Source organism: Megalops cyprinoides, chromosome 18, assembly GCF_013368585.1.
Source record: "Megalops cyprinoides isolate fMegCyp1 chromosome 18, fMegCyp1.pri, whole genome shotgun sequence".
NCBI classification, from domain to species: domain Eukaryota; kingdom Metazoa; phylum Chordata; class Actinopteri; order Elopiformes; family Megalopidae; genus Megalops; species Megalops cyprinoides.
The window spans coordinates 30,148,054-30,201,972 of NC_050600.1; the positions used below are offsets into that span (position 1 = coordinate 30,148,054).

General features: G+C 42.0%; 2 protein-coding genes across 8 annotated transcripts; one reads left to right on the forward strand and one right to left on the reverse strand.

Moving 5' to 3' along the window:
- Positions 1-1,470: 1,470 nt before the first annotated feature.
- nkx1.2lb (NK1 transcription factor related 2-like,b) lies at positions 1,471-5,514 on the forward strand. The gene is made up of 2 exons (XM_036550712.1): positions 1,471-1,912; positions 4,796-5,514. Exons 1-2 carry the CDS (start codon positions 1,471-1,473, stop codon positions 5,512-5,514), a joined length of 1,161 nt encoding a protein of 386 aa, XP_036406605.1.
- A 5,771-nt stretch (positions 5,515-11,285) lies between these two features.
- On the reverse strand, positions 11,286-50,037 carry uvssa (UV-stimulated scaffold protein A). Of its 7 annotated transcripts, none has more exons than XM_036550721.1 (15): positions 49,794-50,037; positions 46,318-46,432; positions 45,437-45,554; positions 44,656-44,986; positions 43,031-43,151; positions 41,750-42,103; positions 40,794-40,903; positions 40,146-40,274; positions 24,806-24,908; positions 18,545-18,725; positions 17,992-18,138; positions 16,914-17,097; positions 16,511-16,613; positions 12,422-12,617; positions 11,286-11,753 (listed from the first exon to the last, which is right to left on the reverse strand). In XM_036550721.1, the coding sequence occupies exons 2-15, from the start codon at positions 46,349-46,351 to the stop codon at positions 11,660-11,662; spliced, it is 2,205 nt and encodes a 734-aa protein (XP_036406614.1). In that variant the 5' UTR covers positions 46,352-46,432; positions 49,794-50,037; the 3' UTR covers positions 11,286-11,659. The 7 variants fall into 7 exon arrangements, with proteins under 7 accessions (XP_036406614.1, XP_036406616.1, XP_036406619.1 ...); XM_036550723.1 differs by lacking the exon at positions 46,318-46,432 and adding an exon at positions 49,134-49,276; XM_036550726.1 differs by lacking the exon at positions 46,318-46,432 and having other exon boundaries at positions 49,816-50,037.
- Between the last annotated feature and the right edge of the window lie 3,882 nt (positions 50,038-53,919).

Sequence of the window (53,919 nt, forward strand, 5' to 3'; positions counted from 1 at the left end):
AGCTGTGCCCAACTCCCCTGGGCTCGGCTCCCTGATGGGCTAATCATGTTCGCCCCAACCAAAATTACAGCTGATTGTTTTACCCATTATTTTCTTCAACTTTTAATTTCTGCTTTCCAAAGGATCATTGCCCGCGGTAATTGCAAAGGACCCGTCCTTGTATGTGTCACCAACCTTCCAGAAAAGCAAAAATAATCCAATTTTATCAGAAATTCCTTCCCAGTTTTACTTTTTTAAAGGGAAATTGATTGTACGAGAGCCCCTTTCTCATCTTCAGAGTGTAATAATCCGAATATGAACATGCAAGAGGAAGAGAAACAGGCTGTGCTTTAAACTAACTTATTGTTAGGTCTATTCGTTTTCAAGCTTAATCATAACGTCCTAATTTAGAAATCAACAGTTCACTAAAAGGGGTATTACTGCGTTTATTCAACGAATAATTGAGATTTTGGAAGTGAGGGAAACGCTTGACTTTTATCAACCGGGATTTTATCCGTAAAGTATGAATGAAACATATTCTTACGCAAAGTACAAGCAATCACACAAAATCTATCAACATTTAGCCTCAACAACAACAACAACAACAATAATAATAATAATAATAATAATAATAATAATAATAATGATAATAATAAATGTTAGATAGAACAACAAGACATGTTGAATTTGCTTTGAACGACATTGCAAAGAATTTACCGCGAAAGGCCTTTAAACGATTTAATACAGAGCACGTAAAGATTTGAAAAGCTGGTGCAAGGGTTGCGTGGTGCGTCAAGATCGCGCAATTATTTAAAGTGACTATCAACATTATCACAACCCCACCCTCTCTTGACCCTGGTCCAAAAACGAAAAGGAGGAGGGAAATAAGCCTATTTAGATGCTTTCCAGTCGAATGGAGCTGCGCTGAAATAGAGCTGACAGTCAAGTATATCATAAACTACATCATCCCTCACTTTCCGTTCGCCTCTGCTCCCTCTCCTTCTCGTGGACGGAGATTACAGGCCATTAGAGGCACGGGATTAATTTGTAGCCAATTACAATCCACAGTTGAATATGAATGCATAAATAAGGTGCAGCCTGAGTGTGTGTGTGCGTGCGTGTGCGTGTGTGCGCGCGCGCGCGCGTCGGTGAGGGGGGCGGGCGGGGGGTAGGGAGCGACATAAACGTGGAGGGTCCTGTGGGGATGGTTAAAAACCAAAAAAGGACTTGAGCAGGGGCGATCAGCATCCGACAGTGGACCACCACCTCCTGTCTTAGCTGTGGAACTCTGCGCATTGCACACGGCTGCTTCTAAGGGGCTCGATCAAGCATAGAAGTGGTGTACAAGTATCGCGCCACGGCTATTACTAGTGTTTTTTAAACTGCAACCGCAATTATGTCTCTCATTTTGTAAAGCGCTCAAACTGTACTTCGCATATTTATAAGAGTAGTAGTGCAAAAAGACATTGCTTTAAATCCTGTTGGGGAGCCATGAACAGGGACAAGGTTCAGGTGGGTGACGTCTCCATTGTTCCGCCTGCTCCCGGTGTGGCAGCCCAGACAGCGGTAGTCGTGGTGGCCATTCCGGAAAGCATGGACGGTCATGGGGAGAAGCGGCTTTCTGCCAACGAGCTGTCGGTCTTCTCCTGCCCCGGGGGCAGAGACAGGCTTCCGGGCGACAGTCGAGACAACTCGCCCAGACAAGAGCCGGCTGTGGTCGCTCCACCGACCGTTCACCGGACCACTTCCTTTTCAGTTTTGGACATTTTGGACCCAAACAAGTTTACTAGTAAAAAACAACCCCCGAACAGGACAAGCAACGACTACTCCATTGGAGCAGAGAACAGAGGGGGAGAAGACTCCACTCTAGCGATAGATCAGAAAAATTACGCGGAAGACTATGACACTTGTAAAAAATCGGCAGGATTACTAAGTAAGTACACGTTTTAAATTGCACTTAACACTTTCCTTGTACAGGTGTCATATAAACGTGCGTTTTCATGTGGCCTTGGTAGGACAAAACCTAAATCTGCTGGGTGTTGGACCTTCGTGGTATATAAATTAATGAAATGTCTGAAATCTTTAGAATGAGATCTGAACAAGTCACAGTTTTGCCTGTTTACTCGTTCGGTAAATTCGGTGCCGTTTATTACTGGGAAGATGCTTGAGTGGAGTGTCGTCTGCCCAGTTGTGTGAAATTTAAGATAAGTGGAGTCTGAGGTCATTGTTTACGAGGAAAATGTTTGACACATGGGTTAACATTTTTAAAACATAGGCTTCAACTACTTCAGGAGCATGGTGTCAGGGAAAAAAACACTAGAACGTCGCGCACAACTTAATCCAACTGAGAAAATGCGTGGTCGGGGAGAATGGGCATTGCATGTGGTATTTTGTTGTGAAGCGTAGGCTATGTTAAAGCATGCGTTGTGTATTGGGTCGGGTTCACTCTATTTGGCCAATCACAAATCAGAGCGCTTTTCTGTTTTATTTATTTCGAAAATCAGTGAGCACTGTGGTTAGAATGTGTAGCCTACGTAGCGGGTGACAATATATTTAAAGTTGCATTGTACCAAAACAGGCCTGGAATAGGCTACGCAATGTAAAAGTTAACGTAACACCAACGTAACGTGATTTTATGTCCCGAATCTCTACTGAATAACATCTTCTCTATATTATCATTTTAACGTAAGACGCAAGACGTCGACTGTTTCTACATTTGAGAAGCATCTATGCATTAAAATATACCAGTAACAGGCAAACTAACCTGTTACTTCTATAATAACTTTACAGGATATTTCGTCATTTATCGAAATATTTATTTTTATATATTTATCGTCATACTGGAATAAATCGAAAAAATGACACCAGAGCAATAATAATAATAATAGTAATAAAATATTATTATTATTATTATTATTATTATTATTATTATTATTATTATTATTATTATAAAATGCAGCACTCCAAATTCGTGGCATATTTTAAGGCTTTGTCACCCTAAACGCTTTGGGTTAATTTGGACTAAAATGGGAATTTTGAAATAAATCTGCGCTTGATAAAATGAGTGTGAAAATAAGAGTTACTTTCAGCAACGTTTGTCAGAAAGCCATGACTTAGAATTAAGCAATTAAGTCATGGCTGATATCTGACAATTTATTTTAAAAAATACTCGTCATTGTTATTATAAAGTTACACACGAGTATCATTTTATTTGAATTATTACAACTCAGCATCGTGCTGGCATGATGCGATTCCGCTTTCCTCCTCTGTCCCTCCTCTTTTATTCTTTGCAGGACGAAACAGACTAATTGTGACAAAACGCTGGTTGTCTTCAGAAAAAAAAAAAAAAAAAAACAATTAAATTCCTTCGATTACATTTAAGGTAAAATGTGCTTAGCAGCGTTAAAGAGCCAGAATAATGGGTGAAATCGCCCCAGAGTGGCATGTCGGACGGTCTGGTCGATATCCTATTATCGAATTCTGCGTATCTCTTTCAGGCAGCTTGCAAACTCCCCTCCAACATCTAAATTATAAGGTCAAAATTCGGATAATTACTCGATTAAAACCTATTATACTTATTAAGGGCCGCCATTGATCGCTGCTCGCCTGCAACCTACAGAAGCGGTAGATTGCTTTTCCCTCCCTCAAAACAGAACCCAAGGTCTTCTTCATTACGCGCGCGCCATGGCCAAAAAGGGAAGGCATGTAGTTTTCACAACGTTTAGGAGCCTCAGAAACGAACAAACATCATTAATGCGCTATGGCACGTGGGGATTGTAGTCCACTGTAACGAGAGGACACGTTTATATGAACGTCTCGTTTTAATTCCATGATTTGAGAAGTTACATTCGTTACAAATCATGAAAATGTGGCAAAATTGTTAAAGATTCAGGTGTTTAATAGAATTCGTTTTAAATTAACATATTGATTCGATGTATATGAAAATGATTTTCCTCCATGTAGTTTATCATTAACTCCGATATAACTTATTTGAATGTATGTTTGTGTATATTATAACACGACGCTGCTGAAGGAAAGTACAATAGTTCAACAAAAGAACAGTTATCGTTAAACGCTCTGTAACCCAGTTAGCTATTGAGGAACGTTAATGTTTGGTGTTTTTGTTTTTGTGTTTTTTTTCTTCTTCTTCTTCTTCTTCTTCTTCTTCTTCTTCTTCTTCTTCTTCTTCTTCTTCTTCTGTGTTTGCCATGGACAATTGCCCTGGGCAATGACCATGGTTTGGTTCTATAGGCGTGGTGCAGAGTGAAAACTATGGGAGGAGTGTAATGCATTTCGTGGTGTCGAAACAGCATTGAGCAATCAAATATGTTATTGGAGTTTCCCAGGACATTATACAACAAGCTTCTGTTTCACATCTTTTTCTGTCTTTCACAATTGTCTCCTCAGCCCCTTGCAGTTTAATACAAGTTGTAATACAATCGAGAAATATTACATCCAAAATACTAAAACGCGTGTTATTCAAGGTATAGAAATTTAATAGGAAATAATAACAATAGGAAATAATATTTCACAACAACAAATTTCACCATTTGTTTTGTTTTTCATTTACGGTAGTCCAGAAGCACTCGAGTACACCACGCATCTGCGGAAAGTGGAACAAAAACATATCAGAAACAGTGGGAGAGAAAAAAAAGTTTTCAGAAACTTGTCTTCGTAAATCAATGATCTTACGAACATAACATGCCTGGTGTGCTTAGTTTTCTCATAGGTCTTGATCTATCATTTTCAATTAATGTTTTGCAATATTTGTCATGCAGTTGATGAGAAATAATGCAGTTGTGCTTGTGTTTTGCAGAGGACGCGTTCGTGTACAAATCAGACGAATGTGAGAATGATTTCAGCAGGAGCACTCACACCGACAGCGAAATCCAGGACGAGCTGTGTAGTGAGGAGAGCAGTAGCGCTCTAGGCGGCAATGGGGACCCGGAACTGGGTCACCATGAGGAAGACGACCCGGTAACCCGGAGCTCCAGCCCTGGTAGTCAGCAAACGCAGCAGTCCGGGCAGAATGGGCAGACTCAGCAAGCCAAGGCAAAAAGAAAGCGCTCTGGTTCGGATTCCAAGTCGGGTAAGCCCCGAAGGGCTCGGACAGCCTTCACATATGAGCAACTCGTGGCACTGGAGAACAAATTCAAGTCCACTCGATACCTGTCCGTCTGTGAGCGGCTCAACTTGGCCCTGTCCCTCAGTTTGACAGAGACCCAAGTGAAGATCTGGTTCCAGAACCGACGAACCAAGTGGAAGAAACAGAACCCAGGCGCTGACACAAGCGCCCCAACGGGCAGTGGTGGAGGTCCGAACGCATCGAGTAATGTAGGAGGCCTTAGCCCGCTGAGTCCGTCTCCGCCCATGAGTGGCCATCTGTCAATGCACACAAGCTACCCAGGTCACACACCCGGTGGACTGGTCTGCACAACCCAATTACCCTTTCTGCCAAGTCACGCGGTGCTGTCACCTTTCATGCTGGGATCTCAGACTTACGGAGCGCCGGCATTTTACACTCCGCACTTGTAAAGACAACTGGAAATACGTGTTTATTATTATTTTTTTTCTAAACTCGTGTTTCCCTAAGGTTTGTACAGTGCACCAATTTTAATAAACACGTTGACTCAAAAGAACACGAAAGATATTACCCCATAAATAACGTTTTGGATCTTTATTCATCCTCTGTTGGAGAAAATAAAAAGACCCTCAACTTTAAAGACTACTAGTGCATCTAATGCTTAAGGTGGGCACATTATTTTGTGTCGTCTTCCCTCGACAGTGTTTAGTTCTGTTTTGTTGTGTCTTTTTACAGACATAATTGGCTACGTGCTAATTACGAAGTAATTCTTCCATATATGGAGAATTGTTTTTATTATGCTAAAATTGATATTTAATTTGTTAAAATGTGTTTTTGTCTCTGGGCCACGTAGACCTGTGTATATTTAAATGGTAACAAATACGTAAGCGATTAATCTCATACATTGAATGCGATTTTCAAAAAGATTAGATAATTAGAATGGATTAAAAACTTCGCAGATGACGACTCTGAACCATGTTATTTAGAAAAGTTTCCTAACATTTCACCTTTGGAATGGCTTGTAATACTCATAAGTATTGTATAATTTATATGTAAAAGGTTTGTCCGACGAAACGTAAACATGTTTTATTATAGACCTGCCTTCTGGGTAGAGTTACATTATGTTCGCCGGCTGCTGTTCTTTGAACTGTTTCCACAAAGGTGAATCTGTGGGGAATCGAGATATGAAAGCATGTCTGAAATTTTATTTGGCTAACGAGAAGACTGTACAGAAAACCTTAGAAAGACAATGCATTCACCAATATTGTGTATATTTCTGATTATACCGATATCATTTTTGAAATAATTTATTGTAAAATAAATAAATGTGATTCGTTTCTGAAATTGAAACAATAAGCGCACTTAAATATGTCCACATTTCTTTCCTAGTTGAAACGCATTTTCATGTGTTAGATAATTCAGAAAATTGGAAACTTTATTATAAATTGTTTTAGAAAACGAATGTACGTTATTTTTCATGCAGGATTTCTGAAATTATTTGTTTGGTGTAGTCTACATTAATAATTGTTAACTTTTGGCCTATTGAACTAAACTTTTGGCGTCTGTTTCTGAAGTGTTGAAGGCCCGTGAAACCAACCCACATTTATGCAAGTTACTATCTAACATCTAACTCAAACGCGACTTAAAAATTTGAAGAAAATTAATAAGAAGAATGACATGTTGATTTAAAGATGTCATGTTCAGGATATTTTGGTGTTTTATTTGATGGAATTATGACGACAGGGGGCTAGGCCTTCCAAACATACAAACAAACAATCTGCGATGGGCAGATGTATAGGATCGGTATTTAATAACTGGAACTAAGTGTTCGTTTTGTCATCCTGGCTGTGTGTATTTACCAAGCTGCGGTCAGTCTCGCCGGCGTGAGGTGTACGTAAGCATCCCCAAGCCATGACAAAATTAAACGGACTCCTAATCCACTTTTGAGGCATGGAGATGCTATAAACTTTGGCATAGAAATTGCACGTTTTCTCAGTTTCTTTATCACGAAATGTAAACAGACTGCAGATAGGCGAAGGAGTTATTTCGAGGGAAAGGAGGATTCCAGTACACGCGTATACACGTGCTATCATTGTTTTCGTGCGACGCTAGGGGGAGTGTTTTGAAAAGACAGTGAATGGTGTAGATCGCCGAAACGATTTTAAGACATTACCTACAGTTTATTTAAATTACTAGTAACACAATTCGCAACACTTTTAGAAGAAATTACACCCAATAGTCTGGTGGTAGATTTGGAAGTATTAGCAAGTTTATTGCCATAGGCGTAGCCATTTTAATATTCTGTGAGTTAGGCTAATTGTTATGATTTTAAAATATTACCATACCATTTTAACAAGTCGTTTTTTTAACTTGTTGGTCATCAGGAGCCCAGCGGTAACAGGAGATAAAAAAATCTTTGTGTAAAATGAAAGAGAAATTAATTTAGCCTAATAATAACAATTTCTTTAAACGCATTACTCAACATTAACGACAAACCCCTGAATGAAAACAACAGCAGTGCTTAAATTTGACTCACAGGTCAATAGCCTACAAATGTTGTTTGTTTTTTATTATTACAAGCAGTTTGGCGAGTACGCGTATTTAAAAAAAAAAAAAACCTAACAGGCATTTATTTGTAAAACAGAGTTGAGCACAAATGTTGAAATAATCAAAGGAGAAGTGATTTTACCCCTCTTTACCTTAAAATATCGATAACAGGCTATCCACACAGATTCCCATTAATACTGAAAAGGAAACGTTCCTGCTGTTCCAGTAAGAAAACGAGATTACAGCAGATTTCATACAGTAGCCTACATATTAGCAATGCTTTCCATGTCGAGGCCGGCATGCACAGTCCAGGTTAACCGTTTTTTAAGCAAAGTTTTGCCGTGTGAGAAGCAGCCAACGTAATTTTTCTTCGAAGAGTTCCTTTAACGAACATTCTCTATTTGTGGCTGGTTCTACTAAACATTAATGTGAATTTGAGTCCGGATGAGTTATTTCCAGATTCCAGTTTAACGTTGATCTGACACTCATAATTTATTTACATAACGCTATCGCATTCATAATAATGTGGGTGTCGTACAAATTAAATATTCTAAAATTTTTCATACTGAGGAAAATTCAACAGTTATGCAAGGAAAGCAGAAGTTAGTAGCATGTGCCCTAATTCGATTAAATATGAATGTTCATATAACTATATTTATATCAGCCACGACTACAAGCGTACATGTAAAATGATATAAATAAAAAGTATTTTAAGTTCATGTGTTTAGTTTCCTTTATTTTTATTATTGTTAGTGACCATTGGGACGGAAAGTAGATTTCGTTAACTAAAAAGTAACCCCTTAGTGACAAGTGCACAGACACCGATTGTGACGTTTATTCTTTAAAATTACAAAAACCCCCATTTCAACAAAGTTTGGAATTACCGTTGTTTTTTCTCTGAAATCTTCTAATATTACCAGGATAACAATATTTCAATTTAATCAACACAAAAGCAAATAAGTGAAATTCTAATTAAAAGGAAAAGTTATCTCTCCAGATGCATGCTTACATTTTCACATAGAAACCTGTGGACCGGAATAAGCCAACACAAAACAGAACGGGAAATCGACGGAAAGAGACATGTAGGCTATTTACATATATTTTTGCCGACAGAAATAGATACACAAAGCCATTTCTGTACATCATATACACTTATTAGGCAATTAATTAATTTGTTGGACCCCTATATCGTGATCGGTTTAGAGAGCATTAGTAATATGGAGTCGTTCATATATACACAATACTTCAGATACAGGCCCGGTTCTAGATTTCCCCAACTAGGGGGGGGGGGGGGGGTAATCATAGTTTTGGGGTGGGCAATTTTTATTCACCAATGCATACTTTTCTTTTTACAGCATATCAAAAAAATGCATAGTAAAAGCCTATAGGCTACCAACAGCCTATAACTTGACAGAAATGTAAGATATAAGGGGTGGCAGTATCTCAGATAGGGAATTGAATGGTTTCTTATTCAAATCCCGCTTCATGTTACATCCTACTGAGGGTGTTTGAACATGGCTTGTCTGACAATATTTGTTGATGATAGGTCATCTGCTACAGCCAATCATTTAGATAGGAAAAAATTTGAAATGTCGATGTGTTATTACAGTTTTTCTCAATTACTTTGGCTTAACCTTCAAAAAGTGAGTTTTGCACTTGTTTTGAAAATATTAAATATCATTAGCCAGAGCAATTGAGAAAAACTGTAAATACCAGGCTACCTGAAGTAATTATAAACTAACTATATATACATGAACTATGAACATCATGTGTCAATGCGGAGTGGGCACGGAAAATGCAATACTTGAACTCGGCACTTCATGCGAAGGCGTCGGACCCAGTGCCTTTGATTCTGGAGCAGCCGCCGCTGCATTAGCAGAAAGTTATTTAATAGGAACCAGAAATCGCTGCTTGGCTGTTCGACTGTAACTATGCAGAATATCAGAAGTCCTGCACGTAATTGAGCCAGGTAAGAAATTATTTAAATTCACAGCAGACTAGCTCAGAAAGCTAACAATAGGCAATAATCTCTAGCGAACTACGTCAGCTAATGTTCTTTGACAATATTCACACCTTGGAATTATAACCAGACACTTTCTAAGTAAAGAATAAAGCATGACTGGCGGTGCAGTTCTATGGAAATAAACCACGACAGGGTGGTGTGATGCGGCCCACAGGGCCAAGGGGCTGTTAACCACCCTGAAGTGAAATAATGGGGAAGGGAATAATGCACACCCCTTCAGCCAATAAGCAACAAGTATTTAACCAAGCCTTGGTATAAACCTGTTTAAATAAAGCCATTTGAACCTGCAACTGTGTGTCCCGTCTCTACAGACAAGTTCACAAAATATAACGTTAAAGGGCTAAAAATGATTTCAGAAAATACTAATAAGTTATATTATTATTATCATTATTATTATTATTATCATTATTGTTATTTCGGGGTGCTGTGATGAAATTTAGGTGTCGCCAATGTCCTAAACCCCACCAGGAACGCCCCACACACAAAACCAATAATAATAAAACTGTCAAAAAATAAATGTACAATGATTTTTTTTAGTATGTCAATTTTAAATTACATATATGAGAAAATCAATCAAGAGCCATGCACTGCAGACGTGTCAGTTAATTTTTCCGTCTACTTCCGTCTTTTTGTAGTGTCCATCCAACCAATCAGAAATCGGAACAGTTTGAAATCGCTCAGCTAGCCAATGATACTGACACGGGGAGGGGGGCAGAAAAAAAGTGATTCGTCTACTGGATTCCAAACGAGCGTAACTACTCTGACAGATATAGCCTACACATGCTTCACCCCTGCCCACCTCTAGATCATGTTCAGATATCTTCATATCTTAATTTCATACCAGAAATTGACAAAATGCCTATGTAAGTGTAAAGAAATGGTTGACCGATGAATCTGATCCGTTAATTTGCAAGTCCTTTGCGACCTTTTTTTTTTTTTACAAATGCCATGATGGAGACTGTTTTTCCTCCAAACTCTTAAAAGTTGGTATAGTAATCGAGTAATCGACACCTCTAAATGTTAATGTAAATGGATTAATATAGATAGCAATACTAATCTATGCACACCACATCATATATATATATATCGTTTTAAAAGGAGAACGTGGAACATCATCTTAATCAGTTTCCAGACTTGCTTATTATATCCGAATGTTAACATATGTATGGTTTTTACTTTACAATTGCAAGCATAATCACTGTAACGACGTTCTTGACTAAATTCTAAATAAAACTAAATTTTAATTTAAAGCTTAATTTTAAATTTAAAAGGTTAACCTGGGTTAACTTTTAATGTATTTTTACTGACAAACTTTGTATTCCATTTAAAAATGCTAAAGAAATCTTGAGTTGAGAAAATACCCTATGGTAAAAATAAATTTAGGGAAAGGGAAAAAAAATATCTTTGGGAATGGCTGCAATAAACTATCGAAATTGTTCAAAGCGAGTAGTTACGGAAGAGGCAGGTGGACGAAATTCTGTGGGCTGTTATTTCTTTCCGCGCAAATTTAAATAAAAAATCTATGATTATTTCAGCACCCATGGGATTCCAGAACTGGCTGGAGAAGCACCTGAGGGAGTAGACCAAAAATGGACCAAAGAGGGAGTATAACAGAATACAGTATAATCGAACAATAAAGAGTTCTGAATGGGAAATCAGGATTTTAATGCGTTATTACAATATTACAAAAATACAAAAATGGTCAAAAACACAAACAATTCAAAGGCATATTAAACAAAAAAAACACAAATAACTGTAAATTCATTCACATTAATCAACAAGCTATTACACACAATAACATCAAACCAATACCTACAGTTCCAAACTTTCAGGACTGACACATGATGAACATGATACAGTTGGAAATATATCATCATAAAGTCTGCATATTATTGCCAGGAGATTGAAAGTGTGATACAGTTTTTGTGCCAACATAATTACATATAATACAACATACAATAAGGGTGACACCAGTTTGAGATTATATGGCCATATCATTCACAACTGAATGCTGAATGCCAAAGATGTCAATTCAAGGCATAGTTAAATTGGTTTGCAAATTTCTCATGCTTTCTTCTGTCCATTCTATTCATAGCCTCTGTGACTCGCCTCATGGCACTTCTGAAAAGAAGAGGAAAAAAAGATTAGGACAAATACTTAAGAAAATACTTCACTGTAGTTTCTCTGTATCCTTTACTTTAGAGTTCAGTAAAAACTGGCATTTATCAAAAATACATATAAATAAACATAATGAGTTTAATGCAGTCTATATTCATATAATACAAACATACAACCTTCCAGTGACTGTGCCTGAGTACATCAAGCCCCAAATATGTGATGCCTTTAAACTTATCTGCTGACCCCCAAAGGCAGTCACTTAACCATACTGATATACACTCCATAGCACCTCACATCACTGATATTATATATATTCCATACCACTGGTATCCTATACTCCACACCATTGATACACCCTACACCACTGATATCCCACAGTCCATACCATTGGTATCCCACTCCCCCATAACACTGACACCATATGCCCCAAACCAATGGTATCCCATACCCCATACCATTGCTGTCCTAAACTCAACACCACTAATGCACAGCACACAGCTGATATCCCACATCACTGATACCCCACTCCCCACACTCCTGATATCCCAAATAACTTATATACCCCACACAATAAATATCCCACAATCCAGACCTCTGATATTCTATACTATACAAAAATGATATCTCACATCACTGATATCCCACTCTACTGATATCCCCCAGGCACTCACTTGTTGAAAACTTTCCTTTCCAGTCGTGAGCGGGATGTGTTTGTGCTGTGCTTCAGGTCTGTCAGGTTGGGGTACTTCTTCTTGCCCTTGCCCTTGCCCTTGGAGTCTTTCTTGCCTTTCCCAAAAGTTTTGCAGGAGCCCAGGTCCTCCCCTGTGGCTGCCTCGATGTCCTGCATCAGCTCTGGGTCCCTCCAGTCTGCACCAAAGGGCAAAATCACACATATAACATAAAGATACCTACACACAGACACACACATCCTTCACTATAGATACATACCCACACAGACACATACACACACATCCTTCACTAAAGATACACACACACACACACACACCTGTCACATAAAGGTACATACACACACAGACACACACCCATCACACACAAATATACACATGACCATCACACAGACACCTTATACACATGCACACAGGCACAGACAGTGCTATAACTCTGTATGCCAGGCTCAGTGGGGCCCAGAACAGGGTTGGTACTGCCTGGCAGTAGGTGAGGGTCTAGACTGCTTAAACCTGAGAGAGTACAGCACGTCCACTCAGCCAGTCCATGCAGCCGTGTGCACACTTAGCTACTGCTGGTGTATCTACAGGTATATGAGACTCTAGACATGGGGGAAGAGAATGAATCCTCCTGGCACAGGGGTCTGCCCCACTGCCCACTCTCCCTAACAACTCTGATTCAATTAACAGGCTGTTGAATTAACAAATTAGGGAGGAATTGGAAAAATGTGCACTATTCTGGTCCTGTGTCTGGCTCTATCAATCCCCCAAAGCCAGATGAAAGTCTGTAAAAGAGGGGGCCGATATTAGTTACAAATTAATTTCGGGGTGTCTGCCTCCCCTGAGGTTGGGGGTAAAAGGCAATCCCCCTATTACAAGGGGTTTGTGATCCCCTCTGCTTAAAGCTGGTCCTTTGTTGGGCTTGATTCACCTCCCTGGGGCAGGGTACTGGTATTATTAACCTAAGCTGGCTAACACCCCCCCCAGCAGTTCTTTTTCTCTGTCAGCACCTTCAGTGTCTCCCCAAACCAATCCCCCCCCAGCTGTGCCCTGTCGGACCAGGCCGGCCCACACACCATACAGCGAGCTGGAACTCTAGCCCTCCCACTGCCCTCCACCAGAGATTAGGTGACCAATAACACTGGTCGAGTGCGTCAACATAGGGAAGCATCCATGGTCACAGTCTCTACCCCAAAAAAACGAACCTGTTCAAACACCATTGGACCAAACGGTGCCCTCGTCAAAGTATGTCATATTTCAATGTTGAACAAAAATTGAAAAAGAAAAGATGGTGACATTTCAGTGGACTGAGTGCGAATACTGGTATTTATTACAGTGGATTTCAAAACTTATGTGGGCAATGAGAAAGTTAACGGAGAAAACTCTTTATGGTATGATGGTACCTTACATACCTTACATGCCATACCATACCTGACATAACAGTAACACTCTGATGTCGTAACTAAAACTAGGAAATTTCTTGCACCATCAATGAAGCAACAAATGACTAGTGCACCCAAAGCTGCAAAGTATTCTGGGAAGGGTGTTTATGAAAAAGAATGTACATGGCTAACTTTTTTGATTGTTGATTAGTCCTCAGCTATTCCATCATACATCTATTTTAGTGTTTCCACACAAAAGGGTACGCTGAGACAGTATCCGTCACTTTCAAGCCATTTCTGTCTTCCCAAGAGATGCATATAAATGAAACCCTGCCTCCTTTGTCTTCTCTACCAATACCAACAGGGCACAAGTGTTATGTGTTTGACTGACTGTTCACATGGTGCCACTGTGCTCAAATACCCAACAACTGTGTTCCATTCAAAGACAATAACCTGGTATCAATGTTATGCGCCACAGCCAGCTACATCTTCACCCTAAACTTCTGAAGCTGAGAATACAAGTTGTGGTAGGCTTAAAACTGATCCCAGAATGAATTAAAGTCTCTTCTGAGAGTGGCTTCAACATAAGTAACTCTCTCCATATTGGCAGTGCATTACTCCTGTGCATGTTTACATTCATATCCATTGTAATAGTTGCCCTTCCTGTGCTTAATGATACAGCCAACAGGAGAGCATTGCAGTCACTCTCTCATTAAAAAAAGCACTGTCAAAGATCATTTCAGGAAAGGCTTATTATGTTAGGGATATATATATATTAGGGATATGTTGGTATGTTGTTGAGGTGCTGCCACACTCTTGCTGGGAGATTGGAAGCCCAGGATTAGCACAGTGCTGTTTCACAGAGGGAGTGTGGGAAGGACTGTAAGATATAGGCAGCAGACTAGACGCCTCTAATCCTCACCCTATCTGAATGGACTGAAACCAGAGGAAGAGATGAGCCCATCCAGATCATATAGCAATCTGTAAATATGTACAGTTTTGCCCCCCTATAACAGATACTTTGAGGATATCCATCTCTCCTGCCTCTCGGCTTTGATTCCAGATGTAAAGAGGGGCAGGACTACAAGTGCCAGCTGCTCCAGAGTTAAGAAACTACATATCAAATTATGGTGGAATTACCCTTTGAGGAGATCAAATACTCCTTACAGCAGAAGTTTAGAATCAGTGCAATACTCCCAGATTAGAGAAAAAGGAGTCTTGGTTAATAAAATGAGGTCTGAAGAGAGGAGAGGGGACCAATTGTCCATAGGGGGCTGAAAGCCTTCGCACACAGAAAAGCACAATAATATCTATGACCAGTAAGCGACGAAATGAGTGTTTCAACAAAATGAAGAAACAATTTAAGGGCCTTTGAGCAGAAATCAATATGGCGGTGTGAGCGAGAGGCCAGGGGACGATCTGACAGGCCAGTTGGTGCAGTTAATGTGGGGGTGGGGGGTGAGGGGGGCAGCGGCTGTGTTTGAACAGAAAGCAAGAGGTGGGGATAAGGTGGGGGGGGGATCAATACTGTGGTTAGCTACAAAAGATGCTATTTCACAAGCGAGTGGCCAGCGGGCTGCCTGCCTCGGGTGGCTCTCGTACCTGTTTGTTAACAAGTCACCAAAGCCGGCAGCCACATATCCGCCATCAGCGGGACCAGCTGCTGAACTGGCTTTTTGCGTGTGTACTGGGGGACGGTGAGACACTGACTCGCATCATTACCAACACGCTGACAAATGCACTAAACAGCATCTTACCATGCAATGCAGTTACTGCAGGGTGCAGGTTGAGTTAGGGGGAAGGACAGTGACAGAGGACTGATGTTTGGGCTGGGGGGACTGATGTTTATGTTAGGGGATTGATGTTTGGGTTCGGAGGATTGATGGTTGGGTTAGGGGATTGATGTTTGGGTTAAGAGTAAGTGTTACTGATGTAGGACTGACGTTCAGGTTAAGGGGATTGATGTTTGTTAGGGGGACTGTTGTTTGGGTTAGGGGGACTGATGTTTGGGTTATGGGGACTGATGTTTGGGTTAGCGGGATTGATGTCTGGGTTAAGGGAAAGTGTTAGTGATGGAGGAATGATGTCTGAGTTAGGGAGGCTGATGTTTGGATTGGGGGATTTATGTTTGGGTTAGGGTAAAGTATTAGTGATGGAAGACTGTTGTTTAAGTTAGGGGAATTTTATTGATGAGATATTTCAGTGTGGGTAAGGAGGAAGTGTTTGTGAGTGAATGCAGCCAGAACATCTATCTGGGAGGACATCTGGGAAGACTTCAAGTGCATGATATCAATGCAGGATAGTTGGGACTACTAACACTCCTGTTTAGTATAAAACAATGGCTTGGAGGCATGTGATAGTTACTGATATCCCCCTGAACATGGTGACATACTGTGTGTACTGAAAGGCTAGCATTTGCACACTCTAGACTGTAACAATACATGAAAATGGTGACAATTTCAGCAGGAACAAACTTACTTCTCCATTGCTGAGCAACCAATTCACACAGTGTTAACTTTTGTGATTAAGATGATGTCACTAATTTGTGAATGACAGCAGGACAGTGAAATGGTGCAGACTGTAGCATGTAAAAGTTTATTACATGTTACAGCATCTATGTCCCTGCTGCAGTGGTACACTTGTGTAGCTAAACACACAGCATGTGAGAGCAGACCTAAAACAGTTGCCTGACCTGGCTGGTTTTCCTCATGCCTCTTCTTCTCCTTCTCAGCGTCCTCTGGGTTTAGGGGTGTCCCCTTATCGTCTCTCGGGACAATCAACCCATGGAATGGACACTGTGGAGGAACACGACACATCTGTCCCACAATCCCCTCCTCCACTCCATGAACATACTATACACGTACAGATACACACACACACAAAAACGCTCATACAAACTCACCTACTCACACATACCCACCCACTCACATGCACACACAAACACTAACACAAATGTAAACACTCTCTCACACACATGCACACGCAAATACTCATGGCAAAGGGTCTCACTCACACACAATCACTCACATGCACATACACACACACAAAATCAGGAATTCAGGGGAGTCTGGGATGGCCAGGTGGGTGAGTCTAACCTTGACACGATCTTGCCGTTCACAAAGGGTGCCATTGGGCATGGGAGCCCGACACTTGTGCGTGACCGGCTGGAAGCGTCCGGCAAAGGTGATGTACCGGGACTTCACCTGTGCCGTCAGCTCCGGGTTCTCCACCTCCTCTTCCACCTCATTTGGAACCCAGAACTGGTGCTGGGAACTGTACCTGGGGCCAGAGCACAAGGGGTGCTATTCTTACCTCATACACAAAGCCAAATGTACCTATGCATCCTGTGTGCTCACAGCTAGTCTTAAACCATCTTTTCACTGCTTATCTCTATTTAGTAGGTGCTCAGGTATGCTGTTAGCTCTCAAGATAATTTCAGGGTCATGTATCAGAAGTGCCATGGTAACATATTTTTTGCTTTGATTATCCTCCTCTTTTTACATGGAAAAGGGTTGTAATACCAGACAGGACATGCTGAGAGCCAGCCCAGCCAGGACCCCTGAAGTGACTTTGAATAGACAATACTGCCCTCTAGTGGCCAGTAGTGCACATACACCAAGGCGTACTGAAAGGCACATAAATGACAGTTTTGGCAGCCTACCCACAACAGAGGTTAAGGCGACAATACAGACAAGATTCAACCCAGATGCCAACGAAAAGAAGTTTATCTTATTCTTAAAAAAGTGACGAGAGGTAACGCAATGTTTTAGGGAGGTGATCTGGCCTCCCATATCTCATATGTCAAGCTGTCTGCTTTACATTCTGAAATGTACATGAGGAATAGCAGAGGCCAAAGGCCAACAAGCACATGCAGCACAGTCCTACAAAAACTACAGGTGAGAGATGGGCAACACAGAGAGATTTATTGTATAAGCGAGACAGACAAGACAGAAAAAAATAAGGTACAGGTGCAACTGACAGGACAGAGAGATTTAGGATACACGTAAGACAAACAGGACAGAGATTTAGGGTACACGTAAGACAAACAGGACAGAGAGATTTAGGGTACACGTAAGACAGACAGGACAGAGAGATTTAGGGTACACGTAAGACAGACAGGACAGAGATTTAGGGTACAGGTGACAGATGAATGGACAGAGAGCTGTACAGTACTTGATTATTTTGCCAGCAGTGGGCTGCTCCTGGCCCCAGTAGTAGAGGTCAAGGCCAAAAGGGATGACAGGGGCTTTATCCCGCTCCTCGTTCTGTAGCCCTTCACCATCCTGTGGCTCCGCAGCACGTCCTGCTTTCTGGGAGATCCTAAAGCAACACAGAGACAGAGAACACTCAGAGGACACGCTGCGCTGTCTGACCTCAGAGACTGGTGTGGACCCCATGCCCTCCTGGTTGCTACTCTCTGGAGCAGGTTTTGGGCACTATGACAGCATGGAGAGCAGCAGGACACCTCTCTCTTGCTGGGCTCAAACAACAAACACTCACAGAGAGCTGAACTGTTAAACACTTCAGGCAGAACCGAGCTATGAGCTAAACCCTTCACACATCTCAGCAGTTAAGCAATTAAAACAATGTGAGCCTTTTCTGGGTATGCACTGTCTGTGGTGCCCCTGGATCTGACCGAGGGAGATCATACCTAGGTGTAATTATAGCAGATTATGTACTGGAGTCAGGGGTCAGGGGACAGAGGGGAAGGATGGAGGAGGATTACCTGGTAGGTGGAGCAGAGGGCAGTCTCTGCTTGAGGATTCGCAGCGTGGCAGCGGCACAGGTAGGGTCCTGCTCCTCGTCATATTCCCGCCTCCTGGTTGGTGCAGGGGCCTGAGGGGCAGGCCGTACTGGCTGCACTGAGGATGACAAGAAGGAAGAGGAGGAGGCAGCTGGCTCCAGACCTGCAGTAACAGGGGCGAGAGTGGGACTGGTGTCAAATAATTTCACATCGTTACAGTGTATTGGCAATTCACCAGTCTACCAACTGTAAGATAACAGTAATACCAGGCTGTATAAATGAATAAAATTTTAAGTCGTACCTCGTGTTTTCGGAACTGTTAAGACTTTCACAAGACAACTGTTAAGTCGTCCACAAATAATTTTACAGTATCCATACATTTACATGAACATGCTAATGCATGCATTCACACACATTCATATACACATGTACGCACACATGCTTACTATGCACAAACACACAGGTGAATGCCTGTCTTGCACTGCTGTGGTACTTGATGCCTTACACACTAGAATACTGATTATTATAAATATAAATGATGAAAATCAGCTATCTATCAGTGTTAGAGGTACTGGAAAGGTCTTAAAGGAGGTTTGTATTAGAATTTAACATGTCTCTACAAATATCTGTTCAAGGTAGAAGTATTATCAGGCACTCAGAGATGAAGAGGTACTTAAGTGTTACCAAATGTGACACTCCTCCAGAAAAAAATCAAATAAACCCAGAAAAAATCAAATACACAGCCAGGGAAACAGCAACCAGCACAGAGATGCCAAAACAGAGAGTGTGTGTATGAGCGCAGACAGCATGTTCGTGAGTATGTGCATTACTTGAGTGTGACTGCAGCTAAACTACCTGCAGGACAAAGGCAAAGTCACACACACTGTTAATAATGGTTTTTGTTGTGCACATTAGATGCTCTCATTCAGTCAGTTTCCTTTAAACTGCTTATGTCTGAATCATCAGGTAAAGCGCCATATCTGGGATAATCTGGGACTGTGGTCATGATGGACAGAAGCTGAAACATCTGCTTGTCATGGCCAAACCAAGCATGCTTGGGACCTGACATTCCCCAAATTTTCTTGTTTGGCATATTTCATTTTTGGCTGAATGCAGGAAAAGTAAATGGAAACTGGAGGAGGATGGATATGTTTCACTGTGTCACAAAGGCCTGCACCACATCTGAGGCACCTGCTGGTAAAATAGCAAGAAGCCGCCTTCTGCTTCCCATAGGTACCCATGGGCGCTCCCCATGGGCGCTCCCCATGGGCGCTCCCCATAATTTCAACCTCACAGCAAGGCAACTGCCCACTTTTGGATGCCATGGGAGACACATAAGCATCAGGAAAAGAAGTATAGCTACAGTGTAGCATAGTAGTAAGGTAACCAAAAGGTTGCTGGTTGATGTAATGTAGTGCTTCTACAACACAGGTGGTGTTTGATTCCAGTGCCACAGTATTAACGCCGCCTTACTTCTAGGGCAAACATCTGAGGACATGTTTTATCCTGATTAATCGAGCAAGTGTGTGAGCTCTGGGATTGTTTATGTGGCAACAGACGAACATTCCACCCATGCCAAACTGAAGAGCATCATTCATTCATTGCATCAAGCTATGAATAAACCATAAACTGACAGTCACTCGCTGCCCTCTGGCTTTTCCAGGGCTACTCTCTTTCTGTTTAACTGTTGTATTCTGGGAGAGACTTCACAGAGGTTGTATGCTACACTATGCCATAAACTGCACATAAGGATTGTACACCACACACCCTGTTGTCAAACAAGCTCAATTTTGGTTGTGTTTTAAAAGCACAAATCATGCTAAACACACCCTTCTGCAATGTCAAATGTAAACTTAAATTGTAAGAATGAACATGCCCTTACAGAGGGATAAAAGGCCCATTTGTGAGAGCCTGACTCAATGAAATGTACTTTTCCACAGTTCCCATGACCAGATGGAGGTGGGGGGGGGGAGGGAGGGTGTCAAGGGCTGTGATTGGAAAAACCTTTCAGGTGTTCATTTTTCCTGACACATTGGGTATTCTGATTCTGCCACAAAATCACAATGGAGAAAACCTGATGGAAGAGAACGCAAAGATGTGCTCCTATCTCCAGACAAAGATTGGTATATGTGGCACGAACTAGTGTGAGAACACTTCAAACTGAGTCAGATTTTACAAGTGGTGTGACAGGCGTTTAACAGCTATGAAGGTTACTGTGAGCATAGGGGTGTCTGTGGTTGGGACATGGGGACGAGGAGGCACATTAGAGCCACTCCAGCTCAGTGTTGGGGTGAGACCTGATCCCCAGCATGTCCCAGTCAGCCGAAAATACTCCATCTCCCCGATTCATTCTGCCACTGCAGAGTCCAGCACAGAGGAACCAGAGAACACAGAGCAGCTGAATCCTCTCCTTTTTCACTTCAAATTGACCAAAATGGTAGCTATTTGTCTGAAGCAATAAAATTGTGGGTGTTAAAGAGATAAATCAATAAGAGGAAATGGAGAGGCCTTGTGGCGTGAAGCGCACCACGCTGCCCGATGGTGGCGGTATTGATTTCCCTGAGTTCAGCAGGCCTTGTAATTAAAATGTAAATTTGAGAAAGAGATTATGTCCTGACAGAAATGCTGGGATTAAGGGGGAGATAAAAGATTGGCAACAAAAAGCACAAGAAGGGAATGAAAGAAAGAGAGCGAGAGAGAGGGAGAGAGGGACAGAGGTAGAGAGGGAGAAAAAGAAAGGCAAGTCTTCCCACAATAAACCTGTTTTCTTCCTTTAGCTGAAAGCCTTCAGTTACACTGAAAGAAACAGACTGGTTCTGAAAGTAAAATGATTACCTGAAAAAATGGAACATGATGAAATCAAACCCTTACAAACATAAAACTGAGAATTTCTACTTTTTGACAGCAAAGAGCAGCTTTTAGTAGTGACCCCTTCATTTCAGCAGTCCTGTTTCTAAGAGCCATTGTTACATTTAATTTTGCCTATTCAAATTATGTGGTTTCTGTGACATATACAATTACTGTGTCAGATAGCATAGCTCTATGGGGGTGTCTTTGTGACGGGAAGTATATTTAGTATGTGAAATATGTGCCTCTGCTCATACTGCCACAGTATTTCTCTTTAATTCAAACATGGAACTGACAGTGTTTTTTTTTTTTCTCCTCCTTTGACCTAGCCAGGTCATATTCAACCTATTAACATTATGCGCTGGCCAGAAGATGTCTGACCTTTGACTTGAATGTGATTCACTGTTACCAATTAGAGGCCTGCAGTTTCCCTCAGTTTGGGCTGAATGCAAAAAATGCAGGCCGATGCAGAATGCAACAATTTCCCTGTGTTTGCCAGTTTATCTTTCTCCTGCTCTGCCCATCACTCTATGGAGCACCAAAGTGGGTTCAAGGACAATATCACAGACATAACAGAGTGCTAGATAAGAATTAACATGGTAATGTTCAAGAAATTGTGTGGTTCCTTTTACAGTTAAAGGGGTGGAGTGGCCTCATCAGTGAAATATGATGAAATATGGAGGGGGGTTATTATATTTTGGGATTGTTTTGCACTTGCTAGCCCTGCATTCCTTGTTAAGGTAAGGGGGAGTTAATTGCCCATCTCAATGACCTTCTTAGACCTAAATAACACTGATCATTAATGTTTCAAAACTGGAGAAAAACACTAACATTCAAAAATGGGAAAACAAAAGATCTGAAGGACCTAGAGCAACTCCACAGACGGGGATGGTCAAAAGTTCTACCCACACAGCCATAACCTTATACAACACTACAGTGAGAGTCTTGTCAGAGTATGTTATTCCAGAGCAGGATTTACATAATACTAACAATAAAGGTGTCAACTCAATGCAGCCCTCTTGTTTTCTGGAATAACATTTATTATTTGTGAACAATATAAGTTTGCTCTGTGCAATTTCAATGTTTAAGATTAAAGGATAATTTAAAAATTCATTCAGAAAAAGATCCAATTTATACATTTTTATCATAGATTTTGTTCCTGTTTAATCAGGGGTGTAAATAGGGACGGCATTGCACATGCACACACACATACGTACACGCGTACACGCGCACACACACACACACACACACACACACACAAAATGTATATAGCGAGTATCTTACTCATATACATCACACGTAAATATGTAATCTATATATATAAGTTCTCATTCATAACTATCCCTCAAGTCTAGAGCATAAACCCTCCCTAGAGACCCAGACTAACAGACATTAAACCCTGTGCTCAGCTTTCACAGCACTGGGTGCCACACAGTGACCACCCTGAGGCCTGAGACTCAGTATCCTCAGTTTGTGTTAATTCTGACAGAAGGGCTGATCATAGTCACTGCAGATCTTCCCTGTTAGCTCTGCAAGATTTGGAGGATATGCTGGAATGTACAATGGAGAAAAGCAGTGCAAAAAACAAAGGTGATTAGCGTGTTACCCTTAGCCTTCAGCTTCCTCTAACAGCAGCCACGTGGAAAAGTTCTTTTTTTTCATAATTTAATTCAAAAAGTGAAACTTTCATATATTCTAGATTCATTACACGTAAAGTGAAATATTTCAAGCCTTTTTTTGTTTTAATTTCGATGATTACGGCTTACAGCTCATGAAAATCAAAAATCCAGTATCTCAAAATATTAGAATATTTCATTTCAAGTTTGATTAAATTACCATTCATACAGTATAAATACCGGGTATCTCTCGGTCTAGTTCAGTACACACAAACTCATCGTCATCGCTGAAAGGGCTGGCTGTTCGCAAAGTGCTGTATCGAAGCATATTCATGGAAAGTTGACTGGAAGGGAAAAGCATGGTAGGAAAAGGCGCACAAGCAACAGGGATGACCGCAGCCTTGAGAAGATTCTCAGGCAAAGCTGATTCAAGAACTTGGGAGAGCTTCACAAGGAGTGGACTGAAGCTGGAGTCAGTGCATCAAGAGCCATCTTCAGAAAATTGGCTACAACTGTCAAATTCCTAGTACCAAGCCACTCCTGAACCAGAGACAACGTCAGAAGCATCTTACCTGGGCTAAAGTAGAGCAATGGGCTAGAAAAAAGAACTGGACTGTTGCTCAGTGGTCCAAAATACTCTTTTCAGATGAAAGTAAATTTTGCATTTCATCTGGAAATCAAGGTCCCAGAGTCTGGAGGATGAGTGGAGAGGCACAGAATCCAAGCTGCTTGAAGTCCAGTGTGAAGTTTCCGCAGTCAGTGATGATTTGGGGTGCCATGTCATCTACTGGTGTTGGTCCACTGTGTTTTATCAAGTCCAAAGTCAACACAGCCGTCTACCAGGAGATTTTAGACTACTTCATGCTTCCGTCTGCTGACAAGCTTTATGGAAATGCCGATTTCCCTTTCCAGCAGGACTTAGCACCTGCCCACAGTGCCAAAACTACTACTAACTGGTTTGCTGACCATGATATTACTGTGCTTGAATCTATGGGGGATTGTCAAGAGGAAGATGAGAAACACCCGACCCAACAATACAGACGAGCTGAAGGCCGCGATCAAAGCAACCTGGGCTTCAATAACGCCTCAGCAGTGCCACAGGCTGATTGCCTCCATGCCACGCCGCATTGATGCAGTAATTCGTGCTAAAGGAGCCCCGACCAAGTACTGAGTGCATAAATGAACATACTTTTGAACATTTCTGTATTGTAAATCCTTTTTTGATTGATCTTAGGAAATATTCTAATATTTTGAGATACTGAATTTTTGATTTTCATGAGCTGTAAGCCGTAATCATCAAAATTAAAACAAAAAAGGCTTGAAATATTTCACTTTACGTGTAATGAATCTAGAATATATGAAAGTTTCACTTTTTGAATTAAATTACGAAAAAAAAGAACTTTTCCATGATATTCTAATTTTTTTAGATGCACCTGTATATTAAACTCTAACTTGCTTTGCAAGTGGTTCTTGATTACTGTCTGACAAGCTATTCAATATAAATATAAAGGAAGAGTTCTGGGGATCCAACGCAACCCCCTCATCACACACCCTCCTGAGTGTCTGACCTCGTCCTTCATTAAGTGTCCATGAGTCAGGGCCCAGACTAGCAGCCCACAGATAAAGCAGCTTTTAAAAGCTTCCCCTAGGAGTTGTCTGCTTGTTTTCCTGGGGTGAGAGAGTGAGGCTGCTGGGATTACTCAGGCTGTACGTCCCTTTATTGCTTCAGAGAGGTTGTTTGTTTGGCTTCTTGTGTCCTGGTGCAGCTGTGCAAACTCACCGTACTCCGCCCGCAAGTGGTCCGGAATGTGGGGCTCGAAGCCCTCCTTCTCTGGCACCTCCTCAAAGTCATCATCCTCTTCCTTGTCTGCACTCGCCTTCATCTGGTGAGCCAGGAAAGGACTGTGAGCACAGAGCTCCAAACACCAGCACAGTGACTGTATATACTTTACTAGGCATTTCTAATTGAAAACACTATGTGTTTGATACTCTAACATATAACTATAGTGTGTCATAAACTGTGTGGTTCAAGTTTAAACAGCTTAATCTCACCATCTTTTGGTGAGCCTGGAGGCTGGCGAGAAGACGCTCAGCCAACACACTTTAATTTACAGCAATCCTCGATATTTAAAATGTGGCCTCGTTAACATATCTCCTTCTTCTTCAACTACTGGTTCGCCATGTCGCCAAAAAAGGAAAATGAGAATCTTATTTCATCAGTCCTCTAACTACGACACAGCAATAAAAGAAACAAAGAGGATGCAGAGTTTTGTCTCTCAATGAACTACAGTGAAAGAACGTTAGCTGTAAGGCAATAATTTAACCACGCACAGTATTTACAGCAGGGTGGGCGGGAGCTGCATCTCAACAAATCACTGCGCTGCAGGCACAAGCCACGTCTCCCACCTTCCTTTGCTTTCATCTCAGTCATAGAGCCACGGGTTCTCATTTCGTCCCTCGCGCTGTTTGTTTGCCGATGGTTTACAGAGGAATTAGGACCTCATCAGCAGCTCCCCCTGATTAACACAGTCCAGACCCAACTGGCCTCGCCACCACGATATTGCGGATATTTATGGTACCCGGCAAGGAAAACTCGGCACTAACGCTGGGTGTCTGAATATTTTAATTCACAGCCTTAATGGAATTTCCACTTGACCACATCCAATTGTTTTTTTAGTGGTGGACTATGAATTGCGACTGTATAAATGAGAACTAAGGTTTTTGCTGGCGCGAAAGTGGAGCCTCTTCTTGGTTTTCATGGCATAGCTAATGCAGGCTGGCCTTTCATGGTCCCGCATGAATTTTATCTACACACACACACTGGTCAGAAAGCCACTCCGTGTGATTCTATGAGGCAATAAAACTCAGAAATGCAATTGTTTTACCATTACATGACAAACCTGTCTTGCTAGGGACACTGACTTGGTGTGTGGGGGATACAGTACGTTACACTTTCCCTTAGGTTCATTTCCATCCTACTGGAATTATCCCAGCATATCCATTTCATGCTCCAAAGACATACAAACGTTTAACGATAATGGTGAGGTAACTTGCTGGTCATTTTCCCATACACTCTCAGTGATTTCATCCTGATTATCCTGTGGAAGCACAGGTGTCCACAACACTGAAGCCTGTGGTAAGATGCATCAAATAATAAATTCAAAAGCAATGTAAAAAGAAATGGAGGGTTCAGCCTACTGCTATATATACAAAAAGAACAATTATACCCACCACCCAACTACATATTTCCAGGTAACAGAGGTAAAACTGGCAGCATTTCCCACTTAAGTTTTTAGTTTAAGTTTAACAGCAATTACTTGGAAACCCTATGTCATTAAAATATATTCTATAGCCAAACTGTAGAATTTATCATGATTACTGACAAAGATGTGACATCTCATCTGTCTGTGACATTTCCTTTGTCTGTCTGTTTCTGCTTTGAAACACTTTTCCTATATTCCAAAGTGTTCTTTCTCTGCTACCATACAGCTAACTATTCCTGAGCTTGTTTTTAACTTGCATTTAGACATTAAATCACTAACTATATCATTATATAATGCAGACTTTAAACCAAATCATACACTGTATATGACTACAGACGTATGTAATATTGTATCTTAATTCTGGATATCTAGGCCTGCCTACAGATGAGCCGAGCAACCCGTGGAGTGGTTGCCCCCTCTGCTGGTCACTGCATGCACCTGCCTGCCCCAGAAAATCCCTCTTTATCCTCTCCTCAAAAAGCCGGAAAAGCAGCCTTTGTGCTGCCCGCACAGATTGGCTCTGCCGGGCCACGAACATGCTAATCCCGTTCTTTATTACTCAGGGACAAAGAGGACTGGGAGGAACGAGGCAGGAGGAAAATGCGGCCTTGCAGATCTGCAGATAAGCGCCTGTTCTGAGGGCTTGGATGCTGGGTCCCAGCCAAACCCCCCCCCGATAACGGCCCCCAAATCCGCCCCACAAAAGCAGGAGGGTCGAAGGTCATATGGCTGGTCAGGCTGCGATATGAAGGCTGCTGCCTCGATGTCACCCTTCACAGCGTCCCCCCACCCAGGTTGCAATCATGTTGCGAAGATCTCTGTGGTGCAAGGCCGCGGCACATATCAGATTGGGCAACGTCTGGGATCGGATAGGTGGGATTAACACTCGCCCAGCTGTCCTTTCACAGAACCAGAATCACTTCTGAGAGGAAACTCAGGAAAACAATCAAAGCCCAGAGTTCTTACTGGTCCGTGGAATCGCTAACCTCTTTAAGAGCAGATCTGAACACTTGTGTACTGCATGGCCTTTAAATAACTTGCTCTTAGTTGTTTGGTGCATTTTATCGTCTTGTACATCTCACTCCATTTCTTCCAACTCCCCTGCAATGAACAAAACATTACTCTTCAATATGTTCACAGCGCTTTCACTCTATACACCCTTATTAAAAGGTAGTGTGTGTGTATACATGGTGAAATATTAAATCCAAAATACGATATGCTTTTTGATACATTACCATTTACTCCATAAGTTACAAATTATATATTGTAAAATGTAGGGCACACTGCTGGTACTTTTGCTGAATGTTCTGAAATAATTGCATCAAATTACAGATGTTGAAAATGGATTTAACTATATACACAGATAACATGCACAATATGTTTTAAACTACATTTTTGAAAATACAATTATATTTTTGTAAGAACTATTACAACTATTATAATAAAAATCTGAGTAGAACCAGATCTGCAACCAAGAGGTTATAGGTTTGATTCCCAGATGGAACACTGTTCTTGTGTTCTTGGCGTAGTGTACATAACTCTACAAACCCAACGGATAGGTACCCCGTGACATCAGCTAAGATCCCCTGGATTTTGGGGTTGTGATTGAAAGGGAGACAAGTTAGCATCTGCATGTGAATATTTAGTTGGCGCTAATAGAGTGAGAACTCCTGTGTCGACAGTCCTCACTTTACTGGGTGACCTCTGAAATGCACCCAACAGTCTGCTGTCACACCGTTACAGCAGGAAACAGACCCTTCCCACACACACACACACACACACACACACACACACAGAGGAAGTATCTGTGTGACATTATCACAGAGTAGAAGGGGGCCATGAACTCACATGCCTATGCACATACACAAACAAGTACACACACGCTCTTATGCAGATACACTCACACACACAAACACACTCCTCTCACCCCCATCCGACACACATATTGAAATGAACGTAGATTCTCAAACACTCTCTCTCACATACACACATACACCACACACTCTCACACATGCAAAGGAAGAGAATGGAGGCAGACACCAGCACTGCACAGGCAGTGTGTTGCACTCCCCCACCAGCTGGCGGCTGGACTGCAGGTAGTATGAGAGTGCTCATCGATCACTGGGGCGCTGTGAGTCCTGTTATCACTCTGACACTAATCAAAAGAGAGGACTGTCGCCGGCGCTGACCTGTGAAGCCGCCCAATTACACTCCGCTGGAATGACAGGGGCACTTAACTTCCTGCCGCGTAAATGACCGCCATCAATCTCCTCGGCATAACAATGAGCCCCAGAACTGGAAATAATTTTTCGGTATAGAATCCTGGCCTGGAATTTATGAAAGGTGAAAAGCAACCCAAGGCTTTTTTGCCCTCTCCTTCTCTGTCTCCCTCTACTTCCTTCTTTTCCTCCCTCTCTCTCCTTCTCCCTTGTTATCTCTTTCTCCCTCTCTTTCTCACCCTCTTCCTCTCTCTTTCTCCTTCATTTCATCTCCCACTCCCCTCTCTCCCTTTCTCCCTCTCTCAATCCCTTTTTCCATCTGTCTCTGCTGGCGTTCAGCCTGTGGGATGAGGCAGCGTGCCCATCAAGCGCTAAACAAAATTTATGCCTTTTAATTTACTCCAAAGGCAGCCACTAACCGTTAACCGTTCCCCGGCGCTACAATGCATAACAGAGGAGGCATATTTTTAAATATTGGGGTCATCTTCATGTTCAGTTCTTACTGTCGGTGCCCTTCGCTTCTGAGGGTGTTGACTGTGACACTGCTCTACCTGTGCACTCCTCTGTCTATGGCACTCAGCCGTGCACACCTGTACGTTCCTCTGTCTGCGGCATTCAGCTGTGCACACCTGCGCATTCCTCTGTCTGCGCACACCTATACGTTCCTCTGTTTGCGGTGTTCAGCTGCGCATACCTGTGCATTCATCTGTTTGCTGTGCTCATCTTGTTAGTACCTGACAGCAAAATCTACTCAGAAGCAACCCTCTGCTCCTTTTACCATTCAGTTAGCCAAATATTTTTGAATCATATCATTACTGTGTGGTTTGTCACTGCTTATGGGTCTCCACGACAGCAGATTGGCGGTTTGAGGCCTAAATATTCCATGTGGCGTTACTGGAGAGCCAGACAATGACAGCGGTGGGCCCTCGGGACTCCCAGACTAAACAGTTCGCTCTCTGGAAGAAAGTGCTCAGGAGTGCGATACCAAAGCAGCAAATCTCCTCTGTTCCAGTGGTAAATGCTTCCGTAGCTTTAGGTGTACTCTGATCTGGAGGGTGTGTGTGAAATTGGCACTTCATTCAACAGCAATGTTTTCTCAGTCAAAACAAATGCAGCTTTATCCAGTACACATATTATAACTGATTGCCAATAATCTATTGCCAGCGGGTAGAACTGGGGAAAATAATCATTTTTTCAATGCATCGCAATACGAGAGTGAAAGATTCTGCATCCATGCAGAAAAAGAAAATAATCGATTTTTAAAAACTGTAATTAACCCTCACATGTACAGTCACACTGGTGTGACTAGTCATTTAGCACGTAGGCTAAAACCTGTGCGATTAGAACACTAGAGTGGAAAAACTCTAGCTAATTTTAGCTTTGAGGAAACAGCGATTTAACGTTAAAAAATATAGCAAATGCTAACTGATAACTATAAGAAGTTTAATAACACTACTGAAAACATAACGAAACGTAACGTAACACGCGCGCTACATAGCATAAAAATAAGTTATATGCGAAAGGGGTTAAATAACATACATGCCAGCGTACTGTTTTTATTGTAAATAAAGTAGGCTAAGTAACTAAAAAATACACCCCCCCTCTTCCCGGATACTACGTTTATCACTTGTGCCTGGTGTGATTAGAAATATGGCGGAAGGGGGAGGAACATATCCAGCAGCCAGAGATTAAAAACACACCCAATATCTTGAAAGCAGATATTTGGGCACATTTCAGTTTTTATGAAAATATAGGCAAAAACAAGCTTGACAAAACATATGCTGTGTGTAAGACCTGCCGAGCCAAGATTAAATACTTCGGCAATACAACAAATATGAGGAATCACATCACCCGCGTCCACCCGGAGCTAAACCTAGCAAACTCCAAGTATGTAGCTTCTAAAGCTGTAAAAGAAGTTTATTTTCTATGTAAAACCATTATTTTTTTACTATATATTTACAATGCATTAAAAACAAAAATGTTTTGTGTTACTTTTTAGATACCTTGTGGTAATCTTACTTGGAAAAAGATATGATATATGCTTTATATATACTATATACACTGGGGTCCAGAATTATTGGGACACTCACTTTTTTTTCCTGAAATCCCTCAATATTTATGTCAATGTCAATTTCAGCTTCATCTTCTGTGACCATGTTCCAACCTTGTTAGGTTTATATAGGCTTCAGTATGAGTGTTTAATTAGGTCGCAGGGCAACGTTCAATCAGGCCTAATTGAAGTGATGGTCATTTTTGTTCACTTGTCCGCACTCATAAGTATGTAGGTAACTTTTAAAATTAAGTTAATGTCATGGAATTGTCAGTTTGTTAAGGCATAATTAATGTCATACATATTATTAAAATGTTGGAAATAAGGGTAGTCCATCAGGCATCATGTGCCAACCACATAAAGAGATGTTTTGAAAATGTTAATAGTTGCCAAAACATGTAACTGTTTTCGCCACACCATAAATTTGGTTCGAGTGATAAAACTAATAGCTACAGTGGACACATCCACACTTAACCACAAAATGCCCAGGTGTCCCAATAATTTTGGAAGCCTAGTGTATATTATAGTATAAGTATAGTATACGTGATATGATTTTAGAAAACAGCTGTTAAACAAAAAGTTGAAAAGTAAAAAACAGTTCAAATCTGAGGGCCTTGTCATGATGCATCGAGAATCGTTTTGTAATCGAATTGCTATCCTTTAAATCGTAATCAAATCGAATCGTGAGACCAGTGAAGATTCACATCTCTACCAGCTGGCATCTTCAACCAGCCTGCTGAATATCCAATTTGTGTAACTTATTAAAAAGGGCTATGTTGCTGAAAATCCACAGTGCGTATTCTGTCCTGAGAACAGAGGTGAAAATGCCTTCACTCTGACTGTACAGCAAGCTTTCCTCCAGGAGCAGGGTGATTTGCGAGTACCAAGTGGATATGTATTTTAGCAGCTGATGGAGGTTTTTATTTTGGTCCTGGCATCCATGCTGTAAAAAGATCATTTTGGCCATAAGGTCCAATCAGAGTCCTGTGAGTCAGTGCCCAGGAGGGGCTGGGGCTCTCTGGCCGGCCCACGCTGAGGGCAGTGTGCGCTTTTATGCAGTGCGCCCCCTGCAGGACACCATCTGTCACAGTGCCAAGATTCTCCATCCACTCTCAAGAGAGAGTCCAACTGACTTCAGTCGCGGGTGGCAGTGTCAGGGGTGGGGCGATGACAAAGTATAAACACCATCAGCACATCTCACATATTACTCCCTATCTTAATCACTCTCATTCATCCCCACACTGCAGCACACTGTGCAGATTAAAACCGATACTTTGTTTTTATGCATCACCATTTTTAATCCAGAATAGTTATTTCTGCACCGTTAGATTAAAAAACCTGGGAGAAAGATCAACGCTGCTCTCGAAATTTTGCAGTCAACAAATGGTATTTTATTTTGAATGCACTTTAATTCTGCGGTGATAATATCATGGCTGCCAGCCTGAGAGGGCAGGAGCATAACTCTCCGATAGGGCTGTATGAGATCGAGAATTAGCTTCCATAAGGAGATCCCCCTGGCCCCAGACACACACACAGATATTTACATTTAAACACAGACATCCCAGGCCTCGAAACGTTTGGCTGGCTGGAATGCACCACTTCTTTAGCAAATCAAATTCTTTCACAAACAAGGCAAAGGAATCATGCATTTTTTAATACAACGGCAACTGGAGTAAAATTAAAGATTACTCCGGTTTAATCCTTCTCTGACATTTGAATACTCAATGTCTTGTTCCTCCTCTAATGTGCAATCAATTTTAAGGTCCAATTAGCTGTGTATATTAAATGGTAAGTGTAAGGAAAGAGCTCTGGCTGTCCTTTAAGCAACGGGAGTTTCATTAAAGGTTCTGGACGTTTGTTCTGTGTCTGTGCACACCACATCGCTCCATGGTCCCCGGGGGGAGACACTAAATGTCACGCAGAGCTAGTGCATGGCACCTTTCTGCTCCCCCCAGCCTGTGTCCTCTCTCCACCGAATGTGGTTTAATTCTATTTCTCGGCAGGCTGGACCTAGTGCCAGCGCACCTGAGTTATTGGTTTGCTGTAATAATTTGCAAGACCTTCCAGTAAGAGAGTGTATTAGCATATAAATAGCAGATGCACGCTGGCCCATCACAGCTGAGTACATTTAATTTTTCGTTTATAAGACCGAATGGGTTTTTAAATGCACAGCCATCAAACTTGGCAAAAGACAAATGAACTTGAGAGTTCAGTTGTCCGAGGCTTGCCTCCAATGATCATTTTTTAAAAGGATAACAGACTTATTTAAGGATGGTGCCGGCAGAACGCGTTCCCAGGTGCAAAGCCATTGAGATTGCTTACAGAGTTAATTAGACCTTGCAGGATATATTGCGGGGCCGTGGGAGCAGTTTAGCTCCCGGAATGTGTTTTTTTTTCCTGGTAAGTGGGCACATATTTAGCCCAGAACTTCATTATCATCCTCCGTCTCTTGTGGGGGAGAAGGGAAGGGGGTTGGCACAACTGGTCGCCAAACCTTTCGGGCTATCAGCATGCACTCAGACCCCCCTCCTCGGCACATGCACATGCTCGTCCACAGAGACGGTCAGCCGTCTCGTAAAATGTCATATTTACTCCAATGTTACCCCTATGTTTCAAGAGAAAGATGAACCCAGGAGAAGTGCTCAGCTGGCCAGGCTAAACCTCTGTGTTCGCCTTGAGAGGGCCGTACACTTGGCATGCACTCGGTACAACTAATAAAATACTGAGGGTTTCTGTTAAAGAATCTGCCATTTTTTCACACCATGAAATGTCAATTTAATTTCAATCTTATGTTAAATATCCATTTGAAATGCTGACTGCAAGGCCTGCTGGCCTAGGGGCCCTTTAAACAGTCCTTTTGATGACCTCGTTTAGGGTGTCATCAGTTTACACAAATCAAACAGTCATTCCATTTAATGCAAACAGGTATTTGCTTCACGCATTTGACCAAATACTATTCCCAGCTGTGCTTTTCATACTCAATCTTGACAGTGACCTTGATTTATCAACAGTAAAACATTAACAATATTAACAGATAAGTTTCCCCTGCAAAGGGAACAATAATGATAATCTCATCAGGATGGTGTGGAAAAAGTCCCCTGTGACTTCCCTGTGTGTCTGTAGGCTTCTTCACCACAGAGGAATGATCAGCTTTTTGTGTCGCAGATGGGTTTATGGTCCCACCTAATGGGCAGAGCAGGCATTATTATTATTGCCTGGCTTACAGCTGACATTTTATCCATCAGTAAAACAATATTTACTGGTTAGGAGCATTATTCAATTGTGCAACAGTGGCCAACCTGGGAATCAAACCTGCCACCTTCTGGCTATAAAACTAGTATGTTAGCCACATCACAAAACCACAGGCTTGAAAGCAAACACCATTTACCGGAATGATGGCATCCCCCCAAAATTGCACAGGATTTGACTGCACATCTAAACGGGCTTAGAATAATGAATCCCACCTGGGCTGCAGAGAGGTCCTCCCAGACCAGCGATCCGTGGCCGAGCGCTGTGCATGGGTGAACGGAGTGCTGATCTGGGATTAGCGGGGAAGGGGAGGGTAGGGGGGAGCGAGGAGGAGGAGAGGTTGTGGGGCTCTGTCTGTTTATCTGCGGCTTTAGGAGGAGGAAAAACAGAGAGGCACATCAATTACAGTTCCCCCCGTCACACCGATAAGATGCCTTATCAGGAGAAACAGCGGCACAGACCCCCTGCCGCATGTTAAACACGCTCTGGTTTTGGGGAGTCAACAAGGTGCCTGCTTTACAAATCCTCCGGTCTTCACACAAACCCCTGTACCCCCCCATGACTGATAATTAAAGAGGCAGAAAAGATATCCCCCAAAATCTGCGCAATGAGGAGGCAGCAACTGTCCAACATGTCCATCCATTCCTCCCCGTAGTCGTGGAGATGCCGCCACGGGGCATTATGGGATGCTGATTTCACGCCCAGGGGGACAGACAGAGCCGCAGCTGATCGTCGCCAGGATGTTGGTGTCACAAACGTGTTCTGGCTTTTCGCATGCATGCAACTGGCTGTAGGTCACAGGCCAATCAGAGATCAGTCTAAAGTTTTCCAGTAGTGGGGGATGTGGTCTCCTAGGGGCAGAATGGATGGCACAATTGGACTTGTCCTGCAGGAGCTTGCCTTCACCTTGTGAGATGTAGTAAGGCCAAATGGGAAAGTATGGCTCACTGCAAAGAGCAGGTCTGCCATGGCACTATTTCAGTACACAACACATGGCAGTGTAGTGTATGCAAAACCAAATAAACCATTCAACCCTGGTTATCATGCACGCCAGTTCAAATATAGTTGGTCTGATATGTAAATGTGTATTTACACATTATGTTTGAAAATTACTGAGAAATGTTCACAAAAAGTTTTACAGACATTTATCTATACTACACTTCTCAGAGTTTCACAGAATCACCTCCAGACAGCGCAAGTTTCCAGAGTTCCACAGCAGAGACACACCACATACTCCCAGAGTTCCACTGCAGAGACACATCACATACTCCCAGAGTTCCACTGCAGAGACACATCACACTCTCCCAGAGGTTTACCGCAGAGGCAAACATCACATGCTCCCAGCATTTTACAGTAGACACACATCACACACTCCCAGAGTTCCACAGCAGAGACACATACCACACGCTCCCAGAGTTCCATAGAAATCATCTCCACACACCACACACTCCCAGAGTTCCACAGCAGAGATACATACCACACACTCCAAGAGTTCCACAGAAATCATCTCCACACACTACACACTCACAGCACAGCAGTGACACACAGGCCCACAGCCGGAAATGGCCAGTTGCCCCGTTTTGAATTTTCGTCTCATTTTTTTTCCAATCAGCCTGAGTTTATTGTGTCGAAGAAAGCAATTCCGTCTGTGTCAGAAGGGCGATAAAGGGACTAAAGTAATGGAACGCTTTTAAGGGAAAAGAGAAAAAACTAATTATGATAAAAGACTTGTGGTTGTTGCTTTATCAGGAAGCAAAGACACTCTGCATTGGAAATGAGGGCTGACAGTGATAAAGCCATATGGAGCAGAGCGTGGCGCTTTGTCACTGTCATTCCAGCATGCCGTCTCCACCACCGAGCTTAACAGGAACGTCAGGTGTCATATCGGCACATCCCACAGCGCTTGCCTCACCAATCTGCCGGCTGCGGCGGCCCCAGAATGCCTCTTCTGCACACCGCAGTCACCAGTCGGTTCCTCAAAAACCTATTTTCCCTGGGACGGAGCACCCCCACACCCTGCAGACGGGACCCATGGAGCACCCCTCTATTGGATTGGTTCAGTTTGATTTGGAGGGGCGCTAAGCGGCAACCCTCAGCACTACCAGGACATGCGTGAGGTGAAATTAATATTTCAATTGAGAAAAGTGTAGGGTGTTTGGTATCTTTATTTGGAATAAATATGACTCAACATGCCAGGTGTGAGCTAAATGACATAAGGAGAGTCATGCTGGTCAACTCTGTAGACAGTTTCAGGCCTGGTGCTCCTTCTCTGGCTTATGTTTCCTGCAGCATCCACTGAAACACGGTTAAACCAGCCACCTCCCAGATGCAGACTTTTCCATGTACATTGGAGTGAGCAGCCCAGCCAGTACTACATCTGGACATGCTGAAGGGTTTTAATTCCTAATTTGCAGATGTCTTCTTTTTTTAAATCACCTTTTAATTTATCCTCAATGCACCATTGAATCAGTTGCTCACTATTTGTAAATTAAAATTTAATTCAGACAAATTATACCCTTTTCTCAATGTTTTTTGCTCTGCAATTTTTTTTTTTTTTTACTATGGCAAAACCGATCGCCACCCCACTGAATGTATAACATCCAGTCTTCTATTCAGTATCACATACAGTGGGATATGGTGCCCTCTCCTGGTAAGGTGTAGTAGTGATTAACTTGCATTCCAGACTCCATTGTACTCCAGAGCTGTGGTTTCATGATTTGATTCTAAACATATGGCATCGATATGACATCAGGCAGGACAGGCCACTCCAATAAAGCACCATTCACTGAACAATTCACTTACACCACTGCTCAGTCAGATCTCTGTCCCAATCTGGAGTTGAAGGATTCTGTAGTGGAATGAGTTTGCAGACCCAGAGCTGCATATTCAGAGGCTTGCACATTCAGACAGCTGTCTTTATATCTGCAGTCATCTATGTTATGCATTACATTACATTATTGTCATTTAGCACATGCGGCGCGGTGACGAGATCTATAGCAGATTAACGTCACTTAATCGTTGGTTGTCTGAATGGTGCCCCTCTAACAACGTGGGTTTTATAGATAATTGGCACAAATTTTGGGGGCACGTTTTGCTCTCTTACAGCAAATGCCTTTATTGACAAGTTCCCTACATCATACTACCTGCACAACGAAATCTCCTCTAGTTTATGTTCAAACCCTAGCTCAACTGAAATTAATCTACTCGCGGACAGTATCGACTCTACTTAGCGTAAAACTCTAGATGCCGTTGCTCCCCTCAAAAGGAAGAAAATCACAGACAAGAAGCTAGCACCTTGGTATAACGACCATACTCGTGCTCTCAAACAAGCTACACAAAAACTCGAAAGAAAATGGCGCTCCACCAAATTACAGGTTTTTCTCCTGGCGTGGAAGGAAAGCCTCCTAACTTACAAGCATGCCCTCACAGCTACAAGATCCAAATATTTCTCTACCCTTATTGAGAGAAACAAGGACAATCCTAGGTACCTGTTTAGCACTATCGCCAGATTAACCAAGAGTCCTGCATCAGTTAACCCTACCATACCAGCAATTTATAGTAGCAATGACTTCATGAACTTCTTTGATAGTAAAATCTTAAAGATAAGAGACACAATACAAAAATTCTCATCAACTTCTGGTTCCTGCCTGGCCAGTCCCGTTCCAGATTATGTAGGCATGTCTATTAGGCCCACCTTGCGCTTTGACTCTTTTATACCCATTGAATTTAGCGACTTTTCTTCTCTTATCAATTCATGTAATAACTCTACCAGCCAACTTGACCCCATACCAACTGGCTTCCTAAAACAGCTACTGCCTGCAATTGGCACACCGCTATTAAATCTTATCAATGCCTCTCTTATGTCTGGACACGTACGGCAGCCCTTCAAAGTAGCAGTTATGAAGCCTATTCTGAAAAAGCCTAATCTTGATCCCAATGACCTGTCAAACTATAGGCCCATCTCGAACCTTCCATTCCTCTCAAAAATTCTGGAAAAAGCAGTATCAAAGCAACTCTGTGCCTTTTTACACTCTAACAACATTTTGGAAGTTTTCCAGTCCGGATTTAAACTTCACCACAGTACGGAAACCGCTCTCCTGAAAGTGCTCAACGACCTTCTACTCTCCTGTGACGATGGCTGTATCTCTCTTCTTGTGCTGCTAGACCTAAGTGCAGCCTTTGATACCATCGATCATTGTATCCTCCTTGACCGCCTCGAAAACCTGGTTGGCATAAGTGGACAGGCCCTATCTTGGTTTAGGTCTTATCTATCAGAACGATATCAGTTTGTCTCCATCAACAACGAATCCTCCACTCGTTCCAGAGTAAGATATGGTATACCTCAAGGATCTGTGGTTAGACCTCTGCTCTTCTCGTTATACATGTTGCCTCTTGGCGATATCATCCATAAACATGACATTAATTTCCACTTTTACGTGGATGACACTCAGTTATACATATCAGTCAAACCCGATGTCCCTCTGAATATTTCAAACATGGAAGCCTGCCTAACAGATGTAAAGAATTGAATGGCCCGAAACTTTGTCCTCCTTAACCCGGACAAAACCGAAATATTGGTCATAGGCCAAAATTCAATCAGGAGCAAACTCACTCATTTTACACTGGACCTTGATGGTGTCTCCCTTGCCCCGAGTGCAGCCATCAAAGACCTTGGTGTTGCTATTGATCCCGAGCTCTCCTTTGAAACTCACATAACTAACACCTCTAGGACTGCCTTCTTCCATCTGAGAAATATTGCTAAAATCAGGAAAATCGTATCAATTAACGACGCTGAAAAACTAATCCACGCCTTTGTAACATCCAGATTAGACTACTGTAATGCCCTCTTGTCAGGATGTGCAAACGTCTCATCAAAACCCCTTCAGCTGGTGCAAAATGCAGCTGCTCAAATCTTAACTAAAACTAAACGCTTTGAGCACATCACCCCAGTTCTGGCTTCACTCTATTGGCTACCTATTAAATACCGGATCATTTTTAAAAGTACTCTTACTCACATTTAAGGCTTTAAATGGGCTTGCCCCCCCCCTATCTTAAGGACCTTCTTCATTCATATCTTCCGCAGAGAGCCCTTCGCTCCCAAAATGCCGGGCTTCTCACCATTCCAAGAGTGGGCAAAACTACTGTAGGCGGTAGAGCCTTTTCCTATTAAGCCCCTCTCCTGTGAAACAGTTTACCCTCTGAGATTCGGGGAACAGACTCTCTCTCCACCTTTAAGTCTAGGCTCAAAACATATCTATATAGTAAATCCTTCAGCTGAGACATGGCCTGGTGCTGGCGTGGATCACAGAGTCTCTGGTGGACTAAGTGGTCATTGCTTTCATGGACCCTGTGCCGTGATCTGGTGTTGACTGTCTTAGGGTCGCCCTCATGACTATGCCGGTCCCTTGCCTCCCGTCCTCTAGGTATGCTGCCATAATGTTAGCCTGCCGGGGTCTGTCCTTGTTGCACACCTTTTTCTCTGCCCCTCCTCTCCTGCCTCTCTGTTCTACATCCCTGCCATTCTTATCATCCACTAACCACTGTTTTCTGTTTGCTTCCTATCCCTGCTCCGGCCTCCTGTCCAGAGCTGTAGCCCAAGCATCTCATCCCGTTTTCCAGTCCTGCTACCTCGCTGCCCTGCCCATCAAAGCCAACTGCGTTCCAAGGCCCGGACATCCTAGGAGACATTCTTATAATCACTCTACTGTTAACTACTATTGTCTGTCAATCGTAAATGTCTTAAAAGTACACTGCATAATTTGTCTCTAACTCTATCTGCCCAGTGCCGGCCAGAAGCAGATGGGCCCCCCCTATGAGCCCGGTTCTGCTCAAGGTTTCTTCCTGATAGGGAGTTTTTCCTTGCCACTGTTGCCTTAGGCTTGCTCTCAAGGGGTCTCAGGCCTGGGAACAATGTAAAGCTGCTTTGTGACAACTTGTGTTGTAAAAAGCGCTATACAAATAAAAATGAATTGAATGAATGAACTGAATTCTTATCCAGCAATTTACACTTAGGCAAGGTACCTAACCCACAGTTGCCTCAGTAAATATCCAGCTGTATAAATGGATAACCTTGTAAAAAAGAGTAACCTATGTACATCCCTCTGGATAAGAGTGTCTGCAAAATGCCAATTACAGCAACAAAGGTAGTTGTGGGTTAAGCATCTTGCCCAACGGTACAACAGCAGTGCCCCAGCAGGGTATCAAACCGGCAACCATTTTGTTACCAGCCCTGCTCCTTACCACTATGTCACACTGCATTTTACTCAAGCATGTGTATGTCACCCCTGGAGTAGAGCTCTGTGGCTGAGACCCTGACCCTGTGTTCGTAAATGCACTCACGACTTGCCGCTCTCCCCTCTTGTAGTCGATGTGCAGCTCGTCATGTCTCTGCAGCGCCCCCTCCAGGGCGGTCTTCAGGTCTAGCGCGCCTCTCAGCAGTGCCTCATTCCCACCGGCCTTGGTGAACACCTGAGGAGACATGATACTGCCACACCTGTCCTCTTAGGTACATAAAAAGACATGACACCGCCATACTTGTCCCCTCAGGTACATGAAGACACTGTCCTATTCAGCCCAGCTCTGAAAGAGCAGTAGGTTCAGATGTACTTAGGAATGGACCTGATAGACCCCGGTTCTGAAGGAGCAGTTGAGTCCAGATGTAGCTAGGAACAAACCTTACTGAGCTTGGTTTTGAAAGAGCAGCAGATGCAGGTGTAGCTAGTAACAGACTGGACAGAGCCCGGTTCTGAAAGAGCAGTAGGTAGAGGTGTAGCCAGTTATGGACTTGACTGACCCTGGCCATACATTAGCAGAGCTTACAGGTGCAGTTCAGTGACTGTTCAGCGCCTGGTTCTACACAAGAGCCTCTGTGTAAAGCAAACCCGAACCTAGATCAGACTGTATGGGTCTGACTGCCTACAGCAGTACTGCTGATAGCTGTAGTAACTGTGTCTCTGTTCTGAATGAACAGTGACTGAGCCCATGTACCTGCACCCAGGACTGGACAGCGGGTAGGTGCTTGGTGCTTATGAGGCGCTGCAGGTCCTTCATGGTGGTGACCACAGCCTCGTTCTCCTCAGTTTCCTTCACTCTCAAATCTGGGGATACCAGGCAAGAAAAGAGTTCTGTAAACTGGTGTGCTCTGCTGGTTCCTTTCCAGACTGCCATTTCTCTTTTCACACAAGATGTCCTGTGCACTTTCTTCTCATTCAAGATTAACCAGCCATTTCCTTAAGATCACAGAAATCATAACTGTCCACCAACATAGTTACTGCCCATTACTTCAGTTAAACTGTATATGACTAAGAACAAAACAGACAAAATCTGTACAGTAAGTTACATTACAGGCATAACATTACAACTAAAACTGAACACCATTAAATATACAAATTTTGCTGTCCAATTCATATCCTTTAAGAATGCACTAAAATCTAAATATATATAAAGTTGATGAATAGGTAGCTTCACAACTTCACACCACATATAATAGCTGCCGACAACGACTGTTTAGATATGTCTGATCTCGTGTCAAACATGTCTACTGTGAGAGCTGTGTTCTGAGTTCAGCACCTCTTTGACCTCACAGTACTTAAGCAAACCACTGGGTGGTCGCTAGAGTGACAGTAACCATTCTGTGCCCCTGAGGCTCAACTACAGTGCAGTTTCTGCAGAGCCCCAGCTGGGAGGGGATTTTTTGTGTGTGGCACTAGCAACAGAGGCATGGAGTGCTTGCCTAACACTGCACCGTGTTCAGCGATGAGATAAGTTAATTCCAGAGTGACAGACCGGTGCATAATGCTGAACTAAATCCAAAAAAGCTCTGAAAGGGAGAGAAATTGAGCAGAAACTGCATGATGGATTCTGCCTGGACCTGATCACCAGCTGGTCCCAAAGGGCCAAAGCAAAGGTACAGCCACCTTGCTTGCACCACTGTTCATGCCCACCTGTGGAGATGTCCAGCTCAAGGGTGTATCTGTGTGACATCAGACCAGAGCTCCGGATGAAAGCCTCTTTCTCAGAAACCTCCTCCGTTTCAGACTCCTCTTCCTCCTCATCCTCCTCCTTCTCTACTACCCTCATCCCCGCTGGTCCCTTGTCCTCCAGGTCTCTGCTGCAGCAGGGTTGCTCATCTTCCAGGGCAGGGGACCTGCCATGCTGCCCTGTGGATGCAGACGCTGGCGTCTGATTGGCTGATGCAGGTTCCAGGTCGCCCAGATTGAAGTCGACGGGGTGAGGTGCCAATAGTCGCATGCAGTTCTCCACCTCTGTCAGGCACTGCTCGATATCCAGAGAGGCCTCTGATGGAGACACAAATACGCTGCAAGGCAGGTCCACACAGCCCCGTCTCCCCTCCCCGGGCCAATACTGCCAAAACCAGAGTGCCTCTGTTCCCACAGGCTTCTGGCATTCAGCACAGGCCGGCAGCCTGATATATCCGACTGTCCGTATATCTCATCCCACTTTCTGTATCTATTCAAGAACCATCCACTTTCTATATCTCTTTAAGAACCTCACACTTTCCTCTACCACCTGACATACATCTGGACCAACCAAAAGCAACAATTACCTTTGCCTGCTTTTGGTTGGTCCTGATGTATATCATGGCTGCATCCGAATACTCATACTGCCATACTATATAGTACGCAAAAAGCAGTACACACAATCCGTAGGGTGTCCCAATAGTCAGTAGGCATTTAATAGTAGTTGAACGGTACCCATGTGTTAGATGAAAGTGGAAGGTTCTTAGAGAGATATCAAGAAGCTGGACGATGCTGAATACCAAAAGCCTACGTGAATCGAGGTGCTCCGACATTTGGTATCTGGTATTAAAACTAAATATCTTTATTTACTTTTTATATATTTAACATTTATTTTATATTTTATATTTTAATACTTATTTTATAACATTTATTTTTTTATATTTATTAATATACAATTATTGACTTCTATTATCTGTTCATTTGTGGCCCTCTGTTTTTGTAGTTCCATTCAGCGTTATTTAAAGATTCAAAGCATTGCAGAGCTTCCAAGCTTTAAAGCTTCAGACTCTGAGGTTCAGGCCTTTAATGTTTCCATGCTTCCAAGCTTCAAAGTTACCCAGATCCAGAGGTTCAAAGCTTCAGAAGTTCAACACATCTGGGATTCTCAGCTTTGGAACTTCAAAGCATCAGAGGTTCAGAGAACTCAGGCATCAGGGGGTCTTAAGGACTCACAGGAGCTCTTACCTTCCATTTCCTGAACAGCCTTGGTCACTTTCTCTTTATAGAACCTCTCAAGCCTCTTCTCCTTCTCTTCCTGCCTCTTTCTTTCTGCCAGTGTCCGCATCTGAATGTCATTGAAGTCCACCTGTAAAATAGAGATGACACTCATTACTGCGTGTAATGTTGCTTGTTGTAGCACCACTGGAGGTTTGTAAAGTAATGCGCCAAGAGTACAGTGGGACAATGATGGATTTGTAATGAGAAGGTTGCCAGCTTGACTCCTGGGTGGGGTGCTACGGTTGACAAAGCACAGAGCCGTCATTGCTTCACAGTGTAAATACCGCAAAACTTCCAATAATAGCCGAGTCTCCAATAAACACAGGTCTCTTATAATCGCCGGTATGCACGACCCTTTCAGTGAAATAAATGCCTGCCTCAAATAAACACCAGGGAATATTATATTTATTTTTCATGACTATAAAATGAAAGAGCAGTGGGTTAAAATGCTTACAGTAATCCTATTTATTTTTTGTGGCTAAAAAACGAACATAAACAAATAATTTTTTTACATTAGGCTAAATGTGGTTGTTTTAGTGAAGTCAATTTGCCTTATGCGTGTTCATCTGTTCACGAACAAAACAAGCTTTCTTTCGGAACATGGTAGCCTAAATTCACAGTGATACTGCTATTCTTACAGACTGTGCTCTTCCATCATCATGCAATGACAATGTTTAACTTACTTTATTAGTGATTCCTGTTTGAGTTGCTACCAAAGAGCGCTGTATAATGTTTGTTAAGTAGGCTACAGGGGGAAAAAAAAAAACAAAAAACATGGTGAATTTTCCTGGTCAGTTCAGCTACCAATAACTTGCAGAAGCCTGAGGGCTTTAGGTGAAATAAACGCAGGTCTCTTATTATCACCGAGTCTCCAATAAATGCTGGTAAAGTTAAGTAATTCAAGCAAATAAACGCCTCAGCGTTTATTGGAAGTTTTACAGTATATAACATTTTAACCAAGCATGATGTAAATCCCTCTACATAAGGGTAAAGGAAAGCAAGGGAATCGCAAATGGACAATGCTGGCAGAGGAGAAACCACAAGCCCTCGCTGTGATTAACCCTTTCATTGCCATACTCCCCAGTGCTCCAATGCACCATTAAGTGCTATCACCTTCCTTCAGCTGCCCACCATGCAACAAAGTCAATGGCTCAGATAAGCCAGAGGAATCCTAGCACCTACGGTAGTATGTACTACAGGTAAGTACATGTGTATCCCTGTCTTTTTTAGAGGGAACTGACATTTAGATTTGTTTTCTGAAAGCTGTTCAGTAGCTTACCTAACAATTATCATTCAAGTTACACACCTAATGACAGCTCAAAATGTGTGATATGTCTATAGGAAAATGTGAGCAAATATTTGCAGACAAACCCTAGGCAAGTGCTTCAGGTGACATAAAGGGTAGCGATGCTTTCATGAGGTGCACAGCTCCAAAATCCCAGTGTGCCACCTGAGCAAAGTAGCACTGCGCGGGGTAAAAAAGTTGGCTAAGTAATGTTGCCATTAATGTGCTGCAATGTAATGTAATGTCCTGGTTCCGCACTGCAAGCCCAGCAGGGGAGAGGTGAACATGGTGAGCTTGCAGAGACTACCTTCTTGACCTGCTTGAGGAAGTGGTACCCCAAGGCGAGCTTCTTGTAGGCCTGGCCGTAGATGGATTGCCAGGCCTGAATGGTGCGGATGGCCAGGGTCTTGAGCTTGCGGGCCACCTCGCGGGGTGGGGGGAGAGGCCTGTCAGCATTTGTCTCCACAGTAAGCTCCAGGAACTCCTGCAAGCTGGACACCAGAAGCTCACGGAAGAGATGGGAGCGCGAGAAGAGCTGCTCAGCCACCTGCAGGGCTGACAGGCGTATCTCAGCGTGCTCCTGCGCCAGCTGGGTCATGATCAGATGATACGCATATTCAATGTAGTCATTAGACACCCTGGGGGGAGGGGGGGAAAGGTGTTTGTTGATTCACAAACACTTCAATCAGGCTGAAGTCTTGCTGCGGAGTCTCCGTCCTACTCACAGAAGAGCATGTGCAAGAGAGACAGGTTGTTTTTCAATGTGGACGGACAGCTCTCTGAATTTGTGCCTGCACTTTACCTAACAGTTATCATTCAACATTTCACTGTGATTTGCACTGAGTTCACATGGCATTCCTTGTGAAAAAGTACTCTCACAAAGAGATGCAAAAACCTGGTAAATATTGGTAAGACTGCTAGCTAAAATTGGTCATTCAATGGTTAAATGTAATATGTGAAAACACTTTCCCCGGGATTCACCATTTCATAGTATAACCACTATACATAGCTCATACAGCCTTCCACAGAAAGCAACTAATGGCATCACTAAATCACAGACCAATACAATTAAAGCAACATCTTCTTACTTGCATAGCTTCTTCATCTCCTTCATTTTTTCTACATTCAGTTGGGGCTCCCCAGAGGTGGTTAACTCCTCCATCAGCTCAGATAACTTCTCCCTCTGGGCGTGGTCCATCCCCCTCCCTGTGACATCACAAAGGAAAAAAACACAACAACCAATCAAACCCAAACCCTCAAAGTGTGGGCATGTGCTTATTTTACTTGCATCTGAATTGCATTCTGAATGACTACATATTTGGTACCTTGCAATCTGTCTTATGAAATTAATCATTCATAAAGTTAAAACCTGGCAACTGTTCTTAATTTAACCAGACATCATTTCCTTGCATTTTCAGTTTTGACTTATTAATAATGACAAAAGTGCCCCGACAGAACTTTTTATAAGTTATTTTAACATTTAAAAACAAATAAAACATTGTGTGACACAACAGCAGAATCTGTCATTGATTCAACAATGACAGAATGCACTCATCACTGAGAGCATAAAGCCTGGTAAACACAGCAATCTGTACCATAAAACTAAATACTGTAAGTCACTCCTTTTTCACACCTTACCAGTTGAACTGTAACCTGCTAAAAGTCAACCCACAGTGAAAAAAATGATCCTAGGCTCTTATGAACCTAAAATCATGCTGATCATTTAAACCTCTCTGAAATCGCATGGCTGCTGTTATGAGCTACAGGCCTAACTGACAGACGCGGAACATCATGGTTAAAATCTGACTATACATGTTTGTAAGCGCCTAACACCCTTGCTATTCAAAGGGGGGCACGTTCTAGACGCACCGCTGAAAGGAAAAATCACTTTATTGAACAAATGACTAATAACTATACTGTATTACAAAAGTTATGATATAATACATATGAGGAGAAAATGTTTGTTTACATAATAATGGGCAGGTCATTGGGTGTGCTGCCATCTTGCCAATCCTCAAAACAGAGAATCGCAGGGCAGCCTATTTCGCCTGTGTACTATGGTCTTCTGGCGTTGGCAAGGAAATCTGTAAATAGAGTTATTTGTGGAAGTACCTGTCAAAATGGCGTTGCATTTGCCTTTAGCATATATATAACACATCTACAAAAAAGCTAACTAGTTTCCAAATTAATTCAATAATAGTAAGTATCCTCAAAACACCGTAATTTTCTTCATCTATCACTTTATGCTGAAAATAAACTGCCGCTATTATTGAAAATTGAGTCAGTGTTATCTTTTTTATTTTTTTTTACCAAACTTTATTTACAAAATGCATTTCACAACAGGTTTTAACAACAGACAATAATATAATATAAAACAATGTGCTCAAGGTTATAAAACAATATATTAAATATTAAACTCATAACACAGATTTCTAGTATAAATAGCTGTGGGTTTCAAACAATGCTTCACTGTATCCAGATAAGATTTAACATAAAACATAAAAACCAAGAAATTGGGCTTCTGTTTCGCAAATTTGCTGGAATGTACATGCAATTTTGCTAGTAACAAAATAAGACTGATGACATACAATTTCTTTTCAGAAATCACATCATTAAAAAACCCCAAAAAAATGCATTCATTTTTTAATTTGAGTTGTTCATTTAGTTTGCTATTTATACATGTATTAATATCATTCCAGAACATTTTAAAGGTGCAATCCCAAAATAAGTGGGTTATAGTTTCATCCAAATTGTTACAGAAAGAACAAAAGGGGTCAATATTTAATCTATATTTAACTGTCTGAGTTGACAGGATAGCATTTAGCTAGTATTTTCAGGGATACCTCTCATACCTTATTTGTAATAAAACGCTTTCTGGTTAGTAACCATGTCCTTTGCCAGTCTATGTCAGGGAACAAATTATTACAATGAAATACAGCACCATGAAAGACCGGATTCATATAGAGTGCCATAAAATGTTTCACATATTTTAGCAATGTCTTTTGGATCTTCTATAATTGCACCATTTGAATACAGCTTTGTTATGCTATTTTTCTTTTGCCTATTTTTTTCTATCTTAAAGAAGTAGCTGGAATTTTGTTCTCCTTCTTCTAACCACTTCATCCTAGAACGTACAAATACCCCTTTGGCTTTACAGATATACAGCTGATCTAACTTTATTTGCAGTGCCTGTAGTCCTGCTCTCTGATCCTCTGACATATTTTCAGGTAATAGACAGGATAAAGCAATTATTTCAGCAAACAAAGTGTTCTCCTCTTTCCTCCTCTCTTTCTTTAAATCTGCCCCAGTTTTCATCATAAATTTCCTTCATTCAAATTTTAAGAGTTCCCAGTGTGTTCCATAAGAGTTTTCAATATCAGCAGCTTCCAAATATTTTATTTCTAATTTCCAAATTTAGAAATTCATTTAAACATAGTGAATTATTAAGCTTCCAATATGAAGGAATTCTCTTGCTTTTAATATTTGGTGATAAATTCAATTGTAACACAATAGTTTTGTGGTCTTTAAGAGGGGCTGGAACAATTTCAACCTTGTCTAAGATGTCAGACATGGATTCAGAGACTAACCATAAATCAATCAGTGATTGTAAAGAATCAGGTTTGTTCTTCCATGTGAATTCTATAGAGTTTGAGTTATTGACTCACCAGATATCAACTAAGCTTCTTTCATTCATAAAATCAATCATCAATCATTCTCTCTGCTTGGCCATCTGTCAATTTGATCATTGACTGTAGTATTATAATCTCCACCCAAAATAATTTTCATATCTGAGAATCTACCTAAAAATGCTCAATACTTGTGTTTAATGTATCAAATAGATCCTTATTTTCCTTTATATTATTATAACCATAGACATTACCAAATAGAAAAATCTGATTACTAAAAGAGACAATCATAAGGATATAATGACCATGTGGATCAATTTGTGTAAGAATAATCTTCCCATTGAACTTGTGCCTCAATGTCACAGTTCCTGCTGAGCGTTGAGTACCGTGAGACATCCATAAAGCCTCCCCCCATTGGGATTTCCAAAAATTATAATCCTCATCTACAGTGTGAATCTCTTGGATAAGGCAAAAGACTGTATCAAAACTTTTTGCGTGAAGAAATAAGGCTTTTCTTTTTGTAATGTCTATCAAACCTCGAGGATTAATTGAAACAAACTTTTACGATAAAATAATTAAACAAACGAAAATAAGTCAACCCGAGAAACGATGTGCAAGTTGAGAAAAAGCTAATTTTTTCCTTCCGCCGTAAAACTATACGCGAGCATTAGAGAAGCAACTGTTAATGGATCTCCTTATTATCCACAAAGGCTCGCCCCCACCAATCTTCTTTTCTTGACGAGCTTGCTGAATTTTTGGTCACAGCCGATTACGTTGCTCTCGGCCCTCCGGTGTAAGGTCCTCCTTGAAGCGGAGGTTTCTTTGCTTCAGGTGCTTCGAGTGCTTTGCTATTTTCCATATCATGTCGCGAAAATGTCTCATGGTAAACTGGATGACGACACCGCGGGGCTGTGCTTTGACTGGATGTTTTCTGCCAAGCCTGTGAGCTGAATCAATCACCTCGAAAAACTTCTCTCTGTAACCAGGGCCTACGTTCTGGCATGTATCGATCACCTTCACTCTCACTTCCTCACCATATTTCTCAGGTAAGCCATGTAGCCGTAAATTCCATCTCCTTTTGTATCGTGACAACTTCAATACTTTATTTTCGAGAGACTGGATTCTTCCTTGAATATATCCACTGTTTGTTTCAACGTACCTTTTAGATCTTGGATGTCAGCGGAGAGAAATCTGATGGAAGATTTCAGGTCCTCAGATGAATTACCTATTACCTTGCTCCGTGATGGCTAACTTTAGCACAGCTACGATGTTGTCTGCCGTTTCTTGTTCCATTCTCCCTTTCTTTGAAGAAGATGGTTTTGTTAGAGTAACCGGTAGGCAACCTCCGCTCTTGCGTTTAGCTGGGGAGGCGTTTAACATCACCTAGCGATTATCTTAAACTACTGATGTTACTTCAAGAAAAAAACATTGAAGGACATTTCTGCAAACCGCTACTACTCCGCCGCCATCTTAGGCACCTCCTAGCCAGCGTTATGTCGTTAGCAACAATACAAGTAAGGGTGACAAAATTTCCATTTGCAATAACGACAGCTGCACTGCCGCTACAGAACGCCATTTTCTCTGGACTTTCATAATGCCTTTTTGCAGTTGGCAAACACACAACGTTAGATTGCAATAGAACTGCGATGAATTCATTGATACACTAGACTAGATATTATGAGATGAAGTTATATTATGTTTCTGATCGGCACATAACTATGAAGAATGGGGTGTCTCTTTGATAACAGAAGTGAACTTTATCAAATAGTTCGCATTGTATGAAAAAGGAATAGGTTATTGTAATTTCTAGTTTACTGACCTAACGTTACCTGTTACTTAACTCTTCGCTCCGGCGAATTCGCGTGCTCTCTTTTTCAACACAACGTCAACAGAAAAAAATCTCTTGATGTCTTGAAACTCGTAGTTCTCGTAAATTGTAAGTTGTAATTGTAACTAACATTTACAATTGTTTACAACAATTGTAAATGTTAGTTGATGAACGGAAAAGGACATTGTCCGCTCTGTTCGCTTGGACAAAGACCTATCCGACACCATACAGCAGCCCCAACAAAACACAACAGGAAATGACAAGTAGCGCGTTTCCTCCATGCCTACGGCGCGTTCAAGGGGTTCAATTCTGCGCCTAGCGCGAATCCCTGCCACGCATCGGATAAACAGGCGAGGCGCTCTTTTGAAGATGCTGTTATGCCGGGTGTGGGTCATTGATCGCAGTTCATTGTTTTGGACTCGAATATTCTGAACGAACGTATTCAATAGTGGTCAAAACGATTTCATGTTTATAAAAAATGTAGAACGTATGTTGTGGACATCACGGATATTCCAAAATGTACGTACATGTACAGCACGGGACTCCAAGTGTCATATGTTCTGTGCTTAAACTGGCAAAGGTGCAACATCATATGTTTCTTAAAAGGTTACCACTGAAAATCTAAAACATAAAATGTAACAATGCATACTTTCTAGCAAAGTATCATTTTCACAACTTTTTTAATTCAGGCACAAATATCTGCACTCGCCATTCTGTTAACAAAGGATAAGGAAGGCGGGCTCTGTGCTGGAGACTGCTCTGGAGCCCTTAGAGTTGGCTGTGGAGAGAAGGATGTTGCACAAGTTGCTCAGCATAATGGATAATACACACCCCCTACACAACCTACTCTTGCTCTCCATGCAAAACTCTCCATTGACGCCCATTATAAGGAAAACGCTTCGTAGATTGATTTTACAAAAAGCGATCAACTAACACAAAAGCAACGTAGCGTCGGCCTAACAGCCACAGCCATAGTTTTGCTTTTTTGATAGGAGATGGTGTTTATGATGTGTGAGATGTCAGACAAATTTGGTGATCATTGGAGGCTATTTTGAACATTAAGCCACGTTAAGCCTTTTCCTTATAATGGGCGTCAATGGAGAGGAAAACGCTTAATGTAAAATAACGTCCACACTCATAGGATTTCGGTTTTGATTTTTTTTTTTTTTGACAGGTGAAAGTGTTTATGACAAGAGATGTCCAAGAGAAATTTGGTGATCATTGATCGCTGTTTTGGAACATTAAGACACGTTAAAAGCCGTTTCACGTTAAGCATTTTAGAATGTCCGCAAAAGCCTTGACGCTTGGTCGTACTTCAGGGCGGGATTTGTTGGCGAAATTAAAGCACCCATGGATATTCTGGTTGTATGTGGACAGGTTTGCACAAGTATTTTTATTTTATTACAACTTTTATTTGGAAAACTGTAAGCTACACGTTTCGTTGCCTGGATTCCAGTTGTTTCTGCGATTTGCAGCGATCCATTTGCTTCTCTTTTCTTTAGCTTTCGGTAGTCTTTAAAAAGATAGCTCCGACCTGTTGAATCTATTTGTACAGTCAATCGCACAACAGCTCTTTCCCGTTTTAAATGTGTTTTTTTTGTGTGTGTTTTCGCGGCATTCAAGCTGAACGCTTACGCTGCCACTCAGTGGGTGTAACCCGCGGTGAGTCCGCCTATTATGACATCACATGCATAACCTCCCTTCCGGCGGGAAAGTGACGTCAGTGCATACTAGTGTTAGTAGTTGTAGTGGTGTTAAGAAGCATGTTAATGCCACGTGAGAACAGGGCCTTTCTGTCCTTCACAGATGTCTGCCTTTTCCCCGTGAACCACCACTTAAACTCAGTCCTATAGAGACAGTGTCTGTTCCCTGACTCTCCGTCCCAAACTTCTTAAAAACATCTAGTAGGGGCGTTTGTGCTGATAATCTGATAAAAATTAAATTTGACAAACCTGAAAGTAGTATTTGCAGAGAAATGGTCCTTAAGATTGGGTTAATATATATTAGGTCATTACAACCTAAAGCTACATTAGTAAACAAATTGATTACTGATCACCAATTTGATATCTTATGCCTGACTGAAACTTGGCTTAAACCTAATGACTTTATTGCTCTTAATGAATCAACTCCTCCCAGTTGCAGTAATCACCAGGTCCCTCAACCTACTGGCAGAGGTGGCGGTGTTGCTGCTATACACAGCTCCAAACTCTGTGCCACTTTTAAACCTGGCTATAACTTTAATTTGTCTGAACTGCTAGTACTTAGCTTTGCACATCTTGACAAGACTGCATTTCAGCTATTTACCCTTGTAATAGTTTACAGGCCACCTGGCCCTTATAGTGTTTTCTTATCCAAATTTGCCAACTTTTTATCAGACCTGGTTGTCAATACAGAAAAGGCAGTGATAGTAGGCGATTTTAATGTGCGTATGGATAATGAATATGACTCGTTCAGAACAGCATTTTTCTATTGGGCTCTATCAAGCTGTGGATAAACCCACACATTACTGTAACCATACTCTAGATTTGGTCCTCACATATGGAGCAGACATTAACCACATTGGTACAATGACCATACCCATGCTCTCAAAAAAGCTACACGAAAATGTGAAATAAAGTGGCGCGCCACCATATTACAAGTTTTTTTCCTGGCGTGGAAGGAAAGTCTCCTAGCCTATAAGCATGCCCTCATAGCTGCCAGATCCAAATATTTCTCTATCCTTATAGAGAAAAATAAGGAAAATCCTAGGTATCTGTTTAGCACTATCGCCAGATTAATTAAGAGTCCTACATTAGTTAACCCTAACATGCCAGCAATTTATAGTAGTGATGACGTCATGAACTTCTTTGATAGCAAAATCATAAAGATAAGAAATACAATACAAAAATTTTCATTGACTTCTGCCTCCTGCCTGGCCAGTCCCATCCCAGACAACGTAGGTATGTCTATTAGGCCTGTCTCGTGCCTTGACTCTTTTACACCCATTGAATTTAGCGACTTTTTTTCTTTTGTCAATTCATCTAAAAACTCTTACCAGCTAACTAAACCCCATACCAACCAGCCTCCTAAAACAGCTACTACCTGCAATTAGCACACCGTTATTAAATCTTATCAATGCCTCCCTTACTTCTGGACACGTACCTCAGTCCTTCAAAGTAGCAGTTATCAAGCCTTTTCTGAAGAAGCCCACTCTAGATCCCAATGACCTGTCAAACTAGAGGCCCATTCCTCTCAAAAATCCTGGAAAAAGCAGCATCAAAGCAACTCTGTGCATTTTTACACTCTAACAACATTCTGGAAGTCTTTTAGTCTGGGTTTAGACCTCATCATAGTACGGAAACCGCTCTTCTGAAAGTGCTCAACGATCTGCTACTCTCCTGTGATACATATCAGTCAAACCTGATGTCCCTATGAATATATCAAACATGGAGGCCTGCCTAACAGATGTAAAGAACTGGATGGCCTGAAATTTTCTCCTCCTTAACCCAGACAAAATGGAAATTTTGGTTGTTGGCCAAGCTTCAATCAGGAGTAAATTCACTCATTTTACACTAGACCTTAATGGTGTCTCCCTTGCCTCAAGTGCAACCATCAGACCTTGGTGTTGTTATGGATCCTGAGCTCTCTTTTGAAACACATATAACTAACACCTCTAGGACAACCTTCTTTCATTTGAGAAATATAGCCAAAATCAGGAAAATTGTATCAATTAATGATATTGAAAAGCTAATCCACGCCTTTGTAACATCCAGATTAGACTACTGTAATGCCCTCTTATCAGGATGTGCAAATGTCTCACTAAAACCCCTTCAGCTGGTACAAAATGCAGCTGCACGTATCTTAACTAGAACTAAACGCTTTGAGCACATTACCCCAGTTCTAGCTTCTCTCGATGGGCTACTCATTAAATACCGGATTGATTTTAAAATACTCTTACTGACATTTAAGGCTTTAAATGGGTTTGCCCCTCCCTATCTTACGGACCTTCTTCACCCATGCCTTCCACAAAGAGCCATTCGTTCCCAAAATGCTGGGCTTCTCATTGTTCCAAGAGTGGGCAAAACTACTACAGGCAGTACAGCCTTTTCGTATCGAGCCTCTCTTCTGTGAAACAGTT

Bases quoted from the DNA above. Each gene is read 5' to 3' on its own strand.
- nkx1.2lb (XM_036550712.1), top strand. From the start codon at position 1,471: ATGAACAGGGACAAGGTTCAGGTGGGTGACGTCTCCATTGTTCCGCCT. The intron at 1,913-4,795 runs GTAAGTACACGT...TGTGTTTTGCAG, and splicing joins AAAATCGGCAGGATTACTAA to AGGACGCGTTCGTGTACAAA.
- uvssa (XM_036550721.1), bottom strand. From the start codon at position 46,351: ATGGCAGCACACCCAATGACCTGCCCATTATTAT. The intron at 45,555-46,317 runs GTAAACAAACAT...GTGATGTCACAG, and splicing joins AATGACCTGCCCATTATTAT to GGAGGGGGATGGACCACGCC. The intron at 16,614-16,913 runs GTTAGACTCACC...GTTCCTCCACAG, and splicing joins AACGGCAAGATCGTGTCAAG to TGTCCATTCCATGGGTTGAT.